The sequence below is a fragment of the Elaeis guineensis genome, chromosome 7 (assembly GCF_000442705.2).
Source record: "Elaeis guineensis isolate ETL-2024a chromosome 7, EG11, whole genome shotgun sequence".
Classification (NCBI taxonomy): Eukaryota; Viridiplantae; Streptophyta; class Magnoliopsida; order Arecales; family Arecaceae; genus Elaeis; species Elaeis guineensis.
In genome coordinates, this window is record NC_025999.2 from 64,864,125 (window position 1) to 64,936,213 (window position 72,089).

Consider the following 72,089-nt stretch of genomic DNA (forward strand, 5'->3'; position numbering starts at 1 on the left):
CCCCGACAGTCTTGTTAGGAACAAGAGGAGAACCTCATCCTAACATGAGCAAAGTCGAAGGCTCGATTTTCTAGAGATCGGATGGGGGGAGAGGCCCTCACAACGGCCCTTATGTGCCCCCACAGCCTTGTTAGGAATAGGAGGAGAACCTCATCCTAACATGAGCAAAGTCGAAGGCCCGATTTCCTAAAGATCGGATGGGGAAAGAGGCCCTCACAACGGCCCTTATGTGCCCCCACAGTCTTGTTAGGAACAGGAGGAGAACCTCATCCTAACATGAGCAAAGTCGAAGGCCCAGTTTCCTAAAGATCAGATGGGGGGAGAGGCCCTCACAATGGCCCTTATGTGCCCCCACAGCCTTGTTAGGAATAGGAGGAGAACCTCATCCTAACATGAGCAAAGTTGAAGGCCTGGTTTCCTAAAGACTGGATGGGGGGAGAGGCCCTCACAACGGCCCTTATGTGCCCCCACAGCCTTGTTAGGAACAGGAGGAGAACCTCGTCCTAACATGAGCAAAGTCGAAGGTCCGATTTTCTAAAAGATCGAATGGGGGGAGAGGCCCTCATAACGGCCCTGATGTGCCCCCGCAGCCTTGCTAGGAACAGGAGGAGAACCTCATCCTAACACGAGCTAAATCCGACTATCAAGAACACGGGGAAGACCTCATCCCAATGCAAACAAAGGCTTGGTTGATCGACAGAGAGGAAAGCTTCCTCAATGATACCTCTACGCTTTCATGACCTCGTTAAGAGTAGGGGAAAAACCCTCACTCAAACACGAAAAGGAAAGGGGAAGATAAAAGAGAAAGGCCGACGAACTACTTCTGTGATGGATAAAAACAAACTACATCAAAGACATAAGAAACTTCATCCCAGCCGCTAAGTGGGAACCTGACATGGGCCGAGGATAAATCGACCTCTTCAAGGTAATGAGAAGTTTGGACCCCCGAGCTCGAGCACCAGAAGAAAGCGTTAAACTCAAATGACCTCGAAAGAACCTACGGTCATAAACCAAAGGGCAAATCGACACTGCAATGACCGGGAACCCCCAAATAGCGTCGGCATCGAATATGACGAAGGCCAAAAGGAGTCCGATAAATAACCGGTTAATACCAGAATAGGCGAGGTAATAAGCAATTTCATTCTCATTTCATTGGTGAAGTGTACATTACAAAGCCTCAAAGGCCCAAAAAAGAAGGGGGGGAATGAGGTAACGGAAGATTCTCTTCTCATTCCATTAGCAAAGTGCATGCTACAAAGCCTTAAAAAAAAAACACATATACAAAATAAACAGCTCTAAGGAAGCTCGGCTCCGTCAGACTTCGAACTCCCGGTTCCAGCCATCGTCGAGAATTACTTCAAGTACTTGGCTTCTTCTTCCAGTCCCCCTTTCGGATCAGCAATTACTCCAGTATTATCTTCGAAGTACACGTAGATGCCACGATGACGGCGGGCATGATCGGCAATTACTCCAGCATTATCTTCGAAGTACATGTAGATGCTGTCTTTACCGCGCCATGGCTTCCACTGCCTCACGATGACGGTGGGCATGACCTTCTTTTTGAGGTCAGGTTCCCCCTCACAGTGATAGCGGGCATGACCTTCTTCCTGAGGTCAGGTTTCCCCTCACGGTGACGTGCACCAAGAAGCCCTCGCGATTGAAGATGTGGCATAAGCACGGGCTCCGGGCCATCAAGGTGAAACACGGCCAGATCTGTCTCTTCTACCCTCACCTTCTTCGCCAACCCAAAAGTTGCAGCGTCTTCCTGCTCGAGGACTTTCAGGCTCTAGGCTAACATCAGAGCTGCATCTGCACCCATATTGGCAACGAAGGAAGGCCAGCGCTGTCTACAAACGGGGCCGCGGAAGCGGAGAAAGCTTTGAGGCTAACCCAACTTGGTCTGAGGGATAAGAGGGTACAGAGATGAGGATGACTCGATGGATACCTAAAGCCAGGAAGGAAAGACTAAAGAAGCTCCCGTACAAAGTGAGATCCCAAAAGGGGGGCACACAGGTTTAAATAGGCAATGAGAGCCAGTGCAATAATGACTGCAAGACTCCTCAGACCAGTCTGCGACCGCCGTGTGGCCCACTCACCGTGGCAAGCGGCTAGAGGTAGCCGACAATTAGTAAAACCATTATGGCACTATACCTGGGACTGCGTTCCGACTGGAATTCCAAAAAGAAGATGCCTTTTCCAAAATGGTACCAGTACCAGCACGCCGAACGTCAAAATATCTGGCGACTGCTGAGTATGAAAATCGAGGAGAGCAGCTTCGGTCGTTAGAAATTCTCTGTACTTCCTTCGTTCGGAACTCGAACTCGGAAGTAGGGGGACCGGTGTTGGGTATAAAGTGCCCCCCCCGACCGAAGTTTACAAAGGACTGATCCTTCGGGGCTCTTCCGGCTCCCGACCTTGTACGTGATGCCTCTCCAAACTCCCTCGGCCAACTGGACTTCTTCGACGATGGGCTTCTGCGTTCACCTACTGGGCCACCCCAAAGGCCCTCTGAGCCTCGCTGTTAGCCGACCTTCTACAGCAATCGACTACCCCTGAACTTCTTCCAGATTTCGTCAGCATCCGAGCTTCCCCGACAACGAGATTTCTACAATAACCAGACTCCTTCCAAGTTTCTACGACGGTCGACTGCCTTCAAGATTCCAGCCGAGCTCCTACGATAGCCGAACTTCTACCATGAGCAACTAACTTCGAACTTCCACTATGAGTGGTCTGCCCCGAACTCCTGCTGTGAGCAGTCTACTCTGAACCCTTACAGCGGGCGATCTACCTCGGATCTCTACTGTAAGCAAATTCCATCCGAGCCTCTACTGTAAACATATTTCTTCCGAACATCCATTACAGGTAGACTTCAGCCGAGCTTCTTCGTAGTCGGGTCCCACGACAACCGACCTTCGACCGAGCTTCTACAATAAGCGGTCTCCTTCAGCCTTCTACAAGAACCAGATTTCGATCGAACTTCCGTAGCAGTTGGATATTGGACGAGCTTTTACAATGATCGAGCTCCAGCAGCTGGATTCCTACAACGATCGATCACCTCCGATGTCTGCCGAACCTCCACAACGCCATCCGAAGTCCATCACCGGCCGACCCTCCACCAGATCCTTCATAAAATCAAACTTTCCCAACAGATCATCTTCAGATGAGTTTCCACATTAGGCGAATCCCAGATGGACTTCTCTAGCAATTGGATTCCTACCGGGCTTCGCCAACGAAACATCTCTATCCGAGCTTCTACAGCAGGTGACTCCCACCTGTAGTATCAGTGCCTAATGTACCCGACAATAGTAGACTCATCAATAGCTTCGGAGACATCCGAGCTTGTCCCAGACCAACAATAAAGAGCCATTCCGCTCCATCAGATGTCCCAATCGAGCTCCAGCTGATGGATCTGAGCTCTTTGATAAGTCACGACAAAAGCCGCCCTCCTGCTCCACTCCCTGCAACGGATTCCATGCAGCTCCACCACTCTCTGACAAGTCACGACAAGAGCCGCCCTCTTGCTCCACTCCCTGCAACAGATTCCATGCAGCTCCACCACTCCCTGGCAAGTCCCAACAATGGACACCACCCCACTCTCCGCAACGAGCTCCATGTGGCCCTGAACGACCCCTGATGCCACTACTCTCCGTAACAAACTCCACGCAGCTCTGAGCGGTCCACGACCAGATGGTTACAGATGTTGCTGTCAGTCAGTTACACCCTCCATCTATAAATAAGGAACCTCCAGACACGTTCTTCTCTAAGCTGGTAACTCTATCTCGAAACTCTGCCAAAATTTCTGCTCGAGCACTCCATTTCTGTTGAAGCAGAGTACTGATTTGAGCATCGGAGGGTCTTGTCGGAGCACCCCCAACTCCGGTTTAGAATTTCTTTGCAGGTCCCGACGGCGACGGCGGTCATCCCAGCTCCAGCTTCTCCGACTTCGATGGAATTCTGCACCAACACCTCCTATAGATTAAATCACATATAATGCTCAACTCATCTTCTAATCTTTTTAACTATCAATCACTAGGCATAACTCGAGAATAATTTCAAATTATCTATAACTTTCCTTGTAGGCATAACTGCAATCCGTCATCCTCATATTTTATATTATACAAGCTCATGTAAGATTCATAAGATACACACCATCAATATTTTTAGATCTATACCAACTTGTCATCGCAGTATAATTTATACAAAGAAAATCCATCATAAAGTGCATACCCAAAACATAATCCAAAATGAATACTTCTTCTTGTTGGGTGGATGTCTGGCCAGGACACCACCTCCCAAGATCTTTTCAGTACCACACGATGCAGCAGGAAGAAACAAGAAACAAAACAAAAGGAAAAATAATCAAAATACATGGATCAGCCACAAAAGGGCTCACCTCCACGGGGCATGCAAACTTCACTATGAAAAAGAAATTTTACAAGAGGAGATCTCACTCTCAACTCTTGTACACCCAATTCTCTCTCACTAGAAGTTTTCCTCACAAAAGCTCTCTCTCTCTTGGAAGACCCCCTGAACCCCTGAAGTGCCTGACGACCGCTGTCCAAGAGCCTCCTGCTCCTTCTCTCTCAGCGCTTCCGCCTCTCTCTTCTTCCTCTTCTTAGGTTCCGCACGGCCTCAGCAGAAAAAACTGAACCACTCCTCTCTGATTCACGCACAGGCCCTTTTAAAGGGTTAAAACCCAATTAGATTAGGTTTAAGAGTCCTTAATCAACCCAAATCAGGTTCTGAACCGTCGGATCAAAAAATAGATCAACCCACGCCCTTCGATCATGATTGGTACATAGAATAGTATCGTGGACCATGCGAAACGTGTGGAAAACACCCACGCGGTCCACAGGCCCAGCCGTGGACCGCCCGATCCACGGTGGACCGGGGTAAAGGGCCAGCAGGCCGCTGGGCCTGGGCCGACCTGCTCCCACGCGCGGGCCTATGCGCGCCTGGGCCACGCGCCCGCTTGGGCCGCCCTCCCGCGTGGGTCGCACGTCCCGCACGCCGCTGCCTGCGGCCGCGCCGTTGCCGCCCGCCGCCAGTCATCGGTGGTCCTCCACCATCTCGAATCTCGTGCCGACTTCAAAAGCTCGTATCTCCTTCATTCGAGCTCCATTTCAGGTGATCTTGGTTTCGTTGGACTCTATTTTTCATCACAAATCTTGCTGTGGGCTCAATGTGGACTGAATCTCGAGACATCAAATCCTAACAATCTCCATCTCGACTCGATATTCGGCCTCCTCCAAACTCTGAGAGCTTCTGGATCTCTTCGCCCCCATGCCCTGGGGCAATCGCCTGCTGATCGTGGATGGGTAAACATGGGAGTCAAGCCAGGCTGCTCGATCCTATCTCCATCGTATGCTGTGCTCCTCCTGATCTGAGATCTGCTCGGGGCATCATCCTGCGGCAATAGAAATCTCACCTTGCGACGTCACCTCTAGTCCTCCCGAGTCTCCTATCTCATACCTGATCCACCTCTTGGAGCTCCACCTCACTCTGGGCTCCACCTGGCTCCCGAAGCTCCACCTCGCACTGGGCTCCCTGTCAGGTAATAATGTCCTCTGCTCCCCTTCTTCCCCTCCAGCATAATCCTATCGCCGCGTAACACCCTCAGGATTCCTCCACCAGCTACCGTCCTGTAGCCTCTTGAATCCAGTCTGCTAAGTGAGATAAGATTTTGCCTGAAATTGGATATGTATCGGGCCTCCCCCAATCTCCTCACTGCACCATCATATGTCCTCCAGCTGACCGTCCCAATGCCTCTGATCGCACAGCTCGATCTATCCGGCAGATATACGTGCCCTCACTATTCTCCAGGGAGTCAAGCTGCTTCTCTCTGCAACATACATGATAAGGGCATGCAGAATCTAATATCCATTACTGAGAAGAAGTAGATACCTCATTAGATATCTTCAAGACATCTCCATCTAAATCACTACCGGCCGTCGCTACAGCAGCCACCGTCCGATTTTTAAGTTGAGGGCAATCTCTAGCTAGATGCCCCAACTCCTCACACCGGTAACACCTGATTTTACTTAAGTCCCTCCTGGACTTGGATCGCCTTCGTTGCGATCTCCTGTCGCTCTGTCTACCACCTCCTGCTCCTCCAGAAGCCACCAAAGCTGAGCTACCACCACCTGAGCTCGAAGTTGTGTTCTCCCTTCTGAGAACCTCATTATGGAGTATCGCTGTGGTGACCTCGTCCATTTTGATAGTGCTCTTCCCCACTAGAAGAGCAGTCACCAAAGACTCGTACGAAGGAGAAAGCGATGCCAGCAAAACCAGCACCCTGGTCTTCTCCTCAACATTCTTACCAACACTGAGGAGATCGGTGAGGATCTTCTGAAAGTGGCTCAAATGCTCCTACATGCTCTGTCCCTCAGTCATCCACAGTTGGTAAAACTACCACCAGAGGAAAAGTGTGTTGGTGAGAGACTTCGCCATGTACAACTCCTCGAGCTTCGACCACAGCACCGTCAGAAAGTCTCGCTCAGCACATGGATCACCACCTCATCTGCCAGGTACATGCAGATGGTACTCACCGCCTGCATCTGTAGCCGTTTCCAATCCCGCACCTCCATGGTGGTCTGCTTCTCATCGCATAAGAGAGCATCGATCAACCCCTGTTGGATGAGCACGTCTTTCACCCTTGCCTGCCATAAGGAGAAATTGCTCTTACCATCGAACTTGTTGATCTCCATCTTGATTGTTCCTGTCTTCTCCATCTTCAGTCTTGCTCACCACTGCTGCAATCTACATCCTTGTACCACCTTACTCTGATACCACTTGTTGGGTAGATGTCTGGCCAGGACACCACCTCCCAAGATCCTTTCAGTACCACGCGATGCAGCAGGAAGAAAGAAGAAATAAAACAAAAGGAAAAACAATCAAAATACGTGGATCAGCCACAAAAGGGCTCGCCTCCACGGGGCATGCAAACTTCACTATGAAAAAAAAATTTTACAAGAGGAGACCTCACCCTCAACCCTTGTACACCCAATTCTCTCTCACTAAAAGTTTCCCTCACAAAAGCTCTCTCTCTCTTGGAAGACCCCCTGAACCCCTGAAGTGCCTGGCGACCGCTGTCCAGGAGCCTCCTGCTCCTTCTCTCTCAGCGCTTTCGCCTCTCTCTTCTTCCTCTTCTCGGGTTTTGCACGGTCTCAGCAGAAAAAACCGAACCACTCCTCTCTGTTTCACGCACAGGCCCTTTTAAAGGGTTAAAACCCAATTAGATTAGGTTTAAGAGTCCATAATCAACCCAAATCAAGTTCTGAACCGTTGGATCAAAAAATAGATCAACCCATGCCCTCCGATCGTGACCGATCCACGGAATAGTGACATGGACCGCACGAAACGCATGGGAAACGCCCGCGCGGTCCACAGGCCCAGCCGTTGACCGCCCGATCTACGGTGGACCGGGGCAAAGGGCCAGCAGGCTGCTGGGCCTGGGCCGGCCTGCTCCCACGTGCGTCGTGCGCCTGGGCGACCCCATGTGGGTCGCGTGTCCCGCGCGCCGTCGCTTGCGGCCGCACCGCTGCCGCTCGCCGCCAGTCGTCGGTGGTCCTCCGCCGCCTCAAATCTCGTGCCGACTTCAAAAGCTCGTATCTCCTCCATCCGAGCTCCGTTTCAGGTGATCTTAGTCTCGTTGGACTCCATTTTTCGTTGAAAACCTTGCTGTGGGCTCAATATGGGCTGAATCTCAAGATGTCAAATCCTAACACTTCTATTAGCGGTGATACTCATATAATCTTTATGCTGAGCTACGTCACTTTAAACCTGACAAGAAAAGAAAGAAATCCACATAATGAGATTTAAAGTCCCGATGAGTGAGAACCATCCATCTAACAGTGGATAAACAAGAGAACCAGTTGATAAAACATGTATATATGATACTCATGATACTGCCATCATACATATAGATATATCTGATATATGGTAAAATAGTGGCATACCAAATAAGAATAAATGAAAGCCACATAAAAGACCATGCCACACAATAATATCATTTAGTTACCACATTTCTTAATTAATTTTGCCATAGGTTCATCGCCATAGGCACAGACTCTTGCCACAGGCATGTACCATCACTACAGACTCTTGTCACAGGCATGTCTATTAGCATAGACAAGGACTCTAGTCATAGGTCTATACCATCGCCACAGAAATAGACTCTTATCACAAGCATGTCTATCGCCATAGACAAGGACTCTTGTCGCAGGTGCATACCATCGCCACAGGCATATGCTATAGTCGCAGGCGCATACCATCACCACAGACACATGCTTCTACTTCTCAGCTAATACATATGATTTGATAAAAAAGCATATTTAACAAAACTCGAGCTATCAAGTTAACACATACTACTCAAGTTAATCCATGCTTGTGTACACATACAATAGCTATCAAATAATAGAATTAGCTTTCATGTCAAAGTAAGTTTTTGATAGCAAAATATGACTAAATACCCGAGTTAGATGGAGCATCTACTCACCATAAGATGGCTGAAATACTATCTTGGTACCAAACTCGTTCAAAGCACCCCCTTGAGCTCTCTTTTTTCTATAAAGATTAACATATACAAATTTCAATTTAATTGTCACATGATATTTAAACATAAGAATGTACGCTGATTTCCAATACTTGATTCTTTACTTTCTTAACTCGTATTCAAGTTCTAGCTCAAATCGTTTGAGCCTATTCGCTGACATATCTCAGCACAGTCTCATAATTCTAGTTTATTCATGAATAATTCAGACCTTGTTTCCAATAATGGATCCATACTTCACTTTCATCCCTCATTCTAAGCTTAAACAACATAATTTCTCATTCATTTATTGCAATAATTCAAGCTAATTTCAAGTAAATATGCTGTAGCCCTCTATATTTCAGATTTAAGCTTAGAATTCTCATGTTTAATTCACCAAAGCATCCAACTAAATATAAATTTGCCAAATCTCAATTTAAATCTAGTTTGGGAATTGAGTTCCTACCTTAATTAACTAGAATTCTGCTACTAATCAGTGTTTTCTTCTTTCCTCTTCAAAATTCAGCAACCCCCATACTCTTCCATGCCAATTTTCCATAAGACCTTTCTTCTAGCTGAGTTCTTTCCAGGTTCTATCTGAAAATCTCCTTCTCTCCCTCTCTTTCTCCCCCTTTCTACATTCTGAATAGGTTAAGGAATGAGTTTTGCAGGAAGAAATCGGTGGGTAAATCTCAAAAGGAATAGTTTAATACAAGAGCTTGCTAGGTGTCATCCCATGATAAGTCCACATTTAGTGACCTTTTTGATGTGGCATCTTAAGGAATTTTTAGGCCTTTAAATATGATAAGAGCTGTTGAGTCATTTCCTTCAAAACTCCTTTTAAAATGAAGCCAGAATTCTCTAAAACCAAATCCCATTTTTTGCTGTTCCAGCAACTTAGCCGACTTACCTTGAAACTTAGCCGGCTCAGTCTACTTAGTCGACTTAGCCAAAAACTTAGCCGACCAACTACGTACCACCATAGTTCCTTCTGATATATTATCTATTTCCTGCAACTTAGCCGACCATCTTAAAAACTTAGTCGACCCAGTCCCTTGAGGTTCAGAAACTTACTATAAATCATCCACTTATACCTCAAAATTACCCCACATACCTTTATTACTTCATAATATTATTTATTCTATGCTCAATAACCATCAAAATTTAATATTTTTTTTTTTGCCATGGTTATTGATCTCCACAGTCCACCATTTTTTTTCTTCTCGACTAACAATCAAATTTATACCTCACTGCTATTGCTTAATTCATATTTAAATGCTCAATATGCCATAGATGAGGTGCTATCCTTACATTCATGAATACTAAATGAAATTACTAATCCCTTACATTACCACTTGCTGGTTCGGGGTGTTACAATAGAAGCTCCGAACAAGCTTCTCATCCTTGGATAGCATCTTTTTTATTATTGCTACCATCCTATCATAATAATTGATCATCATATTAAACTTGGTCTTCAAATTTAATAACTCTGACATGGCTGAAAATACAGTATGTGTTTCACATCCCGACCATAGTAGTTCATCAGCATCTTTTAGCATACGGTAGAAATCATCGCAGCTACCTTTTGGATCGTCTTTCACATCTCAGTTAAATTCAGGATCAGTCACATTCATAACCATATCTACCATTTTATCTGTATCCCTATCCTGCTCGCTTCTAATCCTTGCAACTTTTTTTCACATCTCCTCATGTAGGTACCAATATTTGTAGTTGGGCATAAATCCACTCTTATACAACTGGACAGTAATTGTATCCCTATCAAATATTTCTCTATTGCTATATCTGTTACAAGGGCAACTAGTCCGTCTTTGATGTAAGAGTACAGTATTTTCAAAAGCAAAATCATAGAAGTACTATACGCCCTCTCTATATTCAGCAAAAATCACCCCGTCGACTACTCATCGGTCCATCCAATTATGGTCCATGACACACCATTTAAGAATTTTGCATATACATAAATATAAAGTAACTACTAATTAATTATTTTATCATTCAAAATGACTTACATAGTAAATACATTCTATCAACAACTAATAGGTATAGAAGGTCCTATCCTATTCTAAAAATGTATTAATTCTATAGATCAATTATAGTAATCAAATGATATACAACAGGGGTCGAAAAAAATTTTGACAGTATTTTTTCTTAATTCTTCCCATACGACCGAAGATGTGTGGAAAGAACTAAAAAAAATACTATCCAAAATTTTTTTCGAACCCTCACCATAACATTTGATTACTATAATGACTTATAGAATTACTTGCATTTCTCAAACTATCCATATCAAACAATCAATTGACTATTATACATAATTCTTCTATCCATATAAAAATATATAAATGTATGAATACAGTAGAATATGTACATTAATTATAAGATGGGTTTATGGTTCCATGCAATATAAACTTTTTAAAATCAATACCTAATTAGTTTCTTAAATTAACACCCAATTATGGGATGTCGTAGAATATGCACTCGATCCTTGCACGAGGACTTGCTGCCCTGGACACCTATTGGGATTTGAGGCCCGAGTGCATATGGCATGCCCCGACCCTGTTAGATGTGTGCCCTAGATGCCAGATTGGCTGACACATTCCTGTACAAATGTAAGGATAAATTTATAATTTTGACTATAAATGAATAAAAGGGTTATTCTACTATCACATTGTATACATTATGTCTATGATACATCCTTTGAGTTAGTAGAAATATTAATTCATATTTACAAGAGTTAAAAATTTAAGGCATGAATTTACATAACTAACTCATAAACAGCTCCTGACCATAGGATCATCACGAAGATGGTGATCGATCCAGAAAGTTGGTGTACGATCGCTTTCTTAGGGTAGATGAGTCTTGAGTCTATGGTGTGGAGACACCAGAGTGAGAGTATATGTATTCATTGAGAATGAGAGTACTGAGCATGACCACCTCGAGCAGTCATAAGGAAGTCTACCTTCTCGTCGATGACTAGCTCGATGCTGCAGCTGTGTGTCTAGTTCTTTGACCTGAGGTGCATCGACAGTTAACCTTGAGTATGTTATAGTTTAACTATATCATAACTCGGTCTCCTAGCTATTCGAAACTCTGAGGTGTATGTTGGCTATAGCATATTCATTGTAGGAACCAGATTACACCAAAATGGGATCTATCAACCTCGATAGATGAGAGGAGTAGTCCTATGATGATCAAAAGATCGAGTCCTTAAGCCCATGACCATAGCAGAGTGAAATAATGAAAAAGAGTTTTCATTGGGGTTTCACATTAGACTCGGATCAATCGATTGATTCATATGACTAATGTTGGGTTTGACAAGTTCACCTTAACCCTAATTTAGTCGGGACTCATGATAGAGGAACTCAATCACACAGGTAGCTACACCGAGAGGTTCATCTTTATTTCTGATGGGTTGCCACCATATACTGCTAGGTGTCACTGATGGATTTTGGGAGCAATTAGAATGATATTGATGATCGATCATTCTAAATTATCTGAATCAGAAGAGTTCTGGTCCATCGAAAGGAGTTTCGATGATGTCGATGATGAGATCACGACATGTCTCATTACCATATGAAAATGAATCTAACTAGATCACACAAACAAGAGTTAGAATCTGAATGTCATCAGTTGAGCTAGTCCAGTTCGATTGATTTGGATTAGATCCAATTAGGTTCAAGAAAATTGTGCTAGCACACGATTGAGCCTAACTTTCTCCTCATGCAATCTTTTTCATCTCGACTGAGCCAAATATTATTTGACTCACCCAGAGAGCCTTGAGAAGGTTTTTCTCAATCTGACTGGAGCCAGTCCAGCTCAAAAAAAATTTATCTTAATTCATGAGATGAATTTAAGACAACATCTGTCAATTTCTGTCACCTACCATTTTCGTTTTAGGACATCGGTCAAATATTGACTTATGGATCTTAAACTGAAGGTCACTTGGCAAGAGGCCATTGAAGAGTTTTTATGGAGTGTCTACCTGCTAAATTAGGCCTCAAAGTGGGCACCAAGATCAGATTGGGTGTGCACTCCAAGTGGATAAGGATAGAGTCCCATGAGATGAGGACTCTATGCCTTGATCGACTCAAACTATTGGGCGCCAATCTCACTGTGTTTATCCAGTATTGGCACCAACAGTAGGAGGGTTTGGTGGGGTTTTTATCTGATATGATTAGATGATATCACTTCATCAATCAAAATTTTTTCAGAATTAATTAAAATTTTTTGATTGGTCGAATGATGTGGCACTGCATGGCGCAGCAGGGTCTATTTAAACCATGTCTGCACCTAGGGTTTTGAGACTCTACTCAATCCCCAGCAAAAGCCTGATATCCCTCTACTTTTCCATATCCTCTCTAGTCTTCTCTCTCCCCTCTTCATGTCTAAGAAGTTGGGCATCCATCTGGTGCTTGTGCAAGGCGTGGCGGCTCCCTGATCAGAAGGCTGCAGGGATTTGTCGAGAAGCTGCTACTCCAGCTTCAGAAGATCTTTTAAAGATCTTCCAGATCAGATCCAGATCTAATTTTTGGAGCAAAGATTTGCAAGGAGAAGATGATCTAGATCCTGTTTGGGTGGATACCGGTAGAGGCCAGGCGACTGCATGGCTATTTTTGAACCTCGGGCATTGCTGTGATCATCTACAGGGTAATTTAGTTACCCTAGAGGTATTCCTCTAATCCTCAAATTTTAGATTTAATTTTAGATTAAATATTAGATAATAAGAATCAAATTAATAGACCTTAGATCTGAAATAAAGTAGAATAATTTTTTTTAAAAATATTCTGCTCCAGATCTCATTAGATCTGAAGAATCCTACAAGAAAAAATATAGTTTTTCCTTCAACTGGTATCAAAGCCAGGTTGATGGCTCTATTTTAGATCTAATTTAGATCTAATTTTTATTTTTATTTATCTAATATTAATAGATTTCAGATATCACATCAGATATGATTGGATCTGAAATCAAAAAATTTAGACTATGAATAGTCTTAAAGTTTTATATTTTAATATGATTAAAATATAAATTAGATCTAATTTATTTTTTGATTTTTTGATATTATAAATATTATATTCATGCCAAAAAATAAAAAATAAAATTTAATTAATTCATAAGATTGATCTGCTGCATGCCTAGACTAGTTGTAGAATTGTTCTAGTAACTGTCTAAAATAGATTTTATATTGAATAGTTCAATTTAAATATTATTTTTTAGATATTACATGTGATGTATCAGATCTGAAAGCATGCTAATTAGATCAAATTTTAATACATGAGATGTATGCAAAGCATGTATAAGTTAGATATGAAATTATATATGTGATATGTAACTTAGATTTAACTAGTTTTGTAGTTAATCAATATTTTTGATTAAGGTGTTCCTCATGGCCGTCTGGTCATAAGAACAAAGTAAGGTTTAAGACCCTCTCCTCCCATTCAATGGGGTGTTCTTATGGCATGTAGGGGTGCTGCGCATTCATCTTTAATCAGAAATCAAACTTACTTTTCTGCAAAACCCTAGATCTTGAAATCTTAAAATTTATTTTACATATTTTATTTATGAACCCAAGACTTAATTAATGAATTAAGTTTATAAAATTAAATTAGGTCTAAAATTGAGAATTTTAGATCTAAGTCATTTTCATAAAATTGGGTTCGGACTTGGGTAGCTCAATTAGGTCTAGTAGTTGATCAAATCGAATCAAAAGTTGGTTAGGTGGGATCATGAAAGTTAATAATTGACCAGCCTAATAGGATTAAGTCTAGGTCAAGGTCGAATCACATTCATATGTGACTCAATCAAGTTAAGACCTAATTTGGCTCAGTGGTTAGAGCCTGGATTGTAGGCTAACCCAATGGTTCTGGTTCGATAATTTGGTGTCTAAGGTAAGTTGGGCAGATGCGATCGAATAATTTTTAATTGGGAGCTACTCGACTCGAATGTATTCTTGTTGAGTTAATGGTATATCCCTTCCATCGGTCTCACTTACTGGCCATATGTGTCGACCCAGTTCTGATTTGAGGTGACTAACAATTCAAGCTAACCCATGCCACTAGGTTAGTCATAATTGTTATGACTATGTCAAGTCAAGTTTAATGAGACCTAAATTAAATCTTTCTAAGAAAATATTAAGTCTAAGATTTTTCACCATTGTGGATGTGCGGATCCTTCCCGGGGTTGATTGTTCTCGGTTGGTTATAGTGGTTCAGTTGCATCAGAAAGACGCAACCATGTCCATTAGGCATTGGATGCTACAGATTAGAGGATGGGTTGTGCTCAATATTCTGGATACGATGAGGGACTCAATCAGGAATCTAGTTCATGCAAATGGTGGGTCTGACTTAACTAAAGATTGGAGCAATATTTCATACATGATGAGCTTCATGAATTAGAGACCAAGTTTTGGGTGTACAATGATTAGAGAATCATTGGACAAGAGTTGTTCACTCATCGATTGATCCATCACCAATAACTGTTAGGTGAGGTGGTGAGCCAGTCGGTGAGACTGCACCACCCACTAGAAATCACTAATCATGGAGATTTTTACATCTCTACCTAGGGAGTGTAGGGATCTGAGAAAATAGTAGGAGCCTAATTTGTTTAAAAATGAAACTCCTAAACAAATTGGTTAAGTCTGATTACAAAATCTAACTAGAAACTTTTGACTCTCTACAGGAAATATGTCTGCGTCCAACCCCCTGACCAAAATACTAGACACCCATAGATTGTTCAGACCCAATTTCAAGGACTGGTTGAGGAACTATAGAATTATTCTAGGTTCTGAGAAACTGACTCATGTCTTGGACCAGGACCCACCTGTCATGCCAGCACGTCCGACTGCTGAACAGAGAGCATCTCTGGAAAAGTGGATGGATGATGATAACAAAGCCAGGTACTACATGTTGGGTGCCATGTCTGATGACTTATAGCACCAGCATGAGAACATTATGACTACCCACCAAATGTTGGCTCACCTACAAGAGTTGTTTGGTGAACAAAGTCGTGCAGCCAAGTATCAAGTCTGTCAATGACTTTTTAAGGCTAAAATGCGTGATGGACAGTCAGTCCAAGATCATTGTTTGACAATGATCAAGGACTTTGAGGAGCTTGAGCAGCTTGGTATCATCTTAGACAAGGATTTTTTGATTGATGTGATCCTTCAGTCCTTGTCCGATGCATATGGTCAGTTCATCATGAACTTCCATATGCATAAGATGCAGTATACTTTGGCTGAGTTAATGAACATATTGGTTATGGCTGAGTTTTCTTTGAAGAGTTCAAAAGGCTCAGTCCTTACTACGGAGCGGACTTCTTCCAAGAGAAAGTCTTTTGAAAAGAAGAAGAAGTCTGCGAAGAAGCAGAAGGTGGATGGGAAGAAGAAGAAGACGGAACCAAAGAAGAAGGCTGCTGAAAAAGAAAAATATTTTCACTGCAATTCAGACGGCCATTAGAAATGGAACTGTCCTCAGTACCTGACCACCCTGAAGAACAAGAAGGATGGTCCTTCTGGAGGTATGCTTGTTATAGAATCTAATCTTATGATTTTCTCTGCATCCAGTTGGGTATTTGACTCTGGTTCTAGTGCTCATTTGTGCACTTCTATGCAGGGTCTTGAGGAGAGCAGGAGGCTGAGGGATGGGGATATGATCCTACGCGTCGGGAGTGAAGCAAGAGTTGCTGCTGTGGCCGTAGGAACCTACCCTCTGCAATTACCATTAGGATTAGATTTAGTTCTTAGAGACTATTATTATGTGCCTACAGCAAGTAGGAATTTGATTTCTGTTTCATGTTTAGCACAAGAAGGCTATGTGATTAGCTTTCATAAGGACCATTATAACATATTTTATGAAAATAATAAAGTTGCAAATGGTTTTCTTATTAATGGTCTCTATCAGCTACATATTGATGTATCTGTATTTAATATGGAGAAAAATGTGAATATCATAGGAATTAAAAGGCCTCGAGATAGTCTAAATGATAGGTATCTGTGGCACCTAAGGTTAGGTCATATAGCGGAAGATAGGTTAACAAATTAGAAAAATTCGGGCTATTGAGCCTGTTGACTTTTGAGTCATATCCAGTTTGTGAATCATGCCTTCAAGGCAAAATGACCAAGCTCCCTTTTGTGGGACATGGAGAAAGGGCCACAAACCTACTTGCCCTAGTACATACGGATGTGTGCGGCCCATTTGATGTGCCGGCTAGAGGCAACTATGTCTACTTCATTACCTTTACCGATGATATGTCTAGGTACGAGTATGTGTTTCTAATGAAACACAAGTCTGAAGCCCTTGAAAAGTTCAAAGAATTCAGGCATGAGGTAGAAAAATAAACAGGAAAGCCCATTAAGGTTCTTCGATCAGATTGAGGAGGCGAATACCTTAGTCGGGAGTTCCTAGACTATCTTAAGAATAATGGCATAGTCTCTCAATGGACTCCACCTGGAATGCCACAACTCAATAGGGTTTCAGAATGGAGAAATCGGACCCTATTAGATATGGTCCGTTCCATGATGAGCTTCACGGACCTCTCTGAGTTTCTTTGGAGACATTATCTCATGACAGCAATATATGTATTGAATAGGGTTCCCTCTAAAACTATTCCTACCACACCGTATGAGATATGGCATGGTAAGAAACCAAGTCTGAGTCATCTCAGAATTTGGGGTTGTCCGGCTCATGTCAAGAGATAGCAGGCGGATAAGTTAGAGTTTAGGTCTTTTAGAGCTCAGTCCATAAGATATCCTAAAGAGTTATTAGGATACTATTTTTATATTCTGGAAGACCACAATGTGATTGTGAATCGACATGCTATTTTTCTTGAAAAATAGTTTATTCAAGATAATGGCATCGGAAGAATAATTAAGCTCAAGGAGAATGTCTTCCAAGAGCAACGAGCAAAAGAACCCGAGGAACCCAATCAATTAGAACTAGTCCTAACACAACCTCTTCCACCTCGTAGATCGATTAGGATTTTTCATCCTCCTGAAAGGTACTTAGATACTATACAAGAGGAAGTAGAAGAAATGTTCCTCACGGGAAATGAGACTCATGGTGATGACCCCAAGACCTATGATGAGGCGATATCAGATATCGACTCCGAGAAATGGTTAGAGGCAATGAGATCAGAAATTGACTCGATGCACTCAAACTAAGTCTGGACCTTGGTAGATCCACCTGAAGGTATTGTACCTATTAGGTGTAAATGGATCTTCAAGAGAAAGATAGGTGTAGATGGAAATGTGGAGACATTCAAGGCTAGGCTCGTAGCGAAAGGTTATAGTCAGCACGAAGGCATTGACTATCAGGATACCTTTTCATCCATAGCCATGCTAAAATTCATCCGCACATTGCTTGCTGTTGCAACCTATTTCGATTATGAAATATGGCAGATGGATGTAAAAATGGCATTCTTAAATAGATATCTTGAGGAAGATATCTATATGGAACAGCCGCTTGGTTTCACATCCAGTGATGATTATCACAAGGTCTGCAAGCTGCAAAGGTCCATTTATCGACTTAAGCAAGCATCTCAGAGCTGGAATACTCATTTTAATGATGTAATCAAAATGTTTGGTTTCATTAAGAATGAGGAGGAACCATGTGTATTCAAGAAGGTTAGTGGGAGCACAGTTGTCTTCCTCGTATTGTACGTTGATGACATCCTCCTAATTGAAAATGATATTTTCATGTTGACCTCAATCAAAATATGATTATCTAAGGAGTTCTCTATGAAAGATCTAGGAGAAACATCCTTTATACTGGGTATTAAAGTCTATAGAGATAGACCAAATAGGATGCTAGGACTTTCATAGAAGATGTACATAGAGGAGGTGCTAAAAAGGTTTAGCATGAAAAACTCCAAAAGAGGTTTAGTATCTCTTAGACATGGCATTCATCTCTCCAAGAAGATGTGCCCTAGCACACCTGAGGAGATTGAACGCATGAGCAAAATCTCTTATGCTTCAGCAATAGGAAGCCTCATATATGCCATGCTATGTACACGACCTGATATAGCCCATGCTGTGAGTGTCACGAGCAGATATCAGTCGAATCTAGGCGAAGAGCACTGGACTTCTGTGAAATGTATCCTTAAGTACTTAAGAAGGACTAAAGATATGTTTCTAGTCTTTGGGAATGGAGAACTCCAGGTTTAGGGATTTACAGACTCAGACTTCATGTCTGATATAGATGATCGAAAGTCAACATCTGAAACTCTGTTCATTTGCATTGGTGGTGCAGTTGTTGGAAGAGTTCCAAGCAGACGGTGATTGCTGATTTCACCATGGAGGCAGAGTATATTGCTGCATCAGAAGTTGGAAAAAAGGCATTCTATTACAAGAAGTTTGCCGTAGAGCTTAGAGTGATGCCATCGGATGCCATCTCTCTTTACTGCGACAATAATGGCACCATAGCCTTAGCTAAGGAGTCAAGATCTCATCAGAAGTTCAAGCATATCGAGCGGCAATTTTATCTGATCCATGATTACCTCAAAAAAGTTATGTCGAGGTTAAGAGAGTCGACTCCATAGACAATATGGCAGACCTGCTGACAAAGCCATTAGGCCAGCAGAAGATCGAAGCTCACCTTGAGAAGATGGGACTTAGATATGTAGCCAATTGGCATTAGGTCAAGTGAGAGTTTGTTGGATGTGTGCCTTTGATGCCAGATTTGCTGACACATTCTTGTACAAATATAAGGGTAAATTTATAATTTTGACTATAAATGAATAAAAAGATTATTCTATTATCACATTGTGTACATTATGTCTGTGATACATCCTTTGAGTTAGTAGGAATGTTAATTCATATTTTCAAGAGTTGGAAATTTAAGGCATGAATTTACATAACTAACTCATAAACAGCTCCTGACCATAGGATCATCACGAGGATGATGATCGATCTGAAAGATTGGTGTACGATCACTTTTTTAGGATAGATGAGTCTTGAGTCTACAGTGTGGAGACATCAAAATGAGAGTACAGGTATTCGTTGAGAATGAGAGTACTGAGCGTGACCACCTCGAGCAGTCATAAGGAAGTCTACCTTCTCGTCGATGACTAGCTCTATGCTGCAGCTGTGTGTCTAGTTCTTTGATCTGAGGTGCATCGACAGTTCATCTTGAGTGTGTTATAGTTTGACTACATCATAACTCTATCTCCTAGCCATTCAAAATCCTGAGATGTATGTTGGCTGTAGCATATTCATTGTAGGAACCAGATTGCACCAAGATGGGATCTATCAACCTTGGTAGATGAGAGGAGTAGTCCTATGATGATCGAAAGATCGAGTCCTTAAGCCGATGGCCATGGTAGAGTGAAAAAATGGAAAAAAGTTTTCCATTGGGATTTCACATCAGACTCGGATCGATCGATTGATTCATATGACTAATGTTGGGTTTGATGAGTTCACCTTAACCCTAATTCAGTCAGGACTCATGATAGAGGAACTCAATCACATAGGTAGCTGCACCGAGAGGTTCGTCTTCATTTCTGATGGATTGCGACCATATACTGCTAGGTATCACTGATAAATTTTAGGAGTAATTAGAATGATATTGATGATCGATCATTCTAAATTATCTGAATCAGAAGAGTTCTGATCCATCGAAAGAAGTTTCGATGATGTCGATGATGAGATCACGACATGTCTCATTACCATACGAAAATGAACCTAACTAGATCACACAAACAAGAGTTAGGATCTGGATGTCATCAATTGAGCTAGCCCAGTTCGATTGATTTGGATTAGATCCAATTAGGTTCAAGGAAATCATGCTAGCACACGATTGAGCCTAACTTTCTCCTCGTGCAATCTTTTTCATCTCGACTGAGTCAAATATGATTTGACTCACCCAGAGAGCCTTGAGAAGATTTCTCTCAGTCTGATTGGCACCAGTCTAGCTTAGAAAAGTCTTGTCTTAATTCATGAGATGAATTTAAGACAACACCTGTCAGTTTCTATCACCTGCCATTTTCATTTTAGGACATCGATCAAACGTTGACTTATGGATCTTAAACTGAAGGCCACTTGGCAAGAGGTCATTGGAGAGTTTTTATGGAGTGTCCACCTACTAAATTAGGCCTCAAAATGGGTGCCAAGATCAGATTGGGCGTGTGCCCGAAGTGGATAAGGATAGAGTCCCATGAGATGAGGACTCTATGCCTTGATCGACTCAAACTGTTGGGCACCAATCTCACTGTATTTATCCAGTGTTGGTGCCAACAGTAGGAGGATTTGGTGGGGTTCTTATCTGATATGATCAAATGACATCACTCCACCAATCAAAATTTTTTCAGAATTAATTAAAATTTTTTGATTGGTCGAATGATGTGGCACTGCATGGCGTAGCAGAGTCTATTTAAACCCTGTCTGTGCCTAGGGTTTTGAGAATCTGCTCAATCTCTAGTAAAAGCCTGATATCCCTCCACTTGTCCATATCTCCTCTGGTCTTCTCTCTCTCCTCTTCACATCCAAGAAGTTGGGCATCCATCTGGTGCATGTGCAAGGCATGGTGGCTCCCTGATCAGAAGGCTGCAGGGATTTGTCAAGAAGCTACTGCTCCAGCTTCAGAAGATCTTTTGAAGATCTTCCAGATCAGATCCAGATTTGATTTTTGGAGTAAAAATTTGCAAGGAGAAGGTGATCCAGATCCTGCTTGAGTGGATACCGATAGAGGCCAGACGACTACGTGGCTATTTTTGAACCTCGGGCATTGCTGCTATCATCTACAGGGTAATCTAGTTACCCTAGAGGTATTCCTCTAATCCTCAAGTTTTAGATTTAATTTTAGATTAAATATCAGATAATAAGAATCAGATCTAATAGACCTTAGATCTGAAATAAAGTAGAATAATTTTTTTAAAAATATTTTTCCCCAGATCTCATTAGATCTGGAAGATCCTATAAGGAAAAAGGTAGTTTTTCCTTCAGACCCTATGTTTGCAATGCGGCCTGGCACCTTTCATTAGTTTGAGCATGCCTTGGATGCCAGTTGGGACCCAAGGTCTTGTTGGAGTTTTATGATTTCATGCGTGCATGATTTTACAAAACTAGTATGTATTAAAATTTAAAAAAAAATTAGATTAAATCTAATTTAATCTAAGCACGCATAAGATCAAATCTTCAAATCATAAACAATATCATCATATGTGAGATAAGATTCAGATATAGAAATTAAATAAAAAAATAAATATAAAATATACCTGAATATGGATCAATCTTCAACGCAAATAGATGATCATGGATGTCTTCCGAAGGTCCTTTTTAGTCACAAAAATATCCGACCTCTACGGATATTCACACGAGATTCTGATCTGATCAGAAGCCTTTTGATCTCACTGGAGTGCTAGCTCTCTTGTAGAGATCGCATCTTGATAGTTGAAATTTTTTTTTTCTCCTAAGACACACTTAGAGAATAAGAAGATGTAGGAGGATCTTGATCTCTACACTAGAGATCATGAGAAGAACCCTTTTTTTTCTTTTCTTCCTAAAATCCATACACCAAATCTCTACGATAGAGATGTAGAAATTTTGTCCAACTTTTGAACAAAAATAAGAGGAGACAACCATGTCTAAACATGGACAAGAAGGAGGAGACAAGATGTCCTAACAATCAATCCTTGGTTGTTGTAAGAAAGAAGAGATAGGGAGCATAAGAAACCTCACGCCTCTACCCTTCATGCTGTCCCTCTTTTCTTGATTTCTTTTCTCCATGCACAAACCTCCTTTTTGGCATCCCAACCTGATGTAAATCCTCTCTATCCTGTCTCATATGATGGGGTTTATATAGGCTAACAAGGAGTTTTAATTTGAATAGGAGATAGAGTCCAAAACTATTAAGACTCTTGGATTTTTATGCCGCCAACCACATAGTTTCACACTCAGATTTCTTGCACCTATATTCTTCACAAAAAGAAGGATATCTCATAATTATTACATGCAAAATAGGGAGAGGGATGTGGGGAATTTTTGCGTCAAAACCAGATTGGCGTGGACCTTATCTTATGGCACATGGAGGGAAAGTTTTAAATCCATGGGACTCTTAATTAATGTGGCTGTTTTAAACCCAATAAAATATTAATTAATCTTAATCATATTAGGACCAGATTAGAATCAAAAAAATGGAAAACTAAATCTAATTTAGAGTCCAATTTATTTAGATTAGATATCTCCTAATTGGAGGAAGAGTCTTAGTCCAATTGGACTCTTTTTTGGTGCTTGAGCCAAACTCAATTTTTAATCCTAATCCTTTTAGGATTTGGTGCACCCATGAAAATGAGGATTTCTAGTCCAATTAGAAATACATACATCTTAATCTAATTAAAAATTGAGTCAAACCTAAATCCTAATTTAATTGGGGCTAATCATCCGATCCTTTTGGGGTTATCCTATAATCCTATTGGGGTTGATCAAATCAAATCCATAATGAGTCAAATTAAATCCAATTAAATTAGACTTAATACAAACCCCATTATTCTATCAAATTGAGCCAATTAGCAATCCTATTACTAATTAATCTTCTTATAATTTACTAACTCTTTAGTAAGTTACATAATGCAACATTAGTATTAGATCAATTATCAATCAAATTGATAATCAAATCCTGTTATGATTCATAATCATAATTCAACCATCTGATCAATCAAATGTCTCTTTTGTGTGTGATCCCATAGATTCTATTCTGTCTAATAGTGAGATATATTATGATCTCTATCATAATATCATTGAAACTCTTTTCAATGGGTTAAAATAATTTTAACTTTACCCACCAAGGATCATTGATCATCAAGATGATCCTCATAATCTCAAAATCCACCAGTGACACCTCACAGTATGTAGTGACAACCTAGTAGAATAAAAGATGATGAACCTCTAGGTACAGTTAACGCATGATATAGCACCTCTATTGTGAGTCTCGATCAGATGGCAGGTCATGGATGAATCGTCAAACCTCAACATTGGTCATATGATAGATTCAATCAGTTTGAGTCTATATGTGACTCTATGAAAATTCTTTTCCATCAATCACTCTGCTATAGCCATAGACTTAAGGACTCATCCTCTTAAATCCCATAGGACTACTCCCTTCTGCAAGGATCGATAGATCCCATCTTGATGCACACCCTACTCCTACAGTGGACCAACTGTCGCCAACATCCACTACAAGAGCTCCTTGAGACCCATATTGATGTGTCAGTCAAACTCCAGTAGCCTCACTGTGAGTAGTAGTGTTATCTCAAGTCAAAAAATCAGTCATACAACTACAGCATCAAAAAAGTCACTAACGAGTGAGCAGACATCCATGCGACTTTCATATTTATCACGCTCAGTGCTAGTTGTTCTCTAACAACCACCTGCACTCTCGCTCCAGTGTCTCTACACTACAGACTCATGATCCATCTATCCGAATGAAGCAATCTGAGCACTGATCTATCTGGATCAATCACCATCCCCATGATGATCTTATGATCAGGAGCAATTTAGGAATCAACCATCAATGATATATGCCTCAAATTCTTAACTCTTTAAGAATATATGTTATTATCTTGTTAATCCCTTGGATGATTCACGGATGTATAAACATGAATGATAATATAAATATCCAATAAGTATAAAATTATATCCTAGAAGTATAATATGTGTCAATCAAGATTGGCTTCTAGGGTATACATCCAACAATCTCCTACTTGCATTAAAGCCAATCTGCCATGTACCAAGCCTCATCTTCAAAAGATAGACTTTAGTCTTAGGCTAGCTAAGTGACTTGTCAGTGAGTCATCTATATTATATGTGGAGTTTACTCTCTGCATCTTTATGTATTTCTACTTGTGATAGTCACATGTTCTGCTGCTCTGTGTTTGGATATCTGGTGAGACCTAGGATCCTTAGCAAGGACTATGGTGCCATTATCCTTGCAGTATAGTATCATGACATCTGATGGCATGACAATCAATTCTATAACTAACATTAGAATCAGAATGCATCCTACACATCTACAGTGTATTCAGCTTCTACTGATCGATTACTTGGAATCTTTTCAAAAAATCGACACAGGAACACACTCCATGATGTAGATATTCTACCATCAATATCAGATAAGAAACTTGAATTGGTGTATCCTTTCACTCCTAGCTTTGATCCTTCTCCAAATTAAGAATATATCCTGAGTTCTTCTTAAGAGCTTAAGAATGTTTTCACAGCAATCCAGCTCTCACAGCTTGGATACAACTGATATCTACTTGTGACAATTATGGTATAATCAGTTCAAGTACATTATAGCATATGACTATGCCCGAGAGGGTAGCAGACTCCTCTTCAAGATTTTTATATTGAACCCTTTCAGCATCACTCTCTGTACTTTATCTATGAAAATACAAGTATCTAATTGCATCTATCTCTATAAATCTTTAGGATGCTCGTTTTATGTCTTTTATGGAGAAATCTATATTCAACTATATTTTAATCGATGTCAGTATTGGACACTCCCACTGATCCTTTTGAAATTCATAATTCCTCTTTTTTGATCAAACAATTTGATCTTATGAAAGTTTTAACTCTAAAATTTTTATAGACTTTGTGATCTCCTATCATAAGAAGTAAAATCCATAGGCTACTCCATATAAAAGTCTTCAAAAGATCTCTACTCAGGAAAGATATTTCACATCTCTTTCTTGGAGTCGATGTCTCACATCACCTCATTGTTGGTTCTGAGATCATCTCTATGCTCTCCATCTCCCATGAGAAACAACTTTCTCTACATCCTCTGTTAAGCATACCCGACTATTTTTCGAAAGGATTGGAGATCCTACTATATGTATGAGGTGGAGGAGGAATATACGTCTACTGACTTATGATGAATAGATTTTTAAGGTCCTAAAGCTCACTGCTCTTCAGAGATACTCTCTTTGAGCTTAACTTTCCTCCCACTGCTTTATCTTGGTTAAATAATTTTTCAAGAAGATAGCATGTTGGATCACAATCACATTGCAATCTTTTCAGAAAGTAGTATTCCAAACTCTTTTTAAGATGAGCTTTATAGACCTATCCTCTAACATATCCATCTGCTATCCTAGACACAGGCTGGACATCTTTGAATCTCAAAATAATTAAGATTCAGTTCTTACCATACCATATCTCATACGGTATGGTAGGAACAGGTTTAGAGAGAACCTAATTTCATAGAAATAAAGCATGTACCTAAAGAAACATAATAAATCAGTGAATTCTATTATGGACCAAACCATATCTCATATAATTTCTTGACTCTTCTTATCCCGTTGAGTTGAGATTTACTAAGAGAGGTCCAATATGAAACAATACCATTTTATGAGATAACTGAAAAGTTTCTTTCAATGGTATTGCATCCTTGATCCGATCGAAGTACGTTTAGAAATTTTTTGATTTACTTCTCTACTTTTATCTGAATTTTTTAAACCTTTCAAAAATTTTAGATTTGTATCTCATATACTTATCCATACCATGACTGATCATTGATAAAGATAACAAAATAGAGACAACTTCTAGGTTAGCACATCACGTGAGCTACACATATCAAATGTGTACAAGGATAAGTATCTCAGTGATCCTTTTTCTCTTATCCTATAAGAGTAGCTTGGTTATATTTTCTCAAAGAGATGATTCACAAACTAGATATGACTCAACAGTCATGAGCCCAAAAGCCCATAATTTTTTAGTTTGTTAATCATTTCTTCTCCAATATGTTTTAGCCATAGGTTCCACATATACTTTAAATTTTATCTTAATTCTAGATCTCTCAGATCCAATGGCATTCACTGCTTACTCAGTTAAGTTCACGTATGCATCACCATGCAAATAATAGATACCATCTCTAAGAACTAAATCCAAATGATAATTACATAGGATAGATACCCATTGCCACAGTAGCAATTGTTACCCTATAGCCAATTTCAAGGGTTACTTCCTCTGCCCTCTACATTTCTATCGACTCTACACTAGAGTCTATAGCTCAACAAGAAGAAGAGAAAATCATAAGGATAGCATTAAGCAATCTTGACATGTCTACTCTAGGCGTGTTATTATTTCTTTAGGCTCTCCAGGTATTTACCTCTGAACTCTTTCAAGGTTCCTTTGTTAGTAACACTTTGACCAATTTAGATAAGGTGCCATGATAGTCTTTTATATGGTAGTTTATCATAAACTATCCATATAAACTAATTAAGGATCGCAGGATCAAATCCATAAGCAATTCTTTATGCATGATCATGTCGAGCCTTTTCAGGCTGCTTAATGTCTTTGATCATTATCAAATAACAATCATAGAGTGACTGTCCATCATGCATCACATGTTCTATGCGACTCTGATCACCTCACAATACTTGTAGATGAATCAATATATCATTGGTAGCATACATGTGCTCATGCATAGCACCTATCTTTATTATCATTGTCCATCCACTCATCAAGTATAGCTCATTGACTATGGGTTGGACGGGTTGTTAACATTAGAATAATCTGATAGAGAACATAGCTTAATTTTCTAAAATTAAAAATAATTCTTAAGTTTATGAGCCAATCTATATAATTAGTTTTGATTAATTGGTTGATATCTAAAATTTGAGCTAGAGGGTTGGAAGCTAACACAATGAACAATAGAGAGCAAAGACTCTAATTGTATGTTTGTACTTATTTCAATAATTTACTCTAGAGATTTTTAGATGTAAAAAAAGACTCTTACTATTTTATCAGATCTTCCACACTCTCCAAGTGGAGAAATAAAAATTTTGATGGGATAATTGAATTTCTAGTGGGTGTTGTGGTCCCACCGATGTCGTGCACCTCACCTAATAGTTATTGGTAATATGAATAAACACCGATGCATGGACAACTCTTTGCCTAGATGCTTCTCTAAGCATGTTATAGCTACTAGATCTCTAAGTCACGTGGGCTCACCTAACAGTTATTATCCATACTTCTTAGTTAAGCCAGACCCACCATTCACAAGCAGGTGCAAAGCCATCATCGGGTCCCTCACCTAACAGTTATTGGGCCCAACCCCATCTTTACCCCACAGTAACTCTTTGCTAATAGAGTGGTTGCGTGTTCCTGATGCAACTGAACCATTGTGACCAGTCGAGAACAATCAATGTCGATAGTACATCCACACATCTACAACAGTGAAAGACCTTGGACTTAATATTTTATGAAGAGATTTGGATTTAGATCTTAACTAATCAGTCATCACATGATTGATGTAATTGCTATGGGCTAAATCAAACCACCAAGCAACCATATTTGAGACTCAATCTTCCAAATTGACCAGGTAAGTGGAGATTGATGGGGATCCCACCATTGCTTTCCTTAGACACCAATAGATTGGTCAGGTAAGCGAATGAAACTAATTAAATAACCACCTTTCAATTACTTGCCTTAGACACTAATCGGTCAATTGATCCGAATAGGTTAGCTTAGGTGAATCAGACTCGAGCCACAAAGCCGAATTAGGTCCTTAGATTAATTGATTCTACATATGGGTGTTAATCGATTCGATCAATAATAATTGTATGATCTTAAGCTCTATTGACCTCACCCTAATCAATACTTGACTCAGTTTGATCAACTACTAAATCGATTCTAACCCAATATGATCAAATCAGAAACCCTATGATGTAATCAATTACATGACCTAATTTGATCTACCCATGACCAATCCCTCATGCACAAATATTAATTTCAGATATTAAATAAAAATTTTTAGATCTAAATTCTTTAAATGAAGTATAAATTTAGATCTTAAAATAAATTTAGATCATGCATACAAATATGTATCACATACATAAACAAGTTCAGGTCATAGAAATAATTTCAGCCCTAAACATGCTTTCATATATCATATATATGAATCAAAATAGATCTCAAAACTCTTTTCAAATCTAAATAATAAAATATATATCACATATGCTATAAAAATTAGATCTAAAAAATTCAATCTAATTAAAATTTTAACATCATTCTAGGACAATCATTTAGCATAACAAGATATGCTAGGGCAATCTTATGTCAGAATGATATCAAAACCTTTTAGATCTAAAATTTTTCTCTACAGATTTTAAATTTAAATCTAATCTAATACATATGATATAGCTTTGATACCACTATTGGAGTTTTATGGTTTCATGTACGTATGATTTTACAAAATTAGTACATAGCAGAATTTAAAAAAAAATTCAGATTAAATCTAATTTAATCTAAACATGCATAAGATCAAATTTTCAAACCATAATAGGATCATCATATGTAAGATAAGATTCAGATATAAAAATTAAATAAAAAAAATAAATATAAAATATATTTGGATATGGATCAATCTTCAATGCAAACAGATGATCATAGATATCTTTCAAAGGTCTCTTTTAGCCGCACAAGCATCTGATCTTTACAGGTTTCCACACGAGACTCTGATCTGATCAGAAGCCTTTTGATCTCACCGGAGTGCTAACTCCCTTGTAGAGATGGCATTTTGATGGTTTCAAATTTTTTTCCCCTAAGACACTCTTAGAGAATAAGAAGATGTAGGAGGATCTTGATCTCTGCACTAGAGATCATGAGAAGAATCCTTTCTTCTCTTTTCTTTCTAAAATTCATGCACCAAATCTCTACAATAGAGATGTAAGAATTTTGTCCAACTTTTGGATAAAGTAAAAGGAGACAACCATGTCTAAACATGGACAAGAGGGAGGAGACAAGATGTCCTAACAACCAATCCTTAGTTGTTGCAAGAAAGAAGAGATAGGGAGCATAACAAACCTCATGCCTCTACCCTTCACGCCGTCCCTCTTTTCTTGATTTTTTTTCTCCACACACAAACCTTCTTTTTGGCATCCCAACCTGATGTAAATCCTCTCTATCCCATCCCATATGATGGGGTTTATATAGGCTAACAAGGAGTTTTAATTTGAATAGGAGATAGAGTCCAAAACTATTAGGACTCTTGGATTTTTATGCCACCAACCACATAGTTTCACATCTGGATTTCTTGCACCTATACGAAAAGAAGGATATCTCATAATTATTACATGAAAAATAGGGAGAGGGATGTGGGGAATTTTTGCATCAAAACCACGTTGGCGTGGACCTTATTTTATTGTGCATGGAGGGGAAGTTTTAAATCCATGGGACTCTTAATTAATGTGGCTGTTTTAAACCCAATAAAATATTAATTAATTTTAATCATATTAGGACTAGATTAGACTCAAAAAGATAGAAAATCAAATCTAATTTGGTGCTCAGTTTATTTAGATTAGATGTTTCTTAATTGGAGGAGGAGTCTTAGTCCAATTGGACTCTTTCTTAATGCTTGAGTCAAACTTAATTTTTAATCCTAATCCTATTAGGATTTGGTGCACCTATGAAAATGAAGATTTTTAGTTCAATTAGAAATACATACATCCTAGTCTAATTAGAAATTGGGTCAAACTCAAATCCTAATTCAAGTGGGGCTAATCATCCGATCTTTTTGGGGTTATCCTATAACCCTATTGGGATTGATCAAATCAAACCCATAATGAGTCAAATTAAATCTAATCAAATTGGACTTAATGCAAGCCCCATTGCTTAATCAAATTGAACCAATTAACAATTCTATTGCTAATTAATCCTCCTATAACTTACTAATTCTTTAGTAAGTTACATAATGCAACATTTGCATTAGATCAATTATCAATCAAATTGATAATCAAATCCTATTATGATTCATAATCGTAATTAAAACATCTGATCAGTCAAAAGTCTCTTTTGTGTGTGACCTCATAGGTTCTATTTTTTTTGGTTGTGAGATATATTGTGATCTCTATCATAATATCATTGAAACTCTTTTTAATAGATTGAAACAATTCCAACTCTACCCACCAAAGATCATTGATCATCAAGATGATCCTCATAAGTCTCACAATCCATCAGTAACACCTAGCAGTATGTGGTGGTAACCTAACAGAATAAAAGATGATGAACCTTTAGATGCAGTTAATGCATGATACAGTCCCTTTATCGTGAGTCCCAATCAGATGGCAGGTCATGGATGAATCGTCAAACCTCAGCATTGATCATATGATAGATTCAATCTACTTAAGTCCATATGTGACTCTATAAAAACTCTTTTCCAACAATCACACTACTATGGCCATAGACTTAAGGACTCAGCCTCTTAAATCTTATAGGATTGCTCCCTTCTGCTAGGATCGATAGATCCCATCTTGATGCACACCCTGCTCCTATAATGGATCAACTGTCGTCAACATCTACTACAAGGGCTCCTTGAGATCCATGTTGATGTGTCAGTCAAACTCTAGCAGTCTCACTGTAAGTAGTAGTGTCATCTCAGATCAAAGGATCAGTCATACAATTGTAGTATCGAGAAAGTCACTAATGAGTGAGCAGACATCCATATTGACTTCTCGTATTGGTCACGCTCAGTGCTAGTTATTCTCTAACAACTACCTGCACTCTCACTCTAGTATCTCTACACTACAGACGAGAGACCCATCTGCTCGAAGGAAGCGATCGATGCACTGATCTATCCGGATCAATCACCATCCCTATGATGATCGTATGATCAGGAGTAATTTAAGAATCAACCATCATGATACATGCCTCAAATTTTTAACTCTTTGAGAACATGTATCATTATCTTGTTAATCCCTTGGATGATTCATGGACACATAAACATGAATGATAATATAAATACCCAATAAGTACAAAATTATGAACTAGAAATATAATGTGTCAACCAAGATTGGCTTCTAGGGTATACATCCAACAATGAGTGTGCATGGCATGCCCCGATCCAATGATTGTAATGCTGCCCGGCACCTTCCATCGATCTAAGCGTGCAGGGTGCGTGGGGGCTGGATGTCTTGGATGCTAGTTGGGATCTGAGACCCGAGCATGCAGGGCACATCTCGACCCCGTGTTTGCAATGCTGCTCGGCACCTTCCTTCGGTATGAGTGCTCTGCATGCCAAGACTTAAGTCTCATGCTTCTAATTAATTAACTAATTAATTAATTAATTAAATATCTAACAAATTAATTAAATTAATATTTAATTAATTAATTTTTAATACATAATTAAACTTAACTAACATAATTTAAATAGAAAAATAATTTTTAGTGATGGCATTAGCCATCACTAATGCGGTCGCTAATACTCACAGTAGAAGGGGTTTGGCGTGTAGGGATTGAGGGGTGAGAGGATGATTAGGAATGGGACACTAACTCAGGAATGCGACCATGGAGACGAGGGCACGGGGATGAGGCCATGGAAAGGCGGTATGGGTTGGGACTACGGGGTCAGATCGATAGGGTGGGGCTGTGGGCCCGGAGTGGTGGGGCAGGGATGCAGGGTCGAGTCGGTGACATCAAGGCTAATGGGGTTGGGGTGGCCGCAGGCGTGGAGGGATGTAGGCTCGGGTCTGTGGGGTTGGGCAAGTGGGGTCGGGCCAGTTATGAGCGTGGAGGGATGCGAGCTCAGGGCCATGGGGTCGGACGGATGATGTCAGGGCCGGCAGGGTCGGGGTCACCGTGGGCATGGAGGGATGCGAGCTCAGGGCCGTGGGATGCCAGAGGGATGGGGCAGGAAGGGATGGGGCATTTGGGCACTGGCGAGAGGATGGGTCATCAGTGGGAGGATGGGGTGTTTGGGTGCCAATGAAAGGAGAGGATGAGGGAAGAGGAGGGAAGGGGGTTTGGACACTGATGAGGGGAGGGAGGAGGAGAGAGATGAGGATCGCACGAGAAAAATTTTTTTCCATCCGCACTTGGGTATGTATGGCAAAGTATTAGCGATGGCAAATCACCATCGCTAAGACCGTCGGTAAAACTATTAGCGATGGCAAAATCCATCATTAAAAATGGATAGCCATTGCTAATACTTTTATCAGGGATAAAAATATTTTTTTATAATTTTTAAAATATTTTTTTCAAAATTATTAGCGATGGCAAAGAGCCGTCGCTAATGCCGTCGATAAAACTATTAGCGACGACAAATTCAATCGCTAAAAATAGAGATCCATAACTAATATGTTTAATTATAATTATAATCAAAAAATTTTAAAAGATTTTAAATTTAGTATCAATGGTGAAAGCTGTCGCTAATAGTCATCTTCCATCGCTAATACTATATATTAGAGATGATAGAAATACCGTCACTAAAAGCCATTGTTAATAACTTTAACATTTTAAAAAATTATTAATATTTTCAAAATTATTAATTTTGAAATTTAAAGCTCATATTTACCATTTATTATCTAAATAATTATCATTAGAATGTCGTCACAAAAGACCATCTCGATCCGATAGCCTTAGGTATGTCGATCATTAAAATTTAATTCGATGGTCACGAATAATCACATAATGATCTGATAGATAAGACCATCGATAGATCTAAAAATTAGTAATAATGATCTTGATGATATTTATAATATACTATCAAAATTTTATTTCAATCAGATATCATTATCATGGTCAATTTAGCACGGTATGATTTGGATCGTTAAATAAAAAGTGAGTGATCAAAAGGCCAAAAGATGTCTAGTTATAAGAAAATTTTTTAGATAAATACTTTTTGCCACTACTTTGATCATTTATCTGGTGGTGATCATAAAATTTTAATCACACGTATATAAATAATCTAAAACTATATGTCTCTTGATACTCATTCTTAAAGTCCTTAAGTAATTATACTTGTACTTTTGTAAGATCTGCTTAATGTGGATGGTTCATATTTGTATGATTTAAATTTTATGATTATCACCATTTAAATGATTAAAGTAGTAACAAAGATCATTTATCTAAAAAATTAACTTAATCGGATGTCGTTTGGCCTTTTGATCACTCATTTTTATTTAACGATCGAAATCATCCCATGCTAAATTGATCATGATAATAATGTTTGATTAAAGTAAAATTTTGATAGTATACTATAATTATTATGAAGATCATTATTATAAATTTTTGGATCTATCGGTGATCTCTATCTATCAGATCATCATGCGATCATTCATAATCGTTGAAATCAAATTTTATTGATTGACATAGTTAGAGCTATCAAATCAAGGTAGTCTTTTGTGATGATACTCTAATGATAATTATTTAGATAATAAATGATAAAGATAATTATTCATCATTGCTAATAAGTTTAATAAATAAAAAATTTTTATTATTTTTATGATGGTAATTTTCATCGCTAATAATACCATCGCTAATGATTATTAGCAACAGCTTATTTTATCGCTAATACTCTTTTTGCCGTCGCTAATAAGTTTAATAAATAAATTTTTTTCTTAAGATGGCTAAATCCATTGCTAATAGTATCATCGCTAATGATTATTAGTGACGGCTAGCACCGTGGCTAATACCCTTTCTACCATCGCTAATAAATTTAATAATTTTTTTTTTATGATAGCTTATTTTTTATCACTATTTCTTATCGATAAAAATTATTATTAGAGATGCCAAAAATATCATCACTAATAGTCATCGATAAAAAAATTATTGGCGATGAAATTATTACCGTCGGTAATGCTGTTGCTAATATCCTTTATTAGTGACGGTTAAAATACCGTCTCTAATGGCCATTGTTAATACCTTAATTACTTGTAGTGATTGTTGAAAAATATGTTCTAAAGTCAATCATCTAGGTTGTAGATGATTGTGCTCTATACATATATATATGAATTATAAAATTGACAAATGTTATCTGATAGATTCATCATAAGGAATACATCTTCCTAAACAGAATTCACATGTTATGATGAAGTCCTTAGAGCTATTTTAAAAATGATAAAGGAGAATTTATCATATAGTTCTTAAATCTTACTTATGATTAGATGATATAATTGTTACAAGGATAATAATTATATCGAGTGTAGGTCATTGTGTGCCATATTGTTGGTTGTCCTTTTTAACCAAGGTATGTGGTGACATGGGTATGGCATACGGATGAAATGTAGGAATATATTTCACTGAGCGTAACCAACTCCGGAGCATTCTACTATCAAGGGTTGCTTTGATGGAATATGGGTATAAGTGTCTCTCTGACCTAAGACTGCCTTAGTGACTTGTAAGCAACTCACTATGCTTTGGTACCGGACTATCCAAATTTTTAATTCAGTTATGGAAGGTTTTTGGGTACAGTCAAGTATTTGTGAAGTCTAGATGCGAGTCAAAATGGGATTGACCGCTCCAAGTAAAATTGAAGATGATGTATCACTGTATTTTAATTCAGTAAAATTTTAGCCAAAGTAGTCCTAGTGAGAAGTCACAAAATTTTTGAGGTTGAGATAAAATGTAGACCACTCATCTAGGATTGATAGTTTAACCCTAAGTCATCTTTGAGCATCGAGAGTTAAAGAGATGAATTATACAGTAACTATATCCACGTAGGTTGTGAAATATTGCTGGATATACATTCGACCTATTCGGATATCGGATCTCATTGCTAGATGGTTACATCGATTGGTATAGGAATTGTTCTTATGCTATCGACTTAGGTTTGAACCTATGGGGTCAAAACACACATAGAGTACTTATTTGATCAAATGACTGATCAATGATTATGAATCATTGAAGAGTTTAATTATCAATATGATTGATGATTAATCTTATATAAAAGTTATAGTAAATTATTTACTAATGGTTGATAAATTTAAAAAAAAATTAATTAATAATTTAATTTCTAATTGACTCAATTTGATTGAATAATAGGGATTGGATCAAATCTAATTGAATTGGATTCAGTTAGGTTTGCTTTGGATTGATTGGATCCAGTCCTAATGGATAACAGGACTTGTTCCAATTGATCTTAGGGATGCAAATTAAATTTTGAATTGAGTAAGACTCAATTTAATTTAGTTTAGATTTAATTAGATCAATCCTATTAGATAATAGGCTTGATTGGATCAAGTCCTATTAATCAATAGCTTCCTTGATATCCATTAAGATGAAGAGAATTAATCCCTGTATCGATGAGGTTTTTGATCTAACTAATTTTCTAATTGAATTGGGGCCTAATTGGTTTCTTAATTGGGCTAGAACCTAATTAGTTAATTTATTATAACTAATTCCTAAGTTAGTTAAGATTGGATCCAAGAATTAGTTAGAGTTGGAACAAGATTCATGAGTCCTACTTAGAATAGGACTTAACCAACTCAAAATCCCATCTATTTAAGATTTCTCCATGCCTTTCTCCTCTTAACCATGAGAACTCACCCCATCCAATATGCCGCACCCTCTTCTCTCTTCCATGCATAAAAGAAGGCATCCCCTCCCTCTTTCTTGTCGCCAAAAAATGAGGGGTGTCCAAGAGTTGGACACCCCAATTCCACACATTGAAGCCCCTCTTCTCCTCCCTATCTTGAAGAGATTTGTGAGAGATTTGCTTACTGATTCTTAGGTATAAAAGAGAGGGTCCTTTGCTAGTTTTATAGTAGAAAATTAGGGAAGAAAAGTTCTTCCCAACAAGAGAAAGAGAAGGAAGAAAAAAGGTATTCTTTCTTATGCGCAGCCTTGGAGAAGAAGGAGTTCTTCTCCTATATATTTTTTTAATTTTTTTCTAAGATAAAAATTAGATTAGATTTAAATTTTAATATAAGAATTTAGAGAATAAATATCAAAAAAATCTGGTTGGGTGTTTGGGATTTCCTTGGGGTCTAGATTAAAGAGAAAAAGGGAGAAGAAAGGAGAAGAACGATTCTTCTCTTGGATCTTTTTTTTTAGTTTTTCTAGAGCATGAGGATCCATATTATTTTTTATATAAGAGATTAGATTAGATCTAATTTTTATTATAAAAAATTAGAGAAGAAAAATTCTTCTTAAAGGTGTGAAAGAAAGAGAGAAAGGTTCTCTCTTGTGCATCGGAGAATTAAGAAGAAAGGATTCTTCTCTTGATCTCTATCGTAAAAGATTTGATGCATGGATCTAAGAAGAAAAAGAGAAAGTCTTCTTATTCTTCATCTTCTTCATATTTTTCTTAGATTAGCCAACAGCATGGTGTCTTCGCAAGCAAGCACTCTCAAGGAGACTGATCAGCATAAGGGCTTCGTGTGGATATTCGTAGAGGCCGAACATATATGCGGCTGCTAAGCATCATAAAAAATAAACTACCATAGATTTTGGATGCAGTGATCTGCTATCCACACTCAGGTATAGAGTTTTAAAGTTAATTTATAATTTAGATATAATCTAATTTAATATAGATGTGATCTATGTTTGCTGACTTTTAGATTTACATACATGCATATTAGTTCATATTATAGATCCTGTATGATAGTTTTAGATATAATCTATACATATATTATAGATTAAATTATTTAATCTATATCTATTTTACTATAAAATTTTAAAAATACATGCACAAAACTACCACGATTCCCTTCAGTGGTCGCCAAAGATTTTTATTTCGCGATGTTGGTGAAACATCACGCAATCAGCCACATTCCGTGATGTTTGAGAAACATCATGAAAGATCTTTGTTCTACGATATTGGTGAAACATCATGCAATCAGCCACATTCCACGATGTTAGAGAAATATCATGATAGATCTTTATTCTGCGACGTTAGTGAAATGTCGCTCAATCAACCTACATTCCATGATGTTTGGCCATACGTCATACTTTTGACATCCTTTCTATGATTTTTTATGATGAACGTCATGATTAGCCATTAGCAACATGGCTAGTGTGACATTCTTGATGACATTATACCAAACATCATGAAAAAACTACAACGATGTTCTGGAAGACTTTTGGTGATGTTTCTTAACATCACGAAAAGCTTTTTTTCTTGTAGTATCTTTTCTTTTGGTCAAGAGATAAAGTAATAGAGCACAAAGTAATAGTATGTTGTTTGATACCAATTATGAAAATTATGATACCAATTATGAAGTTTTTGATTGAAAAAGATAAATTGATTAAATTCAAATCAAAATGATAAATCACTTTGAATTGATACCAATAGATCAATGAAAATAAATCATAAAGAGATATTTTATTTTTCAATAAGAGCATCTCCCCTTTTCTTTAGAAAATATCACTCAATTAAGTTCTTGAATTTATCTCAAATGGTATCATATTAGCTATGCAAAATCAGATTTGAAACAAAGACATTCTTCTCTTTTTTGAAATCTTACAAAAAATTTAGATTTAGTATTTATATTTCAAAATACATTTCTTCTTTTTGTAAATTTAGTTTTGGAACATATCTCCTTCTTTTCAAATGATATGGATGCATCAAAACAAATTCTCAAATTTAGCTAGAAAGTTGATTTAAGTTTCAAGAGTCCAATAGAGATAAAGATTTTCAATATTAAGGATTAGAAGCATCAAATACATGCTTAAGATATGTTTTAGTTTTTCAAAAGCTCTCTTTCTTCACTTTAAGAGATCTTAATCCATTAAGTTCAAAAATGGTATAATTTTGTCTCAAATGATATCATATCAAGAATACATCAATGCAAAATAGATTTGAGATCAAGTATTCAATTCTTTTGCCAAAAGATGAAGAAATAAGGCATAAGGTAACAGTGAAACCATTGATACCAAGTGTGAAAATTTTTTAAGAGAAAATTTTCTTGATACCAATTGAATAGAAATTCGGACCAAATCATGATTTTCTTAAAAGTTTGATATCAATTAAAGATCAAAGAAGATCAATTTTTAGATTCATTACTTGAACAAAATATAAAAAGTATTTTTCAAGTTGTTTTTTTAATGATGATCAATCGATGCAAAATAAATTTTTTTTAGAGCTAATTAATTTTCAAGAAATTGATAAAATCAAACCATGCAATGTGTGAATGATAAAATCAAGTATAAATAATTTTTTAAAAATAAATCAAATGAATAGAACAACAAATAGATGAAGACATATGATTATCAATAATTTCTATTTTTATTAAGTTCTAAAGTGATTTCTTCTTTAAGTTCTAATAATGTTATCTCTCCCTATTTTTCATAGTTAATGCCAAATGATTCACTTATCTACTCCTTCTTTTTCTTTCAAATTATGCATATTTAATTAATTTTAGAGAAATAAGCTTTACATTTTTCTCCCTCTTAATTTTATAAATGAAGCACATATTGAATCAAATAAAAAAGTATAGAAATCAAATAAATAACATCATCAAACATACTCATTTTCCAAAAAAGGTTTAGATTTTTGTTGATTTGTCAAAATATGATTTCAAGAGTTAATCAATTCTTCAATATATTCAAAATGCTTGAGGGCTATATGTTCCAAAAAGATAGATCACTAGGGGTACTAATGCACTAAGAGGGAATCCTAACATCCTAATAAATCATGAGTCGACTCTCCAATACAGAAAATAGTTTAAGAAATTTTGATCCAAAGAAGAATAGCTCAAATAAGATAGGGATCAAAGGCAAATCAAATTAATGATCAAAAAAATATTTAAATCAGAATAAATGAATCAAGTGGGGGATCAAGAATTAATGGATTAGAGGATATGATAATCAATCAAATCAGATAAGATCAAATTAAGAGAAAATTAGATAAATACTTTAAAAGTTTAAGTTCAGTTAGGGGATATTCAAATCTTAAGGATCAATCTAGGATGTAATGCAAATCAACAATATCAAGCATGCAATTTTTTATGAATTGATGACTTATCTTGATATTCCTTAAAGCAAATAATTTTTTGGAGATATTTTAATAATTACATATCTTATGAGAGTATCAAAAATTAATTTGAGAATTTTATACTCAAATATTTTCATAATCCATCAAGCTTATTTTAATTTAAGTTTTACAAATTATAACATGATATGAGGGGTTATGAGAGTACTAAATTTAAAAATGAAGATTTATACTTACAATACTCAAGATGATACTTAGAATTAAGAGAGCATATTTATCAATATATTCAAACAAGCAATGAAGAATCATCACAATATTACGTATATGTATGAAGCATCAAAAATCAATTATTTAAGCAAAATAATATCAAAAATCAATGATGGCACAATGTTAGAAAAGTTTAGCTTTTATTAACTATTATCAGCCATCCACTTTAAGTCCAAAGTATTCATTTTCAAAAGTTCACTCCTTTCATACTCTTGGATGCTTGGTATACTTTCAAAATCACTTTTTAAATTTTGGTACCCAAGCCATCTTGGGTCCAATAAGATTAGTGCACATGATTCCTTTTGGATCTTAAATTTACTTAATCAAAATATGATCATTTCTTTTAATATTATATTCTAAAATTTTATTTCCTCCTTTGTTACACATGAAATAGACTATAGAATGATTTTTATGTAAAGCTTTATTAAATATATTCTTGATAAATTTTTATTTTTTTGAAGAATTGAAATCAATTCCAGCTTTATAAAAAATAGCTTTTCAATTATTTAAAATTAATTGTAGCTTTTGTGAACTAATAATGAACTTTTCAAGCATATGCTTCAATATTTCAATCTCTTTTCTAAGTTTTGCATTTTCTTTTATTAGAGATTTTTCAGATTTTAAGAGATTTTATTTTTTTTACCCAAAGAATTCTTTTCTTTTAAAAGATTTTTTTTCTATCAAAATCTTATTCTTTTCTTTAGCTAAAGATATATTTAAATTTTTAAGCTCCTTATTTTTCAATCTTAACTTTTTATATTCATCCATTAGATCATTAAAGGCTTCATATAATTCATCAAAAAAAAAAAGCAAAGAAGTTATCAAGATATACCTCATCATCATTAGCCATGAGGTACAGATTTGCAATGCCTTCCTCTTCTTCTTTTTCATCGGAGCTAGAAACATCACTATCTCTCCAAATAGCCATCATCGCAATCTTTATATTCTTTTGGAGGTTCTTTTTGAGTAGAATGCACTTTGACTTGTAATGTCTCCTTTTGCTGCATTTGTAGCAAGTGACATTCCTTTCTTTATTTTCTTTATCTTCCTTCTTCTTCAATCTTTTTTTCATAAGGTATTTCTTGAATCTTCTAGTGAGTAGCGCCAAGTCCTCATTTTTATCTTCACTCTCTTCTTCATTTTTATCCTCTGACTCATCACTTTTTTTAAATTTAGTAGTTGACTTGCATGTGATAGTCTTCTTCTTCTTTGACTCTTCTTCTTCTTCTCTTTGGTGCATGTTCAACTCATGTGTCATGAGTGAACCGATCAACTTCTCTATGGATAGCTTGATAAGATCTTTTGCAGCTTATATTGTTATCACTTTTGCTTCTCATGTCTTCGGCAAATACTTTAAAACCTTGCAAACAAGCTCATGATTAGTATATATTTTGCCAAGACCATTTAAAGCATTAATTATATCAGTAAATCTTGAGAACATATTAGAAATAGACTCATATTGTTTTATTTTGAATAATTCATACTTATGAATAAGCAAATTAATTTTAAACTCTTTGACTTAGGTTGTTCCTTCATGAGTTACTTCTAAGTTATCTCAAATTATTTTTATGAATGTACAAGTAGATATTCTATTAAATTTATGTACATCTAATTAGCAATAAAGTATATTAATGGCTCTAGCATTTAGTTGTGCCATCTTTTTATCATTCTCATTCCAATCTTTTTTTGGTTTGAAAAGAGACACTCCATTTACTCCAATTATGGGTGTGTGCAGTCCTCCAGATATGGCTCCCCATATATCATAATCCAAAGTATGTATAAAAATTCTCATTCTAGCTTTTCAAAAAATATAATTTATATCATTAAAAAGTAGTGGTCTCGATGTGGATTAATCTTCAACAAATAAGGAACCAATCAGGATTGCCATAATCTTTAACTCAAGACTACTAGGTCAATAGCAAATATTAGAGCATCCACTCTGATATCAATTGTTGTCCAAAAAGATAGCAACCCAAGAGGGGAGGGGGTGGTGAATTGGATTCTTTAAAAATTTCAATCAAATTTAAAATCTAAATAAGTATATGCTTCAAATTAAGCTAATTTAAGTGCTTGTGAGATGTATGCTTTAAGCTACAATAGAACTAAGATAGTAAATGCAAATCAAGAGTTAAACCAATGCAAAGTAGAAATTAAAAGTAAGTAAAGTAAATAAGAGAAGGCACAACATAAATATAAAATAATTTATAGTGATTCGATGCAATCCTACACCTACATCCACTCCCCATATCTTTCTTGAAAATTTCTCTATAATTAGTCCGATTACAATGTGTTTGCTTTAACCAGACTCACAAACAAACTTAGTTAATTTTTTAGGATCACCAATCAAAATCATACATCAATTATTTTTTGAATTCACAATCCATCCAATTGGTTTTTTAGGCTCACCAAACAAAATCTATAATGCCTAATTTTGGGCTTGGATGGGCCTAAACTCTAGGTTTCTTTTCTCCAAAAAAACTTATAAAAAAAATAAAATATAAGAATAAAAATTTCAGCATAAAGTAAAAATAAAAATTTAAACTCTTTGAAGAATGAAGAAGATGCTAAAGGATTGCTCTTTTGTAGCTTTATCTTCTTTTCTTTGATGTTTGAGAGGATGTAGAAGATGATAGAGAAGATTGATCATGAAAGCTTGCTAAAATCTATGCATAAAAATTCTCTCTTTTTCTTTCAATGATATTCAATAACTCACACTCAAATTGATGAATATCTCTTTTTAATCCACTTGGTTATCTTTCAATTGATTCTTTAGTTTTTAAAAGGCTTGGAAGTTACTGAAGAATGAGTTTTGACCATTAAAAGAGCAAGAATAACCATTAGAAGTAAAAACTAACTGTTAGAAGTAATACAAAAAACTAGCCATTAGTACTATCAGGGACTTTGAGTCGACTCAAGTAGTTCTTGAGTCGACTCGAGATTTTCTTAAGTCGAGTCAAGACCTATGCCAAAAACTGAATTTATGCTAGAGTTGACTCAAAACCTTTCAATTTTATTTTTTTCATATTTTGACCTCTCAAATTTAAAATTTTTGGCTCTAAATACTTTCAAATGATATTTGCTTCTTTCAATTTCATTTTCTTCATGATAAGCCATCCAAGCATATGAGAACTTATTCTTTTAAGTACTTTGACCTGACATCTTGAGAGGATTTCTTTCAAGGATGATCTCTTCATTGTAAATACTTTAGAAAATCTACATTCACTTTTGAAATATTTGATTAGTATCATAATTATTTAAAATTTAGTAATCATCAAAATTAATTATAGGGTCAACGATACAGGAGGGGTTTGAGATGAGTATGATGGAAAAATTAGACTTTTTCCTTAGACTCCAAACAAGCAAACAAAAGAGAGAATCTTCATCAATCAAATCAAGTATATAAACAAGATATTCAAAAAGTTTAGGATGGAGAATATCAAGCTAATTGGCACACCTATTAATCCCTCATATAAGCTTAACAAACATAAAAATTATAAGAGTATCGATCTCAAACTTTATCATGGTATATTAGATATTTGATCTAGTAGATTTAATATAATATTTAGTGTTCATATGTATGCTAGATATTAATCTAATCTAAAAGAATCTCACTTATTTATCATTAAAAGAATACTTAGATATTTAGTTGGTACATTTGGTATTTGTTTATGGTAATCTAGATATTCTTCTGTTGAGTTGATTGGATTTTTTAATGTTGATTTTGCTGATCGCAAACTTGATAGAAAAAATACAAGTGGATCTTGTCAATTTTTAGGAGTTAACTTAATCTCTTGATTATTAATAGCAGAAGTCGAGTATATTATAGCTGAATGTTGTTGTACTCAAATCTATGGATTAGAAATAGCTAGAAGATTATGGCATTAAATTAAATAAAACTTTTGTAAGATATGATAATACAAGTACAATAAATCTAACTAAAAATCTAATTCAGTATTTAAGAACTAAACACATTGGGATAAGATATCATAAAAGATTATAATCAAAATGATGATGTAATACTTGATTTTGTGAGCAACGACAGGCAATTAGCAGACATCTTTACTAAATCCTTAAGTGAGGAAAGATTAGTATGATTAGAAAAGAGTCAAGAGTGTATGATCCCTTCAACTAAGCAATTCCCTAGCCTGCTTTCTCTTTCTTTGAAACTCTTAGATTCAATCATTCTTTGAACCTTCATTGATTAATTCTATGTTGATTTTCTCTTGTTTGAATTTTCTTGAGTCATCCCTAGCTTTAAGTGTTGATTTTTCTTTTGAAATGGTCAACATTTTTAGTCTAAGACTATGCTCGAGTCTATTCATACTTGGGTTCAAGTTGACTTTAGCTTGAGTTGACTCTTGCAGATTTCTTGAGTTGACTTTAGGTCAAGATCACTCATTTTAAAGCTGAGTTGTTCCTTTCCAAAACACCTCTATCCATTCACTATTTTTTCTAGGACTCCTCTAACAATTTCATCTAACTCTATTGAGCCTTCTTATCTTTTCCCCTTGCCTTCGTTTTTGAGCATGCATGAGTCCAAGGAAGCAGCTAGCATACCTATTGAAGCATTTCTAAGGTCAAGAACAAGCTGAGAGAAGGACAGTAGCTCAGATTGACATGCCTACCCCTAGTGCACCCATGCCTCTACCTCCTTAACCTCAATCCCTTCTGTCCACTATCCCTTTTGCCACACACGTGATGACTATGAGCCACAAGATCGACTTTAGGTTTTTGAGAAAGAGAACTTTTTAATTGGGTGGAAGCTAAAGGAGCAAGGGTGGGAGTTCCCATGTTCATTGGATGTTCCGACCTGCCCAAGCTTGGTTCAGGATTCTATAGGAGCCTTCCTCGTAGATCAAGTGGTGTCGAGGCTTTAGTGAAGGGAACATGGATCATCTTGGCTGAGTAGAGATTTGCATGCACTCTTTAGCTACTATGATAGGGTCTAGCATAGAGTCATCTATCAGATTAAGCTGCGACGCTCAAAGCACCTCTTGAGAGGGAGTAGGTCGATGTTTTGGAGGAGCTCTTCATGGACCAGCTATCCATAGAGATGAAACTCCTTCATCACATCATCAGGAGGATCCTCTTTCTGAAGATTGGTGATTCAACTTCATTTCACAGGGATAGGATCGTGATATAGAATGTGATTCAGGGCATCCCCTTGAATCTTCTAGCACTCATGTTCCACTAGATGTGGGAGGCAATCAGTAGGAAGAATGTGTGTCTACCACACGACATGGCCCTTATAATGGTATTTAGAGAATATGGAGTAGCTTTTAAAGGAGATCCAAATTTTGATGCATTTTGACACCTACAACGAATAGTCCCTTCCACTACTACAATAAGGGCCTATAGCAGTGCTTACTACAGCAGCAGTTCAAAAATTACTGCAATAGAATTTATGATAATGGTTATTATCAACCACTAATGATAGCGATTATTGGCGATTGCTACCATAGGTTTAACCTATGGTAGTGTTTATTGATGACCGCTGCCATAGGTGAAACCTATGGCAGCAATTATCACTAATCGCTGCCATATGTTAGAGATATGACAGAGGTTCTACCTAACCTCTGTCATAAGTTAGAGATATGGCAACAGTTAATAAACTGTTACTATACAATATATGGCAGCAGTTGTAAAAATGCTGTGGTAGACCTATAGCAGCAGCTATTATGCAACCGTTGCTATAAAGATAAAATATATATTTTTTTTACTTTTTTGAATATGATATAATTTTAAATTTTAAAATTTATCTTTACTGTTTATTATCTAAATAATTATCATTAGAGTATGATCATAAAAGATCACCTCGATCCGATAGCCCTAGCTATATCGGTCAGTAAAATTTGATTTCGATGGCCACGAATGATCGTATAATGATCTGATAGATAAAGACCACTGATAGATTCAAAAACTTACAACAATGATCTCGATGATATTTATAGGATACTAATAAAATTTTACTTCAATCGAATATCATTAGCATGATCAATTTAGCACAGAATGATTTCGACCATTAAATAAAAAATGAGTGATCAAAAGGCCAAACAACGTTCGATTAAGATGATTTTTCAAATAAATAATCTTTGCTACTACTTTAATCATTTGTATAGTAATAATTATAAAATTTAAATCATACATATATGAACCATCCACATGAAGCAGATCTTATAAAATCATAAGTATAATTACTTAAGAACTTTAAGAATGAGCATTAAGGGACATATAGTTTTGGATGGTTCACATACGTACGGTTTAAATTTTACGATCACCATTATACAAATAATCAAAGTACTAATAAAGATTATTTATTTAAAAAATTACTTTATAATTGGATGTCGTTTGGCCTTTTAATCATTCATTTTTTATTTAACGATTCAAATCATTTCGTACTAAATTGACCATGATAATAATGTCTGATTGAAGTAAAATTTTGGTAGTATGCTATAAATATCATCAAGATCATCGTTGTAAGTTTTTAGATCCATCGATGATTTTTATCTATCAAATCATCATATGGTCGTTCATAGCCATCGAAATCAAATTTTAATGATCGATATATCTAAAGCTACCAGATCGAGATGGTCTTATGTAATGATATTCTAATGATAATTATTTAGATAATGAATGATGAAGATGAATTTTAAATTTTAAAATTATACCATATTTATAAAAAAATAAAAAAAATTATATTTTGCTTATATTGCAACTGTTGCGTAATAACTGCTTCAATATGCTTTATCGCAGCGGTTGATCAACCACTACCATAGGTTCTATAGTAGTAGTTATTACACAACCACTGCTATAGAGCTTATAGTAGTGGTTTTAAAAATCACTACCATAGGTTGGCTAAAATCCCCACCCCGTCCTCATTTTGCGATCTCTCTCTCTACCCGAACCCTAGGCCCCCCATCGATGATGTCGCCTCGCCCCACTACCGGCCTACCTCACCGTCGCTGGCCCACCCACTATCGATGATCGATCTCTCTCTAGAGTCCTTGCCGCCCTCCGTTGCTCTCTCTACCCGAACCCTAGCCCCCCATCAATGACGTCGGCCCACCCTGTCGTTGCCCACCAGATCTAGCACCACCGTCGGTCCACCCTGAAGGGGAGGAAACAGTTTTCCTCCAGAATGCCTAGGTTGCATATAAGAATTTTCTTTAATTTTTTACTTATTAAAGATCAAATCTTTACCTGAATCATAGTGAAACCATGGATCAAATCCCAAATTATCTGATATAAACCTTCACAGAGGCCTGGATATGCAGACCCTCTACTTCGCATGCACGTCAGACGCCGTAGAAAAGTAGGATGAACTCCAATCCAATTGACTTCGCAACTCAATCAATCGAGAGATGAGATGTGATGGTGTGACACCTCACACCAGCAGGTAGGATGCCCAAGAAGGATCCACACCCAAAGAGAGGAGGCGGCAACAAAGGAAGAGATGTAAAAGATGAAAGACCTCTCTCTTCACATGCCTGTCTCTCTCTCAATTTGATTTGTTTGCTATTCTATTCCCTTCTTTTCTCTTCTCTCATCCATAGGTAGAGACCTTCTCTATTTATAGATGATTCTCATGACCCAATGAGAGGAGGACTCTTTATTCAAATCTGATTTGAATTAATCCAATACTTATGAAAGAAGGACTCCTATATGAGATATAATTATCATCACTTATGACATCCACTTTGCACCCACTCCCACACCCACTTGGGACACCTCAAATAAGCACCAAATCAATTTTTGGTCATGCTTGATGAGTGGGTATTCTCAGTGCAAGTAAGAATACTTATATCTCATCTAAAACAGGTCCGATTCGAATCTAATTCGAAGCTGGTTTGAAATAATTTTGAAAGGCTATCAATCTTAAACTCTTTAATACTTTTGTACCAAGTCTAACTTGAATTTTAGATCTATTTAAGTTTAATTAATTTGGATCTAATCTGAAATTAATTAGTACTTAAATCTAATCTTTCATATATTTCATAGATCATAGATAGAAATTATTCATCTCCGAAATTGAATCTGAACCTCATGTGTAGTGCTAACTAGACATAGTCAACTCTTCAATTCTGTTTGACCCATAACTCAATTCTCAATCAAGTTAGCTTATATATTCAATCAAGTCAAGTACTTTCAGATTGGACATATAAACATAGGTTAATTTCTTTCTACTTTGTCTGACTTGTGTGCATGACTCCATAGGTTCAAATACTAAGCCGGTAGCATAGGAACAAATTTTTGTACTAATCAAGATACCATCCAGTAATGGTTCTCGACATTCAGATAGATCAGATTATGACAAAAGAATATTTCAGAATCCATACTCATGGTTACCACATAATTCATCCTTTTAACCCTGGATGCTCTAAGAAGATCTCAGGTTAACTATCAACCGACATTACTTCATTCACATTGTATTTCAACCTTTCAAATCTATCTTATAGATTACCCTAACCAAGACTTTACTAAATTAAAATATAATGATACGTCAACTTCAATAATCCAGAGGGGTCAATTCCATCTTGATCCACACACAGATTTTGCAAGTACTTGACTGTACCCAGTAGCCTTCCGTCACTACATTAAAAATTCAAATAGTTTGATCTCAAAGTACAGTGAGTTGCTTGCAAGTCACTATGGTGATCTCAGGTCTGAAGGATATTTATACCCATATGTTTCATGAGCAGCTCTTGACAGCAGAATGCTCAGTAGATGAGTCACTTGTTCCGTGATGATGTACCCTTACATCTCACCTATATGCCATACCAGTGTCACCACACTCCTTGGTTAAGAGGATAACTAACCAATATGGCACACAACGACCTTCACTCGATAAACGTTATCATCCCGTAATGACGTATCATTTGGTCACAAACTTATTTAAGAACTATACGATAAATCTTCTCTTTATCGTATACTAGCATAGTTTTAGGGACTTTATCACAGTACAAGAGTTCAAGGAAGATGTCACTTTATGATGAAAAATATCAGAATAACTATTATTCAATAATTAATAATTCATATACAAGGATGAACTCAATCATCACATGATTGATTTTAGGACATAATTTCCAGCAACTCCCACTTGGACTAGAGTCAATCGGGGCAGTATCGTATACCCATCTTTCATTTGAAGTCATCAAACATTTTGATCCTGAGAGCTTTAGTGAAGGGGTCGGTTAGGTTCTCCTTTCCATCGATCTTCTGAAGCTCGATGTCACCTCGATTCACGATCTCTTGCACTAGGTGATAGCGGTGCAGAATATGTTTAGTGCGATGGTGCGACTTAGGTTCTTTCGTCTGAGCTATGGCACTGGAGCAATCACAATATAGTAGGACAGGACCATCAATAGAAGGTACAACTCTCAGCTCGATAATGAACTTTCACAACCACACCGCCTCTTTTGCAGCATCCGATGCAGCAATGTATTCTGCTTCACATACAGAATCAGCCATAGTATGTTGCTTGAAATTTTTTCAGCAAACAACTCCTCCATTCAAGGTAAATACATAGCCCAATATGCTTCTACTATCATCACAATCTGATTGAAAACTGGAATCAGTATATCCCATAAGTTTCAGATCAGAGTCTCCTTAGATAAGCCATTGGTCTTTAGTATTTCTCAAATACTTAAGAATTACTTTTGCAATCTTTCAATGCTTTTCACTCAGATCTGACTGGTACCTACTTACTAGCCCTAGTGAATAGGCCACATCCGACCTCATACATGTCATAGCATACATGATAGATTCCACTGTCGAAGCATATGGTATTCTACTCATGCGCTCTCTCTCCTCAGGAGTTGTAGGATAATCTTTCTTAGAAAGAGTAATTCTATGACTTATTGAAAGATAGTCTTTCTTGAAATTATCCATGTTGAACCATTTCAACAAGGTATCAATGTACGTGGATTGAGACAATCCAAGCAACCTTCTAGATATATCCCTATAGATTTTCATCCCTAGGATGTAGGATGCTTCTCCCAAGTCCTTCATGGAGAACTGTGATGATAACCATAGTTTCACACTTTACAAAGCTGGGATGTCATTTTTTAGTAACAGTATGTCATCCACATACAGTATAAAAAAAATGACCACAAAATTGGAAGCCCATTTGTAGATGCAAGGCTCTTCTCTATTACTAACGAAGCCATACATTTTGATTACTTTATCAAAATGAATGTTTCAACTCCTCGATGCCTGCTTAAGTCCATAGATTGACCTTTTCAGCTTGCACATTTTCGACTCATCTGTGGATATGAACCCTTTAGGTTGTATCATATACACCTCTTCTTTCAGCTCTCCATTAAGCAAAATAGTTTTGACATCTATCTGTCAGATCTCATAATCTAAATGTGTAGCGACAGCAAGCATAATCCAAATGGACTTGAGCATTGCCACAGAAGAGAACGTCTCGTCATAGTCAATACTATAATGCTGACGGTAACCCTTAGCAACTAGACGGGCTCAATAGGTCTCTACATTTTCGTCCGCTCCTCTTTTTCTCTTGAAAATTCATTTACACCCTATGGGTTTTGTCCCTTCTAGTGGATCAACTAGTGTCCAGACACTATTGATCTCCATGGACTCCATCTCGGACTTCATGGCCTCAAGCCATTTTTGGGAGTCGGGCCTTTGCATGGCCTCCATATAGGTAATTGGATCCTCATCGTTCTCATCAAGTTCAATAGGATCACCGTCTCAGACCAAAAAATCATAGTATCTGCTCAGCTGATGTAGTACTCTACCAGATCTCCTCACCCTCTACTAGCTTTGGATTCGATTCACCAATTAAACCCAATTCTGTATGTGTCGGTCCTTCCACCTTATGAACTTCATCAAGTTCAATTTTATAGGCATTAGCTCCTTCACCAAGAAACTTTTTTTCCAAAAAGACTGTCCGACTGCTGACAAACACCTTTTATTCTGCAGTGAGATAGAAGTAGTACCCTTTAGTTTTCTTTGGGTACCCTACGAACAAGCATCTATCGGACTTCGGTCCAAGCTTATCTGTCTTTAAATGCTTGACATAAGCTGCACACCCCCAGACCCTAAGGTGTGAGAGCACCAGCTTATGCCCAGTCCATATCTCATATAGAGTTTTATCGATAGACTTGCTGGGCACCTTATTCAAAATATAGCAGACAGTTTCTAGAGCATATCTCCAAAAGAATATTGACAGACTAAAAAAGCCCATCATGGATCGGACCATGTCTAACAAAGTTTGATTTCTCCTCTTAGACGCATCATTATGTTATAGTGTTCCAGGAGGAATCCATTGTAAGAGAATTCTATTCTCTTCTAGATATGTCAGAAATTCACTAGTGAGGTATTCACCTCCTTGATCTGATCGAAGGATCTTAATACTCTTTTTAGTTTATTTCTCTACTTCAGTACAGAATCATTTGAATATTTTCAAATGATTCTGACTTATACTTCATAAGATAGACATACCCTACCTCGATAGATCATCTGTAAACATTATGAAGTAGTAGTATCCTCCTCTGGCACTTATGTTCATAGGCCCACATATATCAGTATGTATTAGACCTAGGATATTACTGGCTCTTTCACCTTTTTCTTTAAAAGGTGACTTAGTCATCTTACTAAGTAGATAAGATTCATAGGTAGGCAATGATTCACAATCATCTATCTCAAGGACACATTTCTTGATTAACCTGTCAATCATATTCTTGTTCACATGACCAAGCTTACAATGCCAAAGATAGGATTCACTGACATTGTCTATTTTGGAGAATTTACTAGGTGTGTACATTACACTAACAGACCATGATATTATGTATATGTCATGTTTTAATTGTCCACGCATAATTATAGTATCATTCATAATGATATCATAAAAATTATTCTTTATTATACACTTGTAACCAAATTTAGCCTAAAGGCCTACAGAGATGACATTTATCATAAAAGAGGGACAATAATAATAATCATCTAACATGACACTACTGGACTCGAAGACAAGCTGTAAAGTTTTCAAGGCCAGAACTGGAACAAGACTTCCATCTCCAACATTAAGGAACCGCTCGTCCTCTTAAAATTTTCTACTTACATGCAGTCCCTGCAACGAATTGCATATATTAACAGGACTTTCGATATCCAATACCCAGGTAGTAGTATCACAAATAGAGAAATTATAAGGTGTTATCATATAAATACCTTGTGAAGCAACCACTTGCCTTTTTCTCTTATTTTTAGGCCTGTTTGGGTCAAGGGTGACTATAAGCAGGATAATTCTTTTTTCAATGACCCAGCTTCTTACAGAAGAAATACTCTACCTGACTCTTATCAACTTTTGATGGTTTGCTCTACTTGGGATCGACGGCATGAGATTTTTATATCTTTTTCTTTTTTTCTTTCTTAGAGGATCGACACCCTGCAGATGAACCTCCCATTAAATTCACTGGCTCTTTTTGGAGCTGGTGATCCTTCTCAAAAGTTTGCAGTAACCCTAGCAAACCATGATAGTTTACTGCAAGCTTCGTCATTCTATAATGACTGAAAAAGGGTAGGTAAAATTTCAGTAGTGAATTGAGGATAGCATCTTTGCCTAATTGCTCATGCAACAGAAAGCCAAATTTGCTAAAGCATTCAATCTGCTCAATTATATATAATACATGATCAGTGACTAAAGCTCCCTCTCGCATACGGGCATTGAACACTGCGTAGGAGGTTTTATGACTCTCCGTATCCTCAGGGGTGCCGAAGGACTCATTCAATATTTGAATCATTTCCTCAGGCTATGCATCCTCAAACTTATGATTAAGTTCATCGTTCATAATTGCCCTCATCACGCAATGCACAGTCATGCGATCATTGAGCCACTTTATGTAAGTGTCTCTCACAGCAGGAGGAGCATTGGCTACAGGTTCTTCAGATACCTATTTCGTAAGGACATACAAAATTCTCTCGTGCTCCAACATGATCTTCAACTTTCGATACCAGCTATCAAAGTTGAGTTCGGTGAGCTTGTCGCTATCCAACAGCGAATGGAGGGATATGTTAGATGTGTGCCCTAGATGCCAGATTGGCTGACACATTCCTGTACAAATCTAAAGGTAAATTTATAATTTTGACTATAAATAAATAAAAGAGTTATTCTACTATCACATTGTGTACATTATGTCAGTGATACATCTTTTGAGTTAGTAGGAATGTTAATTCATATTTTCAAGAGTTAAAAATTAAGGTATGAATTTACATAACTAACTCATAAACAGCTCCTGACCATAGGATCATCATGAGGATGGTGATTGATCTAAAAAGTTGGTGTACAATCATTTTCTTAGGATAGATGTGTCTTGAGTCTACAGTGTGGAGATACCAAAGCAAGAGTATAGATATTCATTGAGAACGAGAGTACTGAGCGTGACCACCTCAAGCAGTCATAAGGAAATCTATCTTCTCGTCGATGACTAGCTCGATGCTGCAGCTGTGGGTCTAGTTCTTTGACCTGAGGTACATCGATAGTTCACCTTGAGTGTGTTATAGTTTGACTACACCATAACTCGATCTCCTAGCCATTCGAAATCCTGAGGTATATGTTGGCTGTAGCATATTCATTGTAGGAACCAGATTGCACCAAGATGGGATCTATCAACCTCGATAGATAAGAGAAGTAGTCCTATGATGATCGAAAGATTGAGTCCTTAAGCCCATGGCCATGGCAGAGTGAAATAATGAAAAAGAGTTTTTCATTAAGGTTTCACATTGGACTCGGATCAATCGATTGATTCATATGACTGATGTTGGATTTGACGAGTTCACCTTAACCCTAATTCAGTTGGGACTCAAGATAGAAGAACTGAATCACACAGGTAGCTGCACTGAGAGGTTAGTCTTCATTTCGATGGGTTGCCACCATATACTGCTAGGTGTCACTGATAGATTTTGTGAGTAATTAGAATGATCTTGATGATCGATCAATTTAATTATCTGAATCAGAAGAGTTCTGGTCCATTGAAAGGAGTTTCTATGATGTCGATGATGAGATCACGACATATCTCATTACCATACAAAAATGAACCTAACTAGGTCACACAAACAAGAGTTAGGGTCTGGATGTCATCAATCGAGCTAGCCCAATTTGATTGATTTGGATTAGATCCAATTAGGTTCAAGGAAATCATGCTAGCACACGATTGAGCCTAACTTTCTCATCGTGTAATTTTTTCTATCTCGACTGAGCCAAATGTGATTTGACTCACCCAGAGAACCTTGAGAAGATTTCTCTCAGTCTGACTGGAGCCAGTCCAGCTTAGAAAAGACCTATCTTAATTCATGAGATGAATTTAAGACAACACCTGCTAATTCCTGTCATCTGTCATTTTTATTTTAGGATATTGGTCAAACGTTGACCCATGGACCTGGCCACTTGGCAAGAGGTCATTGAAGATTTTTTGTGGAGTGTCCATCTATTAAATTGGGTCTCAAAGTGGGTACCATATTCAGATTGGGCGTGTGCCCCAAGTGGATAAGGATAGAGTCCCATGAGATGAGGACTCTGATCCCTTGATCAACTTGGACTGTGGGGCGCAAATCTCACTGTGCTTATCCAGTGTTGGCACCAACAGTAGGAGGGATTGTGGGAATTCTTATTTGATATAATCAGATAACATCACTCCACCAATTAGAATTTTTTCAAAATTAATTGGAATTTTTTGATTGGTCGAATGATGTGGCACTGCATGGCACCGCAGGGTCTATTTAAACCTTATTTGCACCTAGGGTTTAGAATCTCTACGCAATAACCAGAAAAAGCCAGAATCCTCTCCACTTCTCTATACCCCCTCTGCTCCTCTCCCTCCCCTCTTCACGTCCAAGAGGTTGGGCATCCATCTGGTGCTTGTCCAAGGTGTGGTGGCTTCCTGATTAGAAGGCTGCAGAGATTTATCGAGAAGCTGCTGCTCCAGCTTCAGAAGATCTTTTGAAGATCTTTCAGATCAGTTCCAGATTTGATTTTTGGAGAAAAGATTCATGAGGAGAAGATGATCTAGATTCTGCTTGAGTGGATACTGATAGAGGCCAGGTGACTGCATGGCTATTTTAGAACCTCAGGCATTGCTGTAATCATCTACAGGGTAATCTAGTTATCCTAGAGGTATTTTCTATTCCTCATATTTTTAGATTTAATTTTAAATTTAATATTAGATAATAAGAATTAGATCTAATAGATTTTAGATCTAAAATATCATAAGATAATATTTTTTTGAAATATTCTACCCCAGATCTCATTAGATCTGGAAGATCCTACAAGGAAAAAACTGATTTTTTCTTCAACTGGTATTAGAGCCAGGTTGATGGCTCTATTTCAGATCTAATTTAGATTTAATTTTTATTTTTATTTATTTAATATTAATAGATTTCAGATGTCACATAACATGTAATAGGACCTTAAATCAAAAAAATTTAAAATTAAATCTAAGTAGATCTAACATGTATGAGATGCATGACTAGACTAGGAGTAGTTTGATCTATGAATAGTCTTATAGTTTTATATTTTAACATGATTAAAATATAAATTAGATCTAATTTATTTTCTATTTTTTTGATATTATAAATATTATATTCAGATCAAAAAATAGAAAATAAAATTTTAATTAATACATAAGATTGATCTGTTGTATGCCTAGACTAGTTGTAGAATTGTTCTAGTAACTGTCTAGAATAGATTTCATATTGAATAGTCCAATTTAAATCTTATTTTTCAGATATTATATGTGATGTATCAGATTTGAAAGCATGCTAATTAGATCAGATTTTAATACATGAGATGTATGCAAAGCATGTATAAGTTAGATCTGAAATTATATATGTGATATGTAACTTAGATCTAACCAATTTTATAGTTAAATTAATATTTTTGATTAAGATATTCCTCATGACCGTTCGGTCATAAGAATAAAGTAGGGTTTAAGACCCTCTCCTCCCATTCAAGGAGATGTTATTATGGCATATAGGGGTGCTACGCGTTCATCCTTAATCAGAAATCAAAATTTACTTTTCTGCAAAATCTTAGATCCTGAAATCCTAAGATTTATTTACATATTTTATTTATGAACCCAAGACTTAATTAATGAATTAAGCTTATGAAATCAAATTAAATCTAAAATTGAGAATTTCAGATCTAAGTCATTTTCATAAAATTGGGTTCGGGCTTGGGTAGCTCAATTAGGTCTAGCGATTGATCAAACCGAATCAAAAGTTGATTAGGTGGGATCATGAAAGCTAATAATTGACCAGCCTAATAGGATTAAGTCTAGGTCAAGGTCGAATCACATTTAGATGTGACTCAATCAAGTTAAGACCTAATTTGGCTCAGTGGTTAGAGCCTGGATTGTAGACTAACTCAATTGGTTCTGGTTCGACAATTTGATGTCTAAGGTAAGTTGGGCAGATGCGACCGACTGATTTTTAATTGGGAGCTATTCGACTCGAATGTATTCTTGTCAAGTTAATGGCATATCCCTCCCACCGATCTCACTTACCTGGCCATATGTGTCGACCCAGTTTTGATTTGAGGTGGCTAACAATTCGAGCTAGCCCATGTCACTAGGTTAGTCATAATTGTTATGACTATGTCAAGTTTAATGAGACCTAAATCAAATCTCCCTAAGAAAATATTAAGTCTAAGGTCTTCCACCATTGTGGATGTGCGGGCCCTTTTCGGGGTTGATTATTCTCAGCTAGTTATAGTGGCTTAGTTGCACCAGAAAGATGCAACCATGTCCATTAGGCATTGGATGCTACGGATTAGAGGATGGATTGTGCTCAATATTCTGGATACGGTGAGAGACCCAATCAGGAATCTAATTCATGCAAATGGTGGGTCTGACTTAACTAAGGATTGGAGCAATATTTCGGGCATGGTGAGCTTCATGAATTAGAGATCAAGTTTTAGGTGCACCATGATTAGAGAATCATTGGATAAGAGTTGTCCACTCATCGGCTGACTCATCATCAATAACTATTAGGTGAGGTGGTGAGCCAGTCGGTGAGACCGTACCACCCACTAAAAATCATTAATTACAGAGATTTTCACATCTCTACTTAGGGAGTGTAGGGATCTGAGAAAATAGTGGGAGCCTAATTTATTTAAAAATGAAACATCTAAACAAATTGGTTAAGTCTGACTACAAAATCTAAATAAAATTTTTGACTCTCTACAGAAAATATGTCTGCGTCCAACCCCCTGACCAAAATACTAGACACCCACAGATTGACTGGACCTAATTTCAAAGACTGGTTAAGGAACTATAGAATTATTCTGGGTTTCGAGAAACTGACTCATGTCTTGGACCAGGACCCACCTGCCATACCAGCACGTCCGACTGCTGAACAGAGAGCATCTCTGGAAAAGTGGACGGATGATGATAACAAAGCCAGGTACTATATGTTGGGTGCCATGTCTGATAACTTGCAGCACTAGCATGAGAATATTATGACTACCCGTCAAATGTTGGCTCACCTACAAGAGTTGTTTGGTGAACAAAGTCGCACAGCCAAGTATTAAGTCTGCTAAAGATTTTTTAAGACTAAAATGCGTGATGGGCAGTCAGTCCCAGATCATTGTTTGTCAATGATCAAGGACCTTGAGGAGCTTGAGAAGCTCAGTGTCATCTTAGACAGAGATTTTCAGATTGATGTGATCCTTCAATCCTTGTCTGATGCATATGGTCAGTTCATTATGAACTTTCATATGCATAAGATGCAGTGCACCTTGGCTGAGTTAATGAACATGTTGGTTACGATTGAGCTTTCTTTGAAGGGTTCAAAAGGCTCAGTCCTTACTGTGGAGCGGATTTCTTTCAAAAGAAAGTCTTTTGAAAAGAAGAAGTCTTCAAAGAAGCAGAAGGTGGATGGGAAGAAGAAGAAGATGGAACCGAAGAAGAAGGCTGCTGAAAAGAAAAAATATTTCCACTGCAATTCAGACGGCCATTGAAAGCGAAACTATCCTCAGTACCTGGCCACCCTGAAGAACAAGAAGGATGGTCCTTCTGGAGGAATGCTCGTTATAGAATCTAATCTTACGATTTTCTCTGCATCCAGTTGGGTACTTGACTCTGGTTCTAGTGCTCATTTGTGTACTTCTATGCAGAGTCTTGAGGAGAGCAAAAAGCTGAGGGATGGGGATATGATCCTACGCATCGAAAATGGAGCAAGAGTTGCTGCTGTGGTCATGGAAACCTACCCTCTGTGATTACCATTAGGATTAGATTTAGTTCTTAAAGATTGTTATTATGTGCCTGTAGTAAGCAGGAATTTGATTTCTATTTCATGTTTAGCACAAGAAGGCTATGTGATTAGCTTTCATAAGAATCATTGTAATATATTTTATAAAAATAATAAACTTGTAAATAGTTTACTTATTAATGGTCTCTATCAGCTACATATTGACGTATCTGTATTTCATATCGAGCAAAATATGAATGCCATGGGAATTAAAAGGCCTAGAAATAGTCTAAATGATAGGTATCTGTGGCACCTAAGGCTAGGTCATATAGCGGAAGACAGGATTAACAAATTAGAGAAATTCGGGCTATTGAGTCCATTGACTTTCGAGTCATATCCAGTTTGTGAATCATGCCTTCAAGGCAAAATGATCAAGCTCCCTTTTACAGAACATAAGGAAAGGGTCCCAGACCTACTTGCCCTAGTACATGCAGATGTGTGCGGCCCATTTGATGTGCCAGCTAGAGGCAACTATGTCTACTTCATTACCTTCATCGATGATATGTCTAGGTATAGGTATGTGTTTTAATGAAACACAAGTCTGAAACCTTTGAAAAGTTCAAAGAATTCAAACATGAGATAGAAAAATAAACAGGAAAGCCCATTAAGGTTCTTCGATCAGATCGAGGATGCGAATACCTTAGTCAGAAGTTCCTAGACTATCTTAAGGATAATGACATAGTCTCTCAATGGACTCTACTTGGAACGCCATAACTCAACGGAATTTCAGAATGGAGGAACCGGATCCTATTAGATATGGTCCGTTCTATGATGAGCTTCACGGACCTCCCTGAGTTTCTTTGGGGACATTGTCTCAAGACAGCAATATATGTATTGAATAGGATTCCCTCTAAAACTATTCCTACCACACCGTATGAGATATGGCATGGTAAGAAGCCAGTCATCTCAGAATTTGGGATTGTCTGGCTCATGTCAAGAGACAGCAGGCGGACAAATTAGAGTTCAAGTCTTTTAGAGCTTGGTTCATAGGATATCCTAAAGAGTCATTAGGATACTATTTCTATATTTCAGAAGATCACAATGTGATTGTGAATCGACATGCTATTTTTCTTGAAAAATAGTTTATTCAAGATAGTGGCATCAGAAGAATAATTAAGCTCAAGGAAAAAATCTCCCAAGAGCAACGAGCTAAAAAACCTGAGGAACCCAATCAATTAGAACCAGTCCTAACATAATTTCTTCCACCTCGTAGATTGACTAGGGTTTTCCATCCTCCTGAAAGGTACTTAGGTACTATACAAGAAGAAGTAAAGGAAATATTCCTCACGAAAAATGGGACTCATGGTGATGACCCCAAGACCTATGATGAGGCGATATCAAATATCGACTCCAAGAAATGGTTAGAGGCAATGAGATCAAAAATTGACTCGATGCACTCAAACCAAGTCTGGACCTTGGTAGATCCACCTGAAGGTATTGTACCTATTAGGTGTAAATAGATTTTCAAGAGAAAGATAGGTGCAGATGGGAATGTGGAGACATTCAAGGCTAGGCTCGTAGCGAAAAGTTATAGTCAGCGCGAAGGTATTGACTATCAAGATACCTTTTCGCCCGTAGCCATGCTAAAATCCATCCGCACATTGCTTGCCGTTGCAGCATATTTCGATTATGAAATATGGAAGATGGATGTGAAAATGGCATTCTTAAATGGATATCTTGAGAAGGATATCTATATGGAACAGTTGCTTGGTTTCACATCCAGTGATGATGATCACAAGATCTGCATGCTGCAAAGGTCCATTTATGGACTTAAGCAAGCATCTCGGAGTTGGAATACTCATTTCAATGATGTGATCAAAATGTTTGGTTTCATCAAGAATGAGGAGGAACCATGTGTGTTCAAGAAGTTCAGTAGGAGTGCAGTTGTCTTCCTCGTACTGTACATAGATAACATCCTCTTGATTGGGAATGATATTTTCTTGTTGACCTCAGTCAAAATATGATTGACTAAGGATATGTTTCTAGTCTTTGAGAATGAAGAACTCCAGGTTCAGGGATTTACAGATTCAGACTTTATGTCCGATATAGATGATCAAAAGTCGACATCTGAAAGTCTGTTCATTTGCAATGATGGTGCAGTTAGCTGGAAGAGTTCCAAGCAGATGGTGATTGCTGATTCCACCATAGAGGCGGAGTATATTGCTGCATCGAAAGCTACAAAGGAGGCATTCTGGTATAAAAAATTTACTGCAGAGCTTGGAGTGATGTCATCGGATGCCATCCCTCTTTACTGCGATAATAATAGTGCCATAGCCCTAGCTAAGGAGCCAAGGTCTCACCAGAAGTCTAAGTATATCAAGCGGCGATTCCTTCTGATCTGTAATTACCTCAAAAAAAGTTATGTCGAGGTTAAGAGAGTCGACTCCACAGACAATGTGGCAAACCCGCTGACAAAGCCATTAGGCCAGCAGAAGATCGAAGCCCACCTTGAGAAGATGGGACTTAGATATGTAGCCAATTGGCATTAGGTCAAGTGGGAGTTTGTTAGATGTGTGCCCTAGATGTCAAATTGGCTGACACATTTCTGTACAAATCTAAGGGCAAATTTATAATTTTGACTATAAATAAATAAAATGGTTATTCTACTATCACATTGTGTACATTATGTCTGTGATATATCCTTTGAGTTAGTAGAAATGTTAATTCATATTTTCAAGAGTTGAAAATGTAAGACATAAATTTACATAACTAACTCATAAAAAGCTCCTGACCATAGGATCATCATGAGGATGGTGATCGATTCGAAAGGTATAGGAACCATATCTAGGGTTTCAGGGTTAGATCTTGAAACTTTTTCAAGATCATACAGCGGAAGACTAAAATAAATCAAAATTTATTTTTTAAAATCAAAAAATCCCTAGATCTAAGATCTTATTACATGATTATTACATAGCATTAAATCAAAAATTAAAATATATAAATATAGCATGAACTACATGTTGATCATATCAACATGTTTCTATACTACATCTAATGTATGTATTAAACAATAGATCAGATCTATTACCTTGCAAGTTAGACGTTCTAACCTTATTGATCTGGGCTTGAGGATGATGTTGCAAGCCGCACACGTGTCCGGCCTCTAGGAGTCATCCACACGAGCCCACGAATCTCGATCAGAAGTCCTGCTTCAGAAAATCAGCACAGTATGCTAGTACTGCGCTGATCCTTCTTTGATGGTTGATCAGGTGCCTCCTTCTTCTTGATTTGGACTCTTCCAAAGATGGAAAGTAGAAGGAGGAGTTTCAGATCTAAGATGCTCTTAGGAAACTCAAGATGGAGGGAGGAAAGATATGAAAACAAAAACCCTAGAAGAAGACCCTCTTCTTCTTCACGTTTTTTTCTCTAGACACCCAAACTTGCATCTTTTATATCTCCACGACCCAAAGGTATTTCTCTATGATTTTTGGATGTCGCAAAGGTCTCCTAAATCTCTGACTTTCTCTAAAATTTTATGAAGAAACTCATCTTATATAGAGAGATATGATAGAGTCCTTGTCTAGGTCAAACACCTAGTCAAGGCTTATCCAAACATAACAAGTTAAGGGACGCCCAACTCTTGAGCACTTCCTTCATATTTTTGCACATGGATTATCAGAAAAGGGTGCACAATATATACCCTAAAAGCCATGAAAATTCCAAAAAAAATTTGGATAAATTCGGTGCAAAATTGAAAGAGTTTTGGATTTCTAAAACTCTATCTCATAGAATTCGAAATCCAAACTTATTCCTTTTAGATTTGATCCAAACCACCTTCCATGTAATAAAGAAGAGAGGAGACCTTTTGTGAACGTGGGAGAGATCTGGGAGAGGGCTTTTGTCTCACAAAATAAGTGAAGATTGGCGTTGAATAAGAGAGAGGGCGTGGAGAAGGCTTATGTGGCGCAAGGTGGAATCCTAGTCTTACTAGGATTCTGTCTTATGACTTGTTTTAATTTGATTTTCCAAATCAAATCAAATCAAAATTAGATCAACCCAATTAAAATAAGTCTTAACCTAATTTAATCAGATTAAATTAGATTTAAATTTGATTTAATTTTTTAATCAAATTAGAAATTAGATTGACCCAAGTCCTAGTTGAACTAGGACTAGTTTTTCCTTGCACTTGGCTTATCCAATAAACCAATTGGACTTGATCCAATCAAGCCCAAATCAAATCTAATTAAATCATATTTAATTAAACTTAATCTCAGCCCATTGGCTTAATCAAATTAAGCCAATCAGCAATCGAATTGCTAATAGATCCTCCTGCAACACTTGCACTGGGTTAAATGTCAATTGTATTGATCATTTAACCCTAGAATGATTCTTAATCGTTGATCAACCATCTGATCAGATCATGAATTCTAATGTGTGTGACCTCATAGGTCCGAACCTAAGCTGGTAGTATAGGAACAAATTTTTATACCAATCGAAGTGACCATCTAGCAATGGTACCCGACGACCGGATAGGTCGAATGTGTAGAACAACATCCTTAGAACCCATAAGGATATAGTTTTCATATAATTTATCCCCTTGACCAAAATGATCATAGGACACCCCAGAGTTTAACTTTCAACTCTGATCAGGTTGTCCACATTGTATTTCAAAATATCAAACCCATCTGATGGATTACCCTGGCCAAGGTTTTGCTAAATTGAAATACAGCGACTCATTCTTCTCCAACTCTTGGAGTGGTCAATCCCATCTCGATCACACTCTGACTTCGCAAGTACTTGACTGTGCCCAGAAGCCTTCCGTCTCTGAATTAGAAATTCAGTTAGTCCAGTACCAAAGCACAGTGAGTTGCTTGCAAGTCACTGAGGCGATCTCAGGTCTAAGGGATACTTATACCTATATCCCATCAGAGACATTCTCGACAGCAGAATACTCTGGAGTTGGTCACGTTCAATGACGATGTACCTTTACATCTCACCTGTATGCCATACCAGTGTCTCCACACTCTTTGGTTAAGAGGACAACCAACCCATATGGCCTACAGCGACCTATGCTCGATAGAAGCTGTTGTCCTTATTAACAGCCTATCATTTGGTCGTGAACAGTTTTAAGGACTAATCGATAAATCCTCTCTTTATCGAATCTAAATAGTCCTAAGGACTTCATCATAACAACGGAGTTCATTAGAAGATGAAAGCTTATGATAAAAATGCCAAATATATTTTATTTATTAACAAATCAATTACAATACTTGGTTGCTCAACCGTCAACAGCTTGACGATTGGCTTTTTGGGACACATTTCCCAACAACTCCCACTTGTCCTAAAGCCACTCGGCACAGTATCTAATACCCATCTTCGACTTGTGGTTGTCGAACTCTTTTATTGCCAGGGTTTTAGTGAAGGGGTCGGCTAGGTTCTTTTTTCCGTCGATCTTCTGTAGGTCGACGTCACCTTGATCCACGATCTCTTGGATCAGGTGGAAGCGACGCAAGATGTGCTTCGTCCGCTGATGTGCTTTGGGTTCCTTCGCCTGAGCTATGGCACTAGTGCTGTCGCAGTAGAGCAGGATCGGACCATCGAGGGAGGGTGCTACTCCGAGCTCGTTGATGAATTTTCTCAGCCACACAGCTTCCTTCGCGGCATCTGATGCTGCGATGTACTCCGCTTCACAAACAGAGTCTGCCACAGTATGCTGCTTGGAACTCTTCTAGCAGATGGCTCCACCATTCAGAGTAAAGATATAACCCGACACACTCCTGCTGTCATCATGGTCAGATTGGAAGCTGGAGTCTGTGAACCCCACAAGTTTCAGATCTGACTCACCATAAATCAACCATTGGTCCTTAGTATTTCTCAAATACTTAAGGATGGCTTTAATCACTTTCCAGTGATTTTCTTCAGGATCAGATTGGTATCTACACACTACTCCTAGTGAGTATGCCACATCTGGTCTTGTATATGTCATGGCATACATGATAGATCCCACGGCTGAAGCATATGGGACTCTACTCATACACTCTCTCTCTTCAGGAGTTGTCGGACAATCCTTCTTAGAGAGAGAAATTTCATGGCCTATCGGTAGATAGCCCTTCTTGGAATTCTCCATGCTGAATCTCTTCAGCATAGTATCTATGTACATGGACTGGGATAACCCAAGCATCTTTTTAGATCTATCCCTATAGATCTTCATCCCTAGGATGTAGGATACTTCACCCAAGTCCTTCATGAAGAACTGTGATGACAACCAAACTTTTATTCCCTGTAGTGCGGGGATGTCATTCCTGATTAAGAGAATATCATCCACGTACAAGACAAGGAATACCATAACTGGACCATTTGCCCATTTATAGATGCAGGGCTCTTCTCCATTCTTAATGAAGCCATATGTTTTGATCACCTTATCAAAACGCATATTCCAACTCCGAGAAGCTTGCTTCAGTCCATAAATGGATCTCTGAAGCTTGCACACCTTGGACTCATCTATGGATGTAAACCCCTCAGGTTGTATCATATACACCTCTTCAGTCAGCTCTCCATTCAGAAAAGCTGTCTTTACATCCATTTGCTAGATCTTATAATCCAGATGGGCAGCTATTGCAAGTATTATCTGAATGGATTTGAGTATTGCCACAGGAGAAAATATCTCATCATAGTCAATACCATAACATTGACGATACCCTCTTGGCGACCAGACGAACTTTATAGGTCTCCACCTTTCCGTCTGCGCCCCTCTTCCCTTTGAAGACCCATTTACACCCAATGGGTTTAACCCCTTCAGGTGGGTCAACCAATGTCCATACATCGTTGACCTTCATGGACTCCATTTCAGATTTCATGGCTTCAAGCCATTTCTCAGAATCAGATCTCTGCATTGCATCCATATAGGTGATCGGATCCTCATTATTCTCATCAAGTTCGATGGGATCACTGTTTCGGACCAAGAAACCATAGTATCTGTCCGGTTGATGCGGTACTCTACCGGATCGCCTTAATGGTGCAGGTATATTGGGCTCCGAATCTGATCTAATCATATCCGACTCAGGTTCAGCTATTGGTGTCGGTCCTTCTACCTGTTGAACTTCATCAAGTTCAACCTTAAAGGCAACAGTTCCTTCACCAAGGAACTCCTTTTCTAAAAAGATTGTCTTAAGGTTGACGAACACCTTTTGTTCATCAGCATGGTAGAAAAAATATCCTTTTGTCTCTTTGAGGTACCCTATGAATGAGCATTTGTCAGACCTAGGTCCAAGTTTGTTTGTGACTAATCATTTGACATAGGCTGGACACCCTCAGACCCTAAGGTGTGAAAGTGCTGGCTTACGTCCCGTCCATATCTCATATGGAGTCTTAATTACAGACTTACTTGGAACCCTATTTAACAGATAACATGCCGATTCGAGTGCATATCCCCAGAAGGATATCGGCAAGCTAGCAAAACCCATCATGGATTGGACCATGTCTAACAGAGTCCGATTCCTCCTTTTAGACACACCATTATGCTGTGGTGTTCCTGGAGGAGTCCATTGGGAGAGAATCCCATTCTCTCTTAGATATGTGAGAAACTCACTAGAAAGGTATTCTCCTCCTCGATCAGATCGAAGAGTTTTAATACTCTTCCCAGCTTGTTTTTCTACTTCACTTCGAAATCGTTTGAACATTTCAAATGAATCCGACTTATGTTTCATCAGATAGACATATCCATATCGGGATAGGTCATCCGTGAAAATTATGAAGTAGAAATATCCACCTCTAGCACTGGTGCTCATGGGCCCGCATACATCAGTATGTAGTAGGCCCAAGAGCTTAGTAGCTCTCTCACCTTTTCCAGTAAAAGGTGACTTGGTCATTTTACCAAGAAGACAGGACTCACAGGTTGGAAGTGATTCACAATCACTGACTTCGAGGATTTCCTCTTGAGTCAACCTGTTTATTCTATTTTTGTTTATATGACCTAGCCTATAGTGTCATAAGTAGATATCTAACACACTATCTAATCTAGGGTGCTTGCCAGTAGAATAGACTCTTATCAGGCTTGATCTTTTTGGTCTGGCTCTGCACAGATGTCCCAGCCTGAACTTGCACCTTCTTGTCTTTCTTCTTCTTGTTCTTCTTCTCTTTCTTAAAAGGTTGAGAATCAGAAGATGAACCTCCCACTAAGTTCACCGACTCCTTGTAAAGTTGGTGATCCTTCTCAAAGTTCTGAAGCAACCCCAGTAACCCATGGTAGTTCTCTTCAGGCTTTGTCATTCTATAATGAATGAGGAATGGGAGATAAGACTTGGGCAGCGAGTTCAGTATTGCATCTTTCCCAAGCTGCTCATGCAAGGGAAAGCTGAGCTTGCTCAATCGTTCCATCAGCTCGATCATGTACAATACATGATCAGTGACAGAGGCACCATCCCGCATTTTGGCGTTGAAGATGGCACAACTAGTCTTGTGCCTCTCTACGTCATCGAGTGTGCCAAAGGCATCCTCCAACACTTGAAGCATGTCCTTTGGCTGAGCCATCTCGAATCTGCGACTGAACTCATCGCTCATGACAGCCAGCATGATACAGCGCACCATGGTCCGATCACTGAGCCACTTCTGGTAAGTGTCTCTGACTGTTCCACGTGCATTGGTAGCTGGCTCCTCAGGTGCAGGATCCATTATCACATATAGGATCCATTCATGCTCCAGGACTATCTTCAACTTTTGGTACCAGCTACCGAAGTTGGGTCCCACCAACTTATCATTGTCCAACAATGATCGGAGCGATAGGGAGTGGCCATATTTACACAAAGGAGAACCATAACCTAATTAGTAATTGATTCATTAAACCTAAAGATTGGACTTTAATCAAAAGGTTTCTCTTACTATTTTATTCGAATTGGTAGCCTCTACCTCCAACTCGAGGAATTACCCTAATTCCTTAGCGAGTACTAGAATCCACTTAGACTGCACACAAGCCCAACTTTGGTTGGTCAACCCATGTACATCTAAGGGTAGGTTCATAATCAATTATTTCTCTAAATAATTTCTAGTAATTTTAATTTTGCCCCAGAAACCTAATCAGTAGGCTTTGGCCTCCACTGTAAGGATCCGGTTAGGTCCAACCGTTAACATGATCATACATGGTGTATCTAACCAACGAATGATTAAGCCCAACTTTGGTTGGCTCACCTAACCACCATTAGAGAAACACTTCCAAGTCATCATATGATGAGTGATAATTCCATTAGTCAACAACCACCAGGCCTTTGGGTTTGCAATGATTATTGAGTTAATGGACTCATTATCAAACACCTTAATGGGAGGCTATGATTCAGTTATCTTCATAACTTTATCATTTTAAAGACCTAATAATTTTAGAAGATTTAAATAATATAGAGGATGAAGTCAGATGAACCAGCTTATCATGATCCTCCCACTGGCTTCATCAAGTCAGCTTAAGGGAGACCAGGGCTGGTCTAGGAGCACCTAAATCAGTCACACTGATTTACCTAGCTGACATGGGTCAGCTCGAATAGTCAAGTGATCCGATCAAAACATAATTTCACTAAGAGGCCAGGTAAGTTCGATCAGTGGGAGGGTCTGCCAAAGCTTGCCTTAGACACCATCAGAAATAGCCAGGTAAGCGGGCTCCCAATTAAAAACCACCGGTCTGGTTTACCTTAGACACCAACTGGTTTAATTAGTTTCGATTAGATCAACCTAATAGTTCGTGCTAGACCGCTTAGCCAAGAATCAAGTCCATTTGGTTCTCGTTAAAGACATGGACTTGACCAACTACAACTATTGTAATTGATCTAGAGAATCCTTGACCTAGTCTAAGATAACAATTGATTAGATTTAGTCAATTCTCTAATTAAGTCCATCTTCATTCTAACCATAGGTCTAACCTAATTAATGGACCTAATTCCCGCTAACCCATTAACCCAATGTGTTATGGTTTGTGTCTTAAGTTCTTCAATTCACAATCCTAGAACCTATTTAAACAACTTCTTAATTCTTAATTAAGTTTTGGGCTGAGGGTTGGGTTTGGCTTTTCAAAAAATAATTTTTATATTTATAAAATAATTTTACAATATGATTCTACCAACCATATTGCATGTTTGATTCATAATCAAGATGTAAGTGAAATAAACATGAAACTACTTTAGATCTAATCTAAACAGGTTCATGTAATTGAAACAATTTCAACTTTAAACAATTTCTTTGCACAAAAATTATTAACAAAGAGATTTTATTTTAGATTTAAACATATTTTAAATCTAATAAATCATAAATTTAATCTAGATCATATCTAACAAATTTATGATTAAAGATAGATCTATACAAACTAGGACAACTTTTGCACTGTAAGGGGTAAACCTTACTGCAGGACAACCTTGCAGTTTGTGATTGATCTAAAATTTTAATTTCAGATTTAATAATCAGATTATAAATTAGATCTAATCTAAGAAATAATCTAAGCATGTACAAATAATCATGTAATAAAGAACCTAGGCTCTGATACCAATTGTAGGAACCATATCTAGGGTTTCAGGGTTAGATCTTGAAACTTTTTCCAGATCATACAGCGGAAGACTAAAATAAATCAAAATTTATTTTTTAAAATCAAAAAATCTCTAGATCTAAGATCCTATTACATGATTATTACATAGTATTAAATCAAAAATTAAAATATATAAATATAGCATGAACTACATGTTGATCATATCAACATGTTTCTATACTACATCTAATGTATGTATTAAACAATAGATCAGATCTATTACCTTGCAAGTTAGACGTTCTAACCTTGTTGATCTGGGCTTGAGGATGATATTGCAAGCCGCACACGCATCCGACCTCTAGGAGTCATCCACACGAGCCCACGAATCTCGATCAGAAGTCCTACTTCAGGAAATCAGCACAGTATGCTAGTACTGCGCTGATCCTTCTTTGATGGTTGATCAGGTGCCTCCTTCTTCTTGATTTGGACTCTTTCAAAGATGGAAAGTAGAAGGAGGAGTTTCAGATCTGAGACACTCTCAGGAAACTCAAGATGGAGGGAGGAAAGATATGAAAACAAAAACCCTAGAAGAAGACCCTCTTCTTCTTCACGTTTTTCTCTCTAGATATTCAAACTTGCATCTTTTATATCTCCATGACCCAAAGGTATTTCTCTCTAATTTTTGGATGGAAAAAAGGGTTCTCAAATCTCTAACTTCTACTAAAATTTTATGAAGAAACTAATCTTATATAGAGAGATATGATAGAGTCCTTGTCTAGGTCAAACACCTAGTCAAGGCTTATCCAAACATGGCAAGTTAAGGGACGCCCAACTCTTGAGCACCTCCTTCATATTTTTATGCATGGATCACCAGAAAAAAGTGCACAATTTATATCCTAAAAGCCATAAAAATTCCAAAAAAAATTTGGATAAATTCGGTGCAAAATTGAAAGAGTTTTGGATTTCTAAAACTCTATCTCATAGAATTCGAAATCCAAACTTATTCCTTTTAGATTTGATCCAAACCACCTTCCATGTAAGAAAGAAGAGAGGAGACCTTTTGTGAACGTGGGAGAGATCTGGGAGATGGCTTTTGTCGCACAAAATAAGTGGAGATTGGTGTTGAATAAGAGAGAGGGCGTGGAGAAGGCTTATGTGGCGCAAGGTGGAATCCTAGTCATACTAGGATTCTGTCTTATGACTTGTTTTAATTTGGTTTTCCAAACCAAATCAAATCAAAATTAGATCAATCCAATTAAAATAGGTCTTAACCTAATTTAATCAGATTAAATTAGATTTAAATCTGATTTAATTTTCTAATCAAATTAAAAATTAGATTGACCCAAGTCCTAGTTGAACTAGGACTAGTTTTTCCTTGCACTTGGCTTATCCAATAAACCAATTGGACTTGATCCAATCAAGCCCAAACCAAATCTAATTAAATCATATTTAATTAGACTTAATCTCAGCCCATTGGCTTAATCAAATTAAGCCAATCAGCAATCGAATTGCTAATAGATCCTCCTACAACACTTGCACTGAGTTAAATGTCAATCGTATTGATCATTTAACCCTAGAACGATTCTTAATCGTTGATCAACCATCTGATCGGATCATGAACTCTAATGTGTGTGACCTCATAGGTCCGAACCTAAGCTGGTAGCATAGGAATAAATTTCTATACCAATCAAAGTGACCATCTAGCAATGGTACCCGACGATCGGATAGATCGAATGTGTAGAACAACATCCTTAGAACCCATGCGGATATAGTTTTCATATAATTCATCCCCTTGACCAAAATGATCATAGGATACCCCAGAGTTTAACTGTCAACTCTGATCAGGTTGTCCATATTGTATTTCAAAATATCAAATCCATCTGATGGATTACCCTGGCCAAGGTTTTGCTAAATTGAAATACAGTGACTCATTCTTCTCCAACTCTTGGAGTGGTCAATCCCATCTCGATCACACTCTAACTTCGTAAGTACTTGACTGTGCCCAGAAGCCTTCCGTCTCTGAATTAGAAATTCAGTTAGTCCAGTACCAAAGCACAGTGAGTTGCTTGCAAGTCACTGAGGTGATCTCAGGTCTAAGGGACACTTATACCTATATCCCATCAGAGACATTCTCGACAGCAGAATACTCTGGAGTTGATCACGTTCAATGATGATGTACCCTTACATCTCATCTGTATGCCATACCAGTATCTCCACACTCTTTGGTTAAGAGGACAACCAACCCATATGGCCTACAGCGACCTATGCTCAATAGAAGCTGTTGTCCTTATTAACAGCCTATCATTTGGTCGTGAACAGTTTTAAGGACTTATCGATAAATCCTCTCTTTATCGAATCTAAATAGTCCTAAGAACTTCATCATAATAATGGAGTTCATTAGAAGATGAAAGCTTATGATAAAAATGCTAAATATATTTTATTTATTAACAAATCAATTACAATACTTGGTTGCTCAACTGTCAACAGCTTGACGATTGGCTTTTTGGGACACATTTTCCAACAGAAGGTTGGTGTACGATCGCTTTCTTAGGGTAGATGTGTCTTGACTCTACAGTGTTGAGACATCAGAGCGAGAGTACAGGTATTTATTGAGAATGAGAGTATTGAGCGTGACCACCTCGAGCAGTCATAAGGAAATCTACTTTCTCGTTGATGACTAGCTTGATGCTGCAGCTGTGTGTCTAGTTCTTTGACCTGAGGTACATCGACAGTTCACCTTGAGTGTGTTATAGTTTGACTACACCATAACTCGATCTCCTAACCATTCAAAACCCTGAGGTGTATGTTGGCTGTAGCATATTCATTGTAGGAACCAGATTGCACCAAGACGGGATCTATCAACCTCAGTAGATAAGAGGAGTAGTCCTATGATGATCGAAAGATTGAGTCCTTAAGCCCATGGCCATGGTAGAGTGAAATAATGAAAAAGAGTTTTCCATTAAGATTTCACATCAGACTCAGATCAATCGATTGATTCATATGACTGATGTTGGATTTGACGAGTTCACCATAACCCTAATTCAGTCGGGACTCATGATAGAAGAACTCAATCACACAGGTAGCTGCACCGAGAGGTTCGTCTTTATTTCTGATGGGTTGCTACCATATACTGCTAGGTGTTACTGGTGGATTTTGGAAGCAATTAGAATGATCTTGATGATCAATCATTCTAATTGTCTGAATTAGAAGAGTTCTGATCCATTGAAAGGAGTTTCGATGATGTCGATGATGAGATTACGACATGTCTCATTACCATACAGAAATGAACCTAACTGGATCACACAAATAAGAGTTAGGGTCTAGATGTCATCAATTGAGCTAGTCCAGTTCGATTGATTTGGATTAGATCCAATTAGGATAGAGGAAATCGTGCTCGCACACGATTAAGCCTAACTTTTTTCTCGTGTAATCTTTTCTATCTCGACTGAGCCAAATGTGATTTGACTCACCTAGAGAACCTTGAGAAAGTTTTTCTCAGTCTGACTAGATTTAGTCCAGCTCAGAAAGGACTTATATTAATTCATGAAATGAATTTAAAACAACACCTGCTAATTCTTATCACCTACCATTTCTGTTTTAGGACATTGGTCAAACATTGACCCATGGACCTTGGACTGAAGGCCACTTGGCAAGAGGTCATTGGAGATTTTTTGTGGAGTGTGCACCTACTAAATTAGGCCTCAAAGTGGGTGCCATATTCAGATTGGGCGTGCACCACAAGTGGATAAGGATAGAGTTCCATGAGATAAGGACTCTGATCCCTTGATCAACTTGGACTGTGGGGCGCAAATCTCACTGTGCTTATCCAGTGTTGGCACCAACAGTAGGAGGGATTGTGGGGATTCTTATCTGATATAATCAGATAATATCACTCCATCAATCAAATTTTTTTCAGAATTAATTGAAATTTTTTGATTGGTCGAAT